Here is a 60,948-nt window from a genome sequence, read left to right as displayed (position 1 = left end):
CATGGCAGAGAATTGAGCATCAGAATCAGAGGCATGATCTATACACCAAAACTGCTTCATTAAGCTAAAGTAGTTTTGGTGACTATTGTGTTTACATGGAAACATTCTCTAAGTGAGCTAGGGTTCAGTTTGTCTACTGTGGCCTTAAATTATAAAATTCTATTTAAACTCTCACAATTGTGAATAACCCTGTTCGTGTATATTTACACAGCAGTGAGTGGTCCTTCATGAACACTGACTACCAAAGAATTTCCTATCTACGTCTGGTCAGGGTAGGTTAGAAGAACTACAGGGCAGAAAGCCTACTTTAGTTCAAACAATTACTGGACTACTAGTTAGTGCTATTTAGTTTACATTAGCACTTTGAATTGATTTAACATTAGAGATCAAAGTTCTGGTGAGTAACCAAATAATTTCTGAATAATTTAACTTTTATTCTGGAAATTTTCAAATGTGAATTATAAATACCGATGCTCTTTTATTACTATTTTATTATTTCGCGATTTTTCTGTAATGTTATCCTTTCGAGTTACTTTTTGTATTATATATTCTGTCTATTTAAATTACATTTTCTTTGTGCCAATTTCTGCGTTGTCTATTAAACAGTAAATGAATTTATAACGGTAATTTAAAACATGCAAAACTAGTGTAGTTCTTTAGTGCGATCACAGTGGAAACCAATGGAATGTCTGGATATTTTTACTCTACATTGCTCTAGCATTTTGTCCCAAACTGACTGCAGATTCGTGACCCTGTGTTCATTGAGGTGTTCATTACTGAAGGCTGCTAATCAGTAGCATGCAAATCTGTCACTGAATAACGTTTATTCCTTGTGTTGCATTGATTTGTGGATGGTCAGATTTACCCAGAATTCCCGCCACCACCAGCACTTGTTCTCTACTCTCTGCAACTGAGCCAAGGATTTACATCAGTTTCTCACTACTTTGCATCAGTCTAGGAATGCCAGACCTTCTGACACAGGGTCACAGAATACTGATGTAAGATATTCCAAACACACAGCCTCTCTCTGTCAGCTGTATAAGCATCCGAACATAGTACAAGTGACAGTTATCTCTATATAAAGGCTTTCTCTTGCCAAACAAATTGAGGCTAGAATTAGAGTAAGGGTTAGACATTTAGGTGAAAGTGGCATCCATCCTAAAACAGTACAGTCAAAGTTCGATATTAAAATCTTGAGCATCAATGTTGCTGCCGTCCTAATCGTAATGTAATGATGTTCCAGTGGTTATAGTGTAGTCATACACCATGCAGCTGTTGGATTGGAGGGACATTTGATCTACTACAAATGAACCTATGGAATTTGAAGAATTAGTATAAATCTCCTGAATGAATTGGTTATGTGAGCCACTAGTTAGACAACTCTGTCCTCTGTGAATGGAACCAAATTGACCCTTACATATTTTGCTTTTGTGATTTGTAGTTTAATCCTAAGCCTTTGATACCCTCACAGTTAACTCTAACCTCTCACCTGGTTCATTCACTACAAATACCACCTGTTTAAACCGTGCAGCTGCCAAGCATTTTCTTACCAACAACAACTTACTATTTTATCTATTGAGTTTGGTAATAACACATTTCTCCCAACCATCCTGCATTCAGTGGGCAGTTTCAATAATGAGGCCCTGTCCAGTAGTGGGATTAAAATTTTTTAGTATCCAGTTCAGACTTTTCATATGTTTCTGATTCCACCCAAGGCCGGCCCAAGACATTGTGCTTCCTGGGTCTACGGCTCAAAAGCTGGACCCCCCCCCCCCCCCTACAGTCATGCGTTCACACAGGTAAGATCCTCGGTGGGAACATTGGTGCACTGCGCCCAGGCGCCTGAAGGTGTGGGACGCAGTCACGCAGAGAGGAGCCCTGTCACAGGGGACCCTGGAGGTGGCCACCTTAGGGTGCCCCTGATGTAATGCTAATTCAGTAAGGCAGAGTAGGCACCTTCCTAACTAGATGTCAGATGCCTACTCAGCCAATATATGCAGTAGGTGGAAGGAGGGGGGAAGGAGTGGCCCATTATAATTGTTAGCACCAGGCTCAATGGGCGCTTAACATCGGCAATAGACACAAGTACACAAAAATAATAGATGTGTTAAAAGAAGAATTAAAGTGCTGTGCACTTGGGCATTTTGATGTGAAAAGTGGTTTGACAGCAGCTCGGGGAGCAACTGTCCTACCAACTTGACACTTGGAAATGACTAATTAATAAGGGAGATCTCCCCAAACAGGAAAGCATTTAGTAAAAGGAATTCCGAAGGAATTTTCAGCTAGAGAATTATATCATTGCATCAAATACATAAACTTTGTATTTCAAACCAATAAGCAGTAAATAAAACAACACAAAATACAAAACCAGGCTGCACCAAATATACAGTTCAAAAGGTCCAAAAAGATAAACAAAAGTGTTTCAGGTGTTTTTTTTACAGACCCTCCACTCTTAATACATTCAATAATTGTTATCTATCAAGGTTATTTACTAAAATGAGAATTGCCATGCCAGGGTGCTTACTGTCCCTTCCAACCCAGAGTGGATAAGTCTTTATAATCTCAGCCAGTAAAATGTTTTTCCATAGAAAAGCATTGAGAGGCAAAATGTTTTCAGTGATACATTTGATTTTGTCATATTTATGAAAACGTACGAAAAGGATTGTTCAGTCTGTAATGCAATGCAATTTTATATATTTTGTCTAACCATAAAGTTCATCCTGGATAAAAAAATATTCATTAGATGGGTTATAGGAGTGGTCACTAAACAGTAAAATGTAGTGAATTTGGAATCAAATGGCAAATTTTAGGCTTAAACAACTGATTTGGAAGAACTCTCCAAATCTGCTCTATTCACAGCTTAACTATTTCATCCTACATTTCTAATTCTAATTTGGTGTTCAGTTCACTACAATTGTCTGTTTAGAAAATAAAACTCACAGCATTTGATACAATGAACAGCAAGATGACGGAGTTAACGTCTAATATACAGAATTTAGGTGAAAATAACCTAAACAATATTATACACCTCGACTCCTTAATTTTTTATTTTTATAAGTAACTTTAATCAAAGATTTAAACCACTTGATTAGACATATTTATATATATATATTTTTTAAATTATATATATTTTTCAATCTTAAATGTATGCATTACCCTTTACTATAGGTGAATTAATGTAAGTCAGATATCTGAAAGTTCTGGTACATTTAGGGCCAGGATGATCCAACCAGTCAGTAAAATGGTCAGTTGCGTAACATTTGCAATGCATGCTTTCATCGCCGGGCCTCCAGCCTACGCTTGCTCATAACATGATCTGCATTCCAAAGAACACCAGCTACATCATTCACTCACATGGCTCACAAATACCTCACTAGTTCTTATGTCCTTGTTAACTGCTCAGGAAACCTATTAGTTTACCCTCAGCCTAGAGACTGTCTCACTCTCGCCTTACCGATTAACCCTTTAACCCAGCTGTAACAGAATGCATCGTGCGGAACAAACGTGTAACACTGTATCATGAGAATCTCTGATATTTCCATCTCTGGAAATGACTCTCACTACTGTCTGTATATGGGAAGCAGTTAAAGCAGGAGTCTTTCCAGTTGCTGTTTCACTCCTTTAGGAAACTATTGAGGCAAATGCGTAAGTAGAGAGGTGTTATTATCTGAACAAGATAAATCTCTACTCAGATTATATTTACAATATAACAACATGTTAACTTTTAAAGGGACACTATAGTCACTAGAACAACTACAGTTTACTGAATTTATTCTGGTGAGTAGAATCATTCCCTTCAGGCTTTTTGCTGTAAACACGGTCTTTTCAGAGAAAGTGTAGTGTTTACATTACAGCCTAGTGGTAACTTCAGTGGCCACTCCTTAGATTGATGTTAGAGATTCTTCCTGGGTCATGGCTGTCTAAAATGCATCCAAACATTCAGTGTCTCCTCCCTCTGCATGCAGACTCTGAACTTTCCTCATAGAGATTCCTTGATTCAATTCATCTCTATGAGGAGATGCTGATTGGCCATGGCTGTGTTTGAATCATCCTGGCTCTGCCCCTGATCTGTCTCTTTGTCAGTCTCTGCCAATCCTATGGAAAAGCACTGTGATTGGATCAGGCCACCACTTCTGATGATGTCAGCAGACAGCTTGCTGAGCTACAGCTTCAGGCTTGAATACAAGTATGATTTTTCTATATTTAGGGCGACATGAGTGGCTAGATGGTGGTTTTAGCACTATAGGGTCAGGAATACATGTTTGTGTTCCTGGCCCTATAGTGTTCCATTAAGTAATGAGATCCAGGAAAACAAAACAAAGATACCTCAAAAACATACAACAACGATGACGACAAAATGGACAGAATTCCATGAAACTCTATATGGATTCAGATCAGGGCCAGACTGTAGGGGATGTGTGGGTACATTGACCCAGGTGGCCCTTTTAGGGGGAAGTCCTTCAGCTACCCCTCCCCCTCCTCCCCAAGAAATGAAAGTGACTATTTATGTGTGTGTGCCTGTATGAAAGGTTGTGTGTCTTTCTCTGCGCATGTATGTATGTATGTGTATGAGTAATTAGTTGTATGTCTGTGGATAATTATATATGTTTATACAGTATGTGATTGGTGATTTTGTTATGTGTGAGAAGTTTGAGTACATGAGCGCAGACTCTCAGCTATGCAGAGGCCATATGATTTATTATGGAAATACTATTAAAAGAACACATACATTGAGAAATATCTGAGACCACTTGACACTTACTATGTAATGCAATATGTATACATATATATAGGGGATTAGTGCATTCCACTTTAAACATAGTTAGATCAAGAGCGAAAAAGAAGCATAAACATACCTATAGTACTTCAAGTGAACGTGAAGATTAAGCACTCTCTCTCTTTATATTTATGTTTGTCCATTTCAGCTTTCACTTTGGAAAATATCACTTCAATCATATCTACATGAATGTATCCCTCCTGAACACAAAATCATTTCTCATTATTAGGAAAAACCACATGAAATTGGAAACTCCTACTATTCCTTGAAGGCATAACAGGCAGCAGGAACCGCAAACCACATGTGGCTCGGAGTAATCCAGAAAACATTTAAGATTTCTAAAATACATTCCTAAGGCAATGCTGAGCAAATGGTAGGCCTTCTGCTATTGCTTAACTACAACACCCACAATGCCCAGGGAGCAAATCAGGTGACTGCTTTGGAATGATGGTCTGTTAGTGTCCCCTAAAACAGTTTGTAATCTTACCAGGCAAGACCCTCAACAGTCAGAAAAATCCCCCTAATACTCAGGACATGGTCGTTCTATATCAAAATGTTTTATCTTAAAGGGACACTCCAGTGCCAGGAAAACAATCCGTTTTCGTGGCACTGCAGGTCCCCTCTCCCTCCCGCCAGGGCCGGATTAACATAGGGTCGGATGGAGCTGCAGCTCCAGGCCCAGGCCCATGGAATAGGCCCATTGATTTAAATAAAAAAATATATATATATATTTTTTATTTTTTATTTTTTACTCACTACTCTTAGGGTTGCCAGGTATTTCTCATGTATTTCTTAGGGTTGCCAGGTATTTCTCAGAAGTATTTTTCAGGTATTTGAGGCTGCCTAGCCGGTGCCGGTATTACAGTAATACCGGCAATACAAATGTCTGTCTCAGTATAAACAGAGATTATTCTGCAATACCAGCACCGGCCAGTAGGGGTCGTTGTTTGTGTGGAGAGAGGCAGTGTTAAGAAGTTACGGCATCTCCCTCCCTGCATCTCTCTACTCACTGATCCGCGGGGGAGCCGCTCTGCACAGAGAGTCCAGACAGCAGCTCCGAGGGACGCTGAGACATTGGGACACTGGGGAACATGGGGACCCTGAGCATGGGCGTCTGAATATTTCCAGGGGGGAGGGGGGGCATAATTGTAATGACATCCATGCTTGGCCCCTTTTTGACAGTGTCATGAAAGGGAAGGAGCATAGTCATTTTCACATAAAGCAAGGATGAATAGCGTTTTCACAACTATGGTGTCAGGAATATATGTTTGTATTCCTGACACTATATTGTTCCTTTAATCAAATTACAGGAACATTCTGGTCACCATAACAACTTCATCTAAATGAAAATGCTATGATGCCAGGAAGACCCTGGGTGCTCTCTTTCCTATAAGGGGTTAAACCTCTCTCAAATGGTTTACCCCAAAGGCTTCCTTCAGCTCCAGATCTCCAGGTCGCTCAGTGGTATTCAGCTTCTGAAACAGAGAGTCAGGAAGTGCAGATTGACGTTAAGAATGGGTGCCGCTGATTGGCTAGAGTGGTCAGCTGGTCAATCGCTAGTTCCCGATTCATAAAAATGTTTTACGTTTTTATGAATGGGGAGCTACTGATTGGCTTAGAGTGCCAGCTGACCCTATAGCCAATCAGCGGCACCCCTACCCAGCAGCCCTCTGTGTTTCCTGACACTCCGTAAATAAAAGTGAACACATTAACACTGATATTGTTTTTACCTGGTGTCACGAGCGTGGGCTATAGGCCCTGCTGAGAAAGTAGGGAGAGTGTGGAAGTGACAGGGATAATGATAACAGACCCCTGGTTACCTGTTGCTAGTCCCAGCAACCACTCAATTAACCCCTGCAATCCCTTCTACACTAACCCCCTAGTACACACTTTACTGCCTCCACCAAGACTTTAAACCCGGGCGTCTTAGGTTACCCCACACACAGGAGAATTATAGAATCACAGTTATACTTTTACTGATCAAACACATATTATTAACCCTTTTTGGTAACGTGTTTACCTGAGCTTTCCTCTGGAGAGTGAAGCTCATAGAGAACAGAGACACAAGCTGATTAAGTAAACACTTAATCTGACAAAAAAGATTCACACTGCTGAGTACAAAATACAGAAAAAAAATGACATACAGATAACAAATTGCAAAACAGTACATAAAATAAAATAGGAGAAAACACAAGAAATTCCTTACATATATTTACCCCATATAGAATTCCTGTGGGAGTCTTAGATGGTATAGGTCTCTTAGAAGTTGCTGACCAAAGAAAAAAATGAAGAACTCCCTGTATAGTCCAGCACCCTCACTATATACCTAAACTAGTTGTTGCTCAGTGGGCAGGCCCCTGGGGGGGATTAGAGGGGGTTGGTCTGGCAGTTTATTGCCCACTCTATGCAATTCCTTGTGTCCAGCTCTGGTGATGGCTATCTAGATGTTTTACGGTCTAGGCCTTGTGCCAGATCAAATATTGATATATAGATGGTGGAACTGCACTCAACCCTTCGATTTGGACTCTCAGGGTGCTGCTGGATCAGTCCCAGTACCAAAGAGACCATAAAAGAAGTATAATTGTAGAAAATAATCCAGGCACTCCAAATTGTTCCAAACGATAGACAATTTTTATTGGACCCAAGAACCACACAACATTTCAACCCCTTGGGGCCTTTATCAAGCTTGATATCAAGCTTGATAAAGGCCCTAAGGGGTCGAAACGTTGTGTGGTTCTTGGGTCCAATAAAAATTGCCTATCGTTTGGAACTATTTGGAGTGCCTGGATTATTTTCTACAATGGTGCCAGATCAAAGACCACAATAAGTGTCATCCCAAGGTTTACAAAAAAACAACTCAACATATATCAACACACATCAAACACCAACTCATGCTTTTTGGCATGACACCTGAGGAGATGAGAAGGGCCAAAGTTTCCCTGCCAGGCCCAGGTACCAACGCCTTATGATGTGGTGTCCAGAATGAAGTGCTCCAATCTCATTTTCTTCTCCTTCAATTTACACAGTCTTCTTTTTCTTCTGAGGCTCCTTTACCTTTCTGCTACTTTCTGCTTATTTTGCGCCCTTCTGCTCCTTTCTCTTTCTGATCCCTTCCTGCTTCTTGCTGCCCTTCCTGCTTCTTGCTGCTCCTTCCAGCTTATTGCAGCCCCTTGCTGACCCTTTCTGTTCCTTCTGATTCTTTCTGCCCCTTCCTGCTCCTTGCTGCCCCTTCTTTCTCCTTGCTGCCCCTTCTTTCTCCTTGCTGCCCCTTCTTTCTCCTTGCTGCCCCTTCTTTCTCCTTGCTGCCCCTTCCTGCTCCTTGCTGCCCCTTCCTGCTTCCTTCAGACCCTTCCTACTCCTTTCTGCCCCTTCTTTCTCCTTGCTTTTTCCTTGCTGCCCCTTCCTACTCCTTGCAAACCCTTCCTACTCCTTGCAGACCCCTCCTGCCCCTTGCTGCCTAGTGACATGGGGACACTGGGAGACATGGGGACACAGACACTAAGGGACTGGGAGACATGGGGACACAGACATGCCCCCCTTTTTTTTTACTGAGACTTTCTTTTACTTCTTTTTTGTACAGATGGAAAATGGTACTCTTTCAATTGCAATACTCGACTGCCATCTATATGCACCTTTTAACAATGTTTTTAAATTGCTTGCAATGCCTTCTTCTCTACGTTGGTACTTGAAGACTCTGCTCATACATGGCTATAAATAAATTCCTTATAAAGCTGAATACAATGATTTATGATATGTACCGTATATACTCGAGTATAAGCCGACCCGAATATAAGCTGAGGCCCCTAATTTTACCCCCCAAAAATGGGAAAACTTATTGACTCGAGTATAAGACTAGGTGTCACATTCACATAGATTGAGATGGAGCTCAACTGCAGATTTCAGTCTAAATAGATGTGAATGTGAAATATTTGAGGAAAATAAAGAGATGACAGTTCACTAGAGAATTCACTGGTACTGTGTCTTTAATATTTTGATTGGAGAAAACATAGGTACTGTATCTTTAAATGCTGCAGTATTGGTGAGTGGATTCTTAGACTATATTATACAATTGAATTGCAGCAATAATTCAATAGAGGAAAAGTAATGGAATTTAACCTGCAGAGATTTGATTTAGCTTAAAAACGTATCAGCTGGAGACTGAAGGGTTAATGAGTATGAATTACTCCAATAACGATAGGAGAACGTGAAGCAGGCTGAAGCTTGAGTGCTCAGAAGTCTGTGGGAAAAGTTCGTATAACACAAGTACGGTAACTTAGCTTCCAGAGGTTGAAGTTGGTCCCAGAGTCCCCTCCGGGGAGGTTCCGTTGGAGAAAGGTCGAGAGGAGTCAAAGTACTAGCCGTGGTCGAGGGAAGGAGAAGGAGGTCAGTCGAGTACAAGTCCGGTTCGGTACACAGGTAAGTTGTACAGAAGAGTGGCAGCCGGTTTAATTCCGCGGTACGCTGTTCATTAATCCAGCGTCTGTTGTCTGGCGCGGTCGCATTATGTAGCGTAATGAGACCGCGTCAGAGAGGGGGTGTGGCTACAGTCCGTCAACCCGGAAGAGACAGGAATTACTGGTAACGGCCATGACACTAGGGTGGGAAATGCAGCAGCTACTGGTAAATTTCTAAATAAAATTAGATCCTAAAAAAATTATATTAATTGAATATTTATTTACAGTGTGTGTATATAATGAATGCAGTGTGTGTGTGTATGAATGCAGTGTGTGTATGAGTGCAGTGTGTGTATAAATGCAGTGTTTGTATGAATACAGTGTGTATGAGTGCAGTGTGTGTGTATAAATGCAGTGTGTGTATGAATGCAGTGCAGTGTGTGTGTATGCAGTGTGTGTGTATGCAGTGTGTGTATGAGTGCAGTGTGTATGAGTGCAGTGTATATATGAATGCAGTGTGTGTGTATGAATGCAGTGTGTATGAGTGCAGTGTGTGTGTATAAATGCAGTGTGTGTATGAATGCAGTGCAGTGTGTGTGTATGCAGTGTGTGTGTATGCAGTGTGTGTATGAGTGCAGTGTATATATGAATGCAGTGTGTGTATGAGTGCAGTGTGTGTATGAGTGCAGTGTGTATGAATGCATTGTGTGTGTATGAGTGCAGTGTAGACATGCCCCCTTTTTGTGTTTTTTATGTTCGCCCTTTCGGCTGTTCTGGTTATGTGATTTGTGTCAGTGGCCCACCCTTTTACCGCATCCTTAGACTTCCTGCTTTACTGGACACTGCTGTTAGGGGGTAGGGGTTTACTTGAAAGATGAAAGCATGAGATTAGCAAGGGGTATGTGTTTTCTCATAGTTGCATCCTATGAGTTTCCCTCCAGCACCATCTCCATCAGATAAATGACGCTTAGGAGGTAGGAGTGTTTTAGTGTTTTTGGTCAAAAAGATTTAGTAATTAGGCCCATCATAATTATCAGCACCAGGCCCACTGGGCTCTTAATCTGGCCCTGCCTCCCACCCCTCATCCCAAGTTGCTGAAGGGGTTAAAACCCCATTCAGTGACTTACCTTTATCCAGCGCCGATGTCCCTCGGCACTGGTTCAGGGTCCGCCCACGCTCCTCCCCCGCCGACGTCATCTGGCGGGGAGACCTATTGCGCATGCGCGCCAATGCCGCGCACCCGCGCCAATGCCGCACACCCGCATTAGACCTCTCCATAGGAAAGCATTGAAAGATGCTTTCAATGCTTTCCTATGGGGAATTTAGAGACGCTGGAGGTCCTCACATAGCGTGAGGACGTCTAGCGACGCTATAGCACAGAAAATCTGTGCTATGAATCAGGAAGTGTCCTCTAGTGGCAGTCTCGTAGACAGCCACTAGAGGAGGAGTTAACCCTGCAATGTAAATATTGCAGTTTATGAAAACTGCAATATTTACATTGCAGGGTTAAGGGTAGTGGGAGTTGGCACCCAGACCACTCCAATGGGCAGAAGTGGTCTGGGTGCCTGGAGTGTCCCTTTAATATTGAGCAAGTCTCCCAAAAATCCATGCCTCACTTTCGCAATCTACTTACATGAGCAAAACAGACATTTATGAGACAATGAGTTACTGGTCCATTAAAAGAAATTCTAAATGCCTTTACTGCTAGCAATAACTGGACGGCTCTGGTTTAGGCTGACATGATGAGAAATATTTTTTAGAACAAAATATAAATATGGAAACGTTATGCTGCAGGGATATATCGTACTTTCTTTTCTACATAATACACTATTGTTTCATATTCATCTCTTGTTAAAGGATAGATTTGGTCTTCCCATTCTAAAGGTCCTTGTCCCAAACCGTCTGATGTCCATTAACATATTGGTCTTGCATAGAGCCTGAAATAAAATGGGTGTTGCAAGCCTTGTATCCATCTAGAAAGGAAACTATGATGGAAGCTTCCAGGCTACAGACTTTTGGAGAGTCTTGAAGGCCAGTCTTCTGCCCAAAGACTATTGTCCGGGTCCAAAGCGCCCCTGAAATGGGCTCTTGTCACTGTGATAAGGGGTATCTGGGCCCTGGACGCCTACTCTGGGGATCATCTGCACTCGTTTTACACATCAAGCGCCTGACCGGGAGATACCATGAAACATTCAGGAACTGTTCCTCTGACCAGGACTGTGCCGAGGTCCAGTCAATCTTTAAGCATGTATCACTAGTTCATCCGACCTCCAAATAGAGCACTATTTGGAGAGGTGCTAGGGGAGGCTCCTGTCCCCAGAGGTCTGTCACAGAAACATTTCAGATTGGAGTTTATTGAGTGGCCAGCTGGAACATTTACTTAACGGACCCCAACTTGATTTACAATAACCCACAACACGGAATTCTGCTACATGCAAACACAAAGCATTTTAAAGCACACAGGTGTTATGTGCCCTTATTTGTTAGGGCTCACAATGATTTGTTGGGTAAGGGTCCCAAAAGTTCATAACTCTACAGCAAAGATTGCCAACTCAGAGCTACAAATGGCAAGAGACTTAACTTTAATTCCGAGTGACTAAAGTTATCAACTGGCATCTAGGTGTCTACACTTGGACATAGTGAACATCCGCACAAGCTAGGCGCAATGTGTATTTCGCATTTTAGTCAGCTATGCTGGGCACATTTTTAACGAGGATCCAAACATTTAAAGCTCTTTGTCTTTTGTGATGTAATATTTGGGTTTCAAAGAGATTCCAGGAAGTGTCATTGACTTCATATATTACCCATTCACAAAACCACTAGCCGGGCTGTGATTTGTGTATAAAAACATGGGCATTGCAAAGATGATGGCAGCGTTCTCTGGGAAAGTTACAATAACTATTCAAGATTATTCATAGCAGGAATTGAGTGAGTGAGGCTGTAAGTATTCTTCCTGAAGTTCACCATTTAATGCTGATAGTGCAATCAACCATCAGCAAAAGGTTTTTTTTTATGCTTGCTTTCTAGATAAGAGATAATATTTCAACACAGACTATAAATGCAGGAATGTACTCATTTGGTGAACAATGTGGAACATAATAAACAACCGATGTGCCTTACTTTAATTTTCTTGCCATGGTTCTATTCTGTATCTTTACATTTCTGCATTGACACTGTAAATGGTAGTCCCTTACACCTAAATTCTACAGCAAATTTTGTAAGTCTGCCTAGATGCATTTTAACCTGTAAACTCACTTAAGCAAACCCTTATCACCATTAGTTTCTGCATGTAAAATGTGCTGTTTTTTTAAAACAAATCCATTATTAAGCCAATGTACAGTGTTGTGGCAAATGTCGAATGTGAGTATGTACTGAATTTATTTCTGCCCTGGGTTATATGCTTGTTTTATAAGCATCCAATGATTAAAGGGTACCTGTCATACCACTTCACACTTGGCAAAAATGAACTCCTCTTCAGATTTCATCTATATATTGTGCTGGCCAATTTGCTAGTAAAGGTATAGATTTCTATGAAAAAGAGCTAAAACAGACCTAAACTCATGCTCCAGATTATTGACATATAATCTGTGCTGTCTGTCTGCAAAAGCATGTGGCTACTGGCTGGTCTCAGGCACTGCTTTACTGCACACTTTATCAGGGGAGTGTAGGAGGCTTCCCAAATGGAAGTAGTCCTAAGAATGAGGACTATGGCCATACCATATAGACAGGCTGATCATGTCGCTGAATCAGCCCACCTGGTTAGGAAAAAGGTGAGTATGCCGAAAACTCTATAAAGCTGCAATGAAAGTCAGTTTTCAAAAAACGCAAATTACACAACAAAAGGAAAAGGATTTGTATTAAATGTTTTTATTTAAAAACCACATTCACTTTATATATAAAATGTTCACGGTGGAAGAAACTATTTAAGGCCGAATTGTCTAGACTCCTCTAGCTGCAGTTGTGTTATTTATTCATACCAAAAATAAAATATAAAGAGATTTAGATCATATCTGGATTTTGTTCACTATCAATAAGCAGTGTTGCATTTAAAAACAAGTTGTTTTTGATGCCATATTAAAAAATATATAGTTGCAGACAGGAGCATAATCTAAAATATGGGTCAGATAGTGTTATAGTGTTATATATCTTGTATATTGCATGATTGTTTGAAATCAAAATTAATGCTATGGTTGGGGTCGGGACTAGGATTAGTGTGAGGGTTAGGGTTAGGACTAGGATTAGAGTGAGGGGTAAGGTTTGGCTTATTCTAATGGTTGTGGTTAGGACTAGGAATAGTGTGAGGGTTAGGACTAGGATTAGTGTGTGTGTTAGGGTTAGGACTAAGATTAGTGTGAGTGGTAGGGTTAGACTTACTCTAAGGGTTAGGGTTAGGGCTAAGGTTAGTGTTGAGGTTAGGATTCCTTTTTTTTAGGCCAGCACAGAAGATACATGTTGCAGAATTACACTCCTGAAGAACAGATGCTATTGTCAGCAGAGGAGCTGGGAAGAAAGACACTGTTTCTGTGTCATCGGCTCCTCTATTGGAATATCCTTATTGGGAGGTAGTTGAATTAGAATTGCAGCAGATGTCAAACTGAGTTTGAATAAATATACAGTATCTCACAAAAGTGAGAACACCTCTCATATTTTTGTAAATATTTTATTATATCTTTTCATGTGACAACACTGAAGAAATGACACTGTGCTACAATGTAAAGTAGTAAGTGTACAGCCTGTATAACAGTGTAAATTTGTTGTTCCCTCAAAATAACTGAACACACAACCATTAATGTCTAAACTGTTGGCAACAAAAGTGAGCAGTTTGCTGAAGACAAGCAGACTAAGGACGTGGATATCTGGAACTACCGTATATACTCGAGTATAAGCCGACCCGAATATAAGCCGAGGCCCCTAATTTTATCCCAAAAAACTGGGAAAACTTATTGACTCGAGTATAAGACTAGGGTGGGAAATGCAGCAGCTACTGGTAAATTTCTAAATAAAATTAGATCCTAAAAAAAATATATTAATTGAATATTTATTTACATGTGTGTATAATGAATGCAGTGTGTGCGTATGTGTGTGTGTATGAGTGCAGCGTGTGTGTATGAGGGCAGCGTGTGTGTATGAGTGCAGTGTGTGTATGAGTGCAGTGTGTGTGTGCATGAATGCAGTGTGTGTGTGCATGAATGCAGTGTGTGAATGCAGTGTGTGCAGGGCCGGTGCAAGGATATTTGCCGCCGTAGGCAAAAAATTTTTTGCCGCCCCCTCCCCCCCCCATATGTCCTGACTTCCCCTCCTCCTCCCTCAGTGGTCCTTACCTCCCCACCCCCGTGTTCCTTCACCCCCCCCCCAGTGGTCCTGACTCACCCCTCCCCTAGTGGTCCTTACCCTCCCCTCCCCTAGTGGTCCTTACTTCCCCCTCCCCTCCCATAGTGGTCCTTATCCCACCCCCTCCCTCTCATAGTGGTCCTTATCCCCCTTCTCCCTCCCATAGTGTTCCTTATCCCCCCCATCCCTCCCATAGTGGTCCATATACCCCCCCTCCCTCCCATAGTGGTCCTTATCCCCCCCCATCCCTCCCATAGTGGTCCATATACCCCCCCTCCCTCCCATAGTGGTCCTTATCCCACCCCCTCCCTCCCATAGTGGTCCTTATTCCCCCCTCCCTCCCATAGTGGTCCTTATACCCCCCTCCCTCCCATAGTGGTCCTTATCCCCCCCCCTCCCTCCCATAGTGGTCCTTATCCCCCCCTCCCTCCCATAGTGGCCGCGGCTCTCGCGAGATTTACACTGGGAGCTGACCGAGGTGCTGACCTGACGGCGCGGAGGAGGAGAGAGCTGACAGGAGCTGCAGAACAGGTAAGTTACAGCTCTGCCAGCCCCCCTCTCCCCCCAGTCTGTATTATGGCAATGCAAATTGCCATAATACAGACCTTGACTCGAGTATAAGCCGAGTTGGGGTTTTTAAGCCCAAAAAATGGGCTGAAAAACTCGGCTTATACTCGAGTATATACGGTATGTTCTGTGGTCCGATGAGACCAAGGTAAACTTATTTGGTTCAGATGGTGTCAAGCGTGTGTGGCGGCAACCAGGTGAGGAGTACAAAGACAAGTGTGTCTTGCCTACAGTCAAGCATGGTGGTGGGAGTGTCATGGTTTGGGCCTGCATGAGTGCTGCCAGCACTGGGGAGCTACAGTTCATTGAGGGAACCATGAATGGCAACAAGTACTGTGGTATACTGAAGCAGAGCATGAACCTCTCCCTTCAGAGATGGGGCCGCACGGCAGTATTCCAACATGATAACCACTCCAAACACTCGTCCAAGACCAGCACTGCCTTGCTAAAGAAGCTGAAGGTAAGGGTGATGGACTGGCCAAGCATGTCTCCAGACCTAAACCCTATTGAGCATCTGTGGGGCATCCTCAAATGGAATGGGGGAGCGCAAGGTCTCTAACATCCACCAGCTCCGTGATGTTGTCATGGAGGAGGGGAAGAGGTCTCCAGTGGCAACCTGTGAAGCTCTGGTGAACTCAATGCCCATGAGAGTTAAGGTAGTGCTGTAAATAATAGTAGCCACACAAAATATTGACACTTTGGGCCCTATTTGGACATTTCCACTTAGGGGTGTATTCACTTTTGCTTCCAATGGTTTAGACATTAAAGGGACACTATAGTCACCTGAACAACTACAGCTTATTGTATTTGTTCAGGTGAGATCTATAGCTCCCTGCAGGCAATCTAATGTAAACACTGTATTTTCATAGAAAATACAGTGTTTACATTGATAGGAATACCTCCAGTGGCCGTCACTCAGACAGCCACCAGAGGGACTTCCTATCATGTAGGGCCCTAAAAAGGCCTTTTACACTGTGTATGCGCCTTCTCTCTCCTGCCTGTCAGCAGAGGAGAGGGGGCGGGCAAAGACCGCGAGCTGAGCTGTCAGTCAGCTCAGCTTGAATGCCGCCCTATGAAGTATGTGCGCATGTGTGGCGAAGCCGCGCATGCGCACAAGGGAGCAATGGCGCTTCCAAATGGAAGCATCTGATTGCTCCCTGCTCGCGCCCGCCTATTTCGTCATTTTGACGAAATAGGGGGCGCGGCTTCACGAGGCTCCCGGCGCTGGAACCAGGTAAGTAAAATCGTCTGCCTGGAGAGTCCCTTTAATGGCTGTGTGTTGAGTTATTCTGAATGGACAGCAAATTTACACTGTTATACAGGCTGTACACTTACTACTCTACATTGTAGCAGAGTGTCATTTCTTCAGTGTTGTCACATGAAAAGATATAATAAAATATTTTTAAAAATGTATGGGGCGTACTCACTTTTGTGAGATACTGTATATATTTATATGTAGGGCTCAGCATATTAAGTAGTTACTAGCTATTGGTGAGTAAAAATTCACACCTGGTGAATATAAATTGGACCCTCCAGGTTTGGATAGTACCTGGCTAGTGACATAGAACGTGAGATTTTAAGCCTTGCTATAAATATATATTATATATTTTTATATTTACATATTTATCCCACTGCGTGTGATATACGCCAGTTCATTACCTCCTATATGCATTAACACTGCGCTTTCATTACTTATTTACAGCTAAGCAAACTCAGACTTGATTAGCTTTATTTGCTGAAACCATATTAGGTTTGAGAATCAGGGCTCTGTCCTCTTACTCAATGTAACAGGTTAGCAAATATGTAACTGTCATTGCAACAGGATCTACACATGATTTCTAAGGGAATTAAGAGAAATATCTACATTGAAGAAGAGTGTGTGAAAGACATAATATGTGCACATTTATTTAATATATTATTTTACATTTTTATTATATAAGGGCCACTGGCAATCCTAATCATCACCACCTAAACGCAGGAAATAGCAAAATGTGTACCCCTCCTGCTGCTGCAAGCTCTGTCTGACTTCCTTGATGATAGGAATTGTAGTCCCTTGCTCACAGAGTGTGGGATATTGACTGTCGCTAAGCGCATCTATTATTGCAATCTTCTCACTCTTTGCCAAATACTGACTACATTCCTCATGAAGCTCACTCACCCATGTTTGTGAGACACCTGACCTAAAACTACCTCTCTATGGGATTTGCTTTAATTCCAGTACAATCCACATGTCTAAATACATAAAAATGCTTCACATAAAATGAATTTTAAATATGATTTTAAAGTGGTTTATTCCGTATTGTAGAGAAATTGAAAGTGGATTACAAAATTTAAGCTAATATAGCCAAACTCTGACTATAGCTGAGTTGGAGGAGTTTCGTTTTCCATATCACTTACCGTATATTATAGCCAAGTGTTCAATTCCTAATGCAAGGACTAATTGCCCTTTCTGACACCTATCTAGGCATGCCTGGGCACAGTTGTTTGAGCTGGGATTAGCTGATTATGTTTTTGAAGAAAACCTCTGTATACGCCTTGTTATCACTAGTGCAAAACTATGTATCTTGCACCTGTTTAAGCTAAAAAAAAAAAATGTAAGCAATGTTTTCTCAGGGTGCACCCCCTAATGTAATGTGCTATGCACACTTATTGTATAGGGTAATGACTCCCACAGAAAATATTGGGAGATGTTAGCTACTTAGTGACTGGCTTTCAGTGGCGACATTTGCTACTCCCAGTCTCTATAGTTAAAATAGTTATAGTTGCAGTCGGTAAGTAGCTACTACTCATTAACAGTGATGAGTGGTGACTGGTTGATACAAAGCAGAGACAAGATTGTAAATGAGTACATGGAGTCCATAGAGTATGACGTTAGTGTACAACTTCATAATATATGGTTGTGGTGTGAAGTTTGACAAAGGCTCATGTGAGAGCCGAAACGTCGTGATGCACTGTTTCTGAATAAAGTCTGCCTCTCGGAAAAAACCTCTGGGCCTAATTTTTGCAATTTCTTATAAGTAATACTAAAGTAGGCATGCTAATCCAGTATAACTTTCCACTTATTTATAGAGCAAATATTGACCTTTTTTTCACCATCTTTTTTTTTTTTTTAAATAATTACGTTTAAGTAAGTTTATTTCTAATGCATTTTTACACACAAAACTCCAAACTTCTCTTAAGTTTTAGTTTTTAAAATTAAAAATCTATTAATTGTTTCTTATTATATGATAGCTTTTTTTGTAATAAAAAACAAACAGATGAAATAAATTAATTTTAGTGCAGTGTGTAATGAAATGTGGTGGTAATGATGCAGTGAGCCCCATGCTTTGGAAGGAGCACACCTCCCTGCACATGGTGCCAGATACCTGTAGGGGAGGGGGATGAGCATTAGGAAACATCAGTTTCAGCTACTCCCATTGACAAGAGGCAGACACTCCCCTCCATGACAGCAACCAATCAGACTGCTGTACGCGGTCGAGCCTCTTGCAAGCCTTTCCCTGCCTCTTAGTCATGTGATGCTCTTGTAGTAATCAGTCTCCCAGGCTGCAGGCAGGGGCTGCAGGATCTGCTCACTCTCTACCAAAGCCAAGGGCAACAAGGGGGCAAGTGCTAACCCTCCTGAATATCACCCTGGGAGCTGCTGCACTGCTGGACTGGAAGGTAGGGTGAGCTGGCACCCCTTTCTCTATCTGTCCTCATTGTATGCAGGGCAGGAGCTGCCCAATCCCAGACATATGGTGAAATGATGTTTACCTTGAGCATGCAGATATATTACTTATATTATTTATTATTTCTGATTACTGTAACAGCTAGGTAAAGAATCATGTTGGAGATAGTGCAGCCCTTGTCAGATCATTAAATTGCTGTTTTAGTCAATAGGTTGTTGTTTTTTTTAAATTAATATTGTATTTATGCTCATGTTTAGACATGTGCTGTGCATCTCCTGGGGTTGATTGTAGTGTTTATATCCAAGCTGGGACTGTTGCTAAATCTCACAGAGCCATAGAAAGGGTGTGTGTGTGTGTGTGTGTGTGTATATATATATTTTATTACTTTTTCACACAGGTATGTATATGTTTTGTGTGTGAGACATGGTTTGATTTATGTTGTGTTTAGTATTGATTTTGCAGTATAAAGATTGTTATTCTATAGCCAGCTTGTATAGCAGAATTAATAGTAATAAAGGATTTTGTGGGGGATGTCTGGGCTGTGTGATTTTGTAAGGGTTGGGGGAATAGTAGAGGCTGCAGCTAGCTATTCATGCTGCATGTGCCTCTCTGGGCTGTTATGGTGAGAATTGTTGACAGTGTGAGCTGTATTGAAGGAGAGAGGAAGGGAGAAGGGATTGAGAGGGAGGGTTACTAGCGGTCATGTTCAGCACTAGGGGCCAAGAGAAAGGGAGTAAGTAACACACAAGGACTCAATAACAGGCTGTACAATGAGCCATTCACAAACAGCACCAAGGCTTAGCTGAATTAACCCTTAAGGGCCCTTGAATAACAGTAGCCGCATTCCCCTGGCAATGGAATGGTTACCCAGCTCCAGTCTGTATAGTCCCTGCAATGAGGTTGCAAATACAAAGCAACAATATATTGTAAGGCAGATGGATTAAACCATAATTGTACTTTTGTTTTGTTTTTTTGAGTTTTTCCTTCATGTGCATATTATTCATATTAAGAATAACAAAATAGCAGCATATCCCAATTTTGAACTCACCTGCACTCTGACTCTTTTTTATGTATGGAACATTTGTTAAGGTCACTGTGTTATTGTATGTCTCTCAGGGTGCATAGTGACATGTCATTGTTTGCATGTGACAGAGATTGAACCTGATTCAAAGTCAGTGTTTGTAGCAACTGAGATTATTACAGAGCAAATGGTTACATGACATACATTAGCTGACCAGAGGAGAAAATAAGCCCTCTTGTTGGAGTAGGGCCCCAGCACCTGTGGATTGCAACTCCTAGTGAGTTCTGCCTTTTCCATCCACAGGAGCTGAAATGTGCTAGTGATGCTGAATTAATATTTTAGAGATTGGTAGATACTGGATAAGCAAGATTTGACAGTTTCCTAATAAGACCATCATTTTAGCTCCTTTCACTGGCTAGTGCACTTTATTCCATCACTTTTGTGTCCAATTGTTTTTCACGTATCTGAATTATGATTGGTTACCATAGTTTAGCTAATGTGCCCGCCATACATCAGATATCGCCATCCTCTTACTAAATAGCAGAAAAAAAGATATGAATATTGATAACAGTAAGCAAATAATGATGTGGTGGTGGTGAAAGGGATTGATTAAACCAATTTATAACTTCATTTATTGAGTAGTGTTTGAATGCATTTCTACAACTCAACAATCTCAGTCATACTTTGCGTGCTGAGTGATGGTTTAGAATCCTGGGAGTTGAAGTTCCAAAGTGAATGCAGCCTGTCACCAACATGGATGAACAACAATTCAGCCACATGATTAGAAAAAGCATATCTTTTTCTCATTGTCCTGAGCTCCAGAATATGTTTCCACATTGCAAACACACTAATAATTATTATACGTTAAAAAACACCAATAGTAATGGTAAATGTCCGCAGGGCAGTTGCTGTGCTGTGATCTCTATTTGGATGAAGTGTGGAATTTTAAGATGAAAGCATTTCCAGTCTCCTGATGTTGGGATTCTGCAAACAAAAAAGTATTTTAATTGCCTCCAGAAAGCAGTAAAACATTTGGGACAATTTAAAGGGGAAAGAAAGTTATAACAAAAAAACAAGAGAAGAAAAAAATGCAACAACATGTTTTCGTTGATTGATCCTGTTTTGCAGATATTTTTTTGTTTATTTTTACATTTTTACCTGTTATCTGATGTAGATTACAGGCAACTTGTCAAACATTGTACTTTCTCTGACACTGAGAAATGTATTATTCTGAGAAATTGCAGTAAAAGGTCAAGATATGTCATCTCAACATTTACTCCATAATCTCCTCTTTTTACTTTCTGAGTAAGATGCTTTTAGGATCAAGAGAATAAGTGTCTTCTCTATACTGGGAGTTGTGCCCAAGCGACCAGGGAATTGCAGTTGGGACAACATTGCCCAATTGGGGGAAAAGAAAATCCAACTCTGCTATTTTAGCAATCTTGCTGTTGGGTCTAAATTTTCAAGTTTTCTTTACAGGTCTCTACAATTCCTATTTTAGTGGATATTCCCAGTGTGTATTTCACTGATACTGTCTCAAGTAGAAGCAATGTTGAGGGGTATAGTCTATTGCCCAGGATACTGCAAAGAAAGTGTAGTCTGAGGTTGAAATTGGTTTGATGAGGGCATGAGGCATTAAATCTTCAAATGTTGTCCTAACTATGAATTTACAACTGTAATGGCAATTGACGTCTAAAGAAAAAACACATCTAACAATGAGACACCCTTTGCTGTCTCCTGATAATTACCTGGTGGTAATGGGAATTGTAGCTGCAAAGATCTGGACTAAATTCTCTGCTTTCTAAAGAGGTTCTACAGCAGCTTAGAAATATTTATTAATGGGTAACAGTAACTGTATTTTTCTCAACCATACAAACATCTATATATAGAGGAATTAGAAATTGATAGGCATTCATAGGCCAACCAGAATAGGCAAATTTGTATCCTCTCCAAATTCACCTTATTTTAATGATTTCATATAGAGATACTGAATAGGTAGAGGGGCTGATAAGATGGGCAATGAGCTCTATGACAGTGCACTCATATCTAGCCATCTGCTACCTCCTAAATCTATGGGGCCTAAAGACATGGGAAATGTAGTTTACAAGAATTTGGGTTGCCAATGTTGACTATTAGTACCTTTTATGTCAAGGGTAGAAATGTACAACCTGGGTTTCAGGGCTACTGATGGCCTGGCTCTTGGGTCAGTAAAATTCCTTTATATCCAGTAAAAAGTCTCCAGTCTGCACCTGGTTTTACTTGCCACAGTTTGTCTGTCATGTGAGATCTCAAGTGACTTTTATTTTTTTTTTCTTTTGTAGAAAGTCACTGTCACCATATGTTGCTCTGCTAGGACTGGTTTAATAGGTAACTCTTCAAAGGCGTTGATAAGATTTTAATGACCTTTCCACTTCAGTCAAACCAGTTAACTGCAAGAGCAAACACATGTTATAGTGGGATCTTGCTCAGCTGAGGAATTTATTCTTTAATCGGCTGTTTTGAAGGAATCTCTCAGCTGTTCCAGAAGAAAAAGAATTAGCAGAGTTTTTTTATTTATTTATTTTACATTTTTTTTTGTATCGTCGACCAGCAGCATAAAAGCAAAGATAAAGGTCTGGGCAACTCCAAAATCTACAGAATGTGGTTAAGAGGAGGTTGTTAATTAGGCTAATGTCTATGGGTACTGCCAATGAGGCCTTTTCTGTTAGGATTTATTCACTAAACAGGGAATTGCAGTATAATAGCCATAAAAGCTGTACATCGTGTTGGAGAATTCTCCTAAATTGGCTATTTATGGCCTAAAATTCCATTTTCAATTATCCACTAATTCCTGTTGTAATGAATAAGTTACCCTCTTGCCATCAGCAAGATAAACAGGGGACCTCTATCTTCACTGAATAGATGGGATGCAAATTTAGCTCCTTGCTTGGATTACATGATATGCTAATCCAATGACCCATCCATCAGTGAATGAGATCGGTGGGAAATGCGTGAGCAGTGCTGCTACTTGGGGAACTAAGAAATTAAGACTTTTAGGTGTATTTTATTTTCTTGCCTTTAGCATCATGTGACATTTTTCCCTGCATAGAAAAATTACAAGAAATCCCAAAATATATTGTCTCAGCTGTAGGAACGACCACATTTGTACAACTCAAATACTGAACTTTGTGCAGTTTCCTCATCTCTATTTACACAAAACCCCAGGCCGAAGGGAGTCTTAAGGGACGAGAAAAAGAAACCTATTCTGTTTGTTCTATTCTGAATACCCTGTTTAGTAAGACTTGCTCAGTTTATATGAATCCTTATACATATAGACTGGCAGAAGGCTAGGTAGAATAGATAGATTGATTTCCACCACATTATAGCAGCTACACATGCTTGGACAATGACCGTTTTGCCTACTGTTGCATTTAAATTCCAAGATTGTTGCATCATCCTTTAATGCAAGGTGCATGTTTTTAGAAGGGTCCTCCTTAAAAAGGATATTCTGTAGATCACCCTCAAACCCAATCTATAAAATGAATTTGTCCTTCATGTATGGTAACATTAGGTGGCACTACTGGTGGTTCTGTTTTTACCAAAGGAGCTCAAGGCTGATGATGGTGGATGAGGACTTTTGTCACAAGCTGTCACTTAGTATTTCAACCTAGAACAAATTATTTAAAAAATCCATGCACACTGGAGCCATAACCATTTATTTATAATTTTTTAGATTCTTAAATAATATTATGCAGGACTATCTCTGCATTCGTAACAGAGGGTCTCTCCACAACACGCTAAGCATGGTACGGGGGTACCAATACTCAGAGATATATATTGTATTGTATATCCCTTGGGCTTGTGCTGTGTTGAGAGCAGTCACTGAAGCATAACAGACCTTGCTGGCAGCCCAGGGGTTAAGAAAGCATATAATCCCCTATTGACTATTCATTTTCAAATGTTAGGACAGAGCAGCAGTGTAGCATGTAGGAGACAGGTCTGTTCTAAAAGCAGCATAACCAGAGTTTTCATGCAATCATCTACAGTCACACTGCTCATATGATGGGTGGGGGGATGACTGCGACCCTTGTAATTCACTTGCTCTATCTTAAAAAGAGTTCTTTATCCCACTTCCCCACTGGAGCCAGTAATATCGCCCTCTGTGTGGAACTGATAGCCAGTTCTTGCAATCTATGCCCTCGCATTAAAACATCTCATTAACACCACATTCAGTGTTCCATTTAGCTCTCCGAGGCCAAGTTACGGACCACAGTACACTCTTCAAACCCATCTGGCTCAAAGACCATCACATTCTAGATCCCTTTACTGTACACAACTCACTTACCGTGTGCCAAACATGGCATCGATCGTAGTGGACTTGAAGCTACATTAACCTTTTAACTTGATCAAGCAATCTGAAAGACCTTACAGAGCTACCTTTTTAACCTCAAAGAGGTTATAGGTGCTGACATTCTATGCCTATTCACAGACAATACTCTTTATATGGGAGGGAAAAAGTACTGCCTAAGTTTGCACTATTTTACATTTCCCACAGAGCATAATGCTAAGAGAAATTTAAAATAACATTCAGTGAAGAGAGATGTATATTACCTTGTAATGAATGAATACATTTATTTAGTATGCGAAGGCATACATTTTTGTGTAGGGCCATTCTTTAAACCTTGAAGAGTTGTTGTTTTTTCTTCTTTTGGGATATCCTTATTAAATGTTCCTGCTCTGTAGAAAGTGTAGAAAACTTAAAAAAATATGTATTTCAATATCCAATATAATTCAGACATGAGACTTGTTGTAAATAAACTGAATTATTTTGTTAAAACAGTTTTTCTTTAAAGAATCTAGCCCTCTCTGACATTTTTTTTTCTCTTTTGGTTGCAGGGCCCTCATTTTGGGTATTTTATTGCATGTGCTGGTGAGGTTACCTCGGAAGCTTATCCAGGAATGGTGGACCATTTGATCCCTACTGATGAATGCTTCTCTACACCTCAATCTGGTATTAGATTCTCAGCTGAGATGCTGATGGGTGGAAGGTCTTATCAGATGTTACCTTCTCCTGTATCGGAGGATGACAGTGACTCTTCCAGTTTCCGTTCTTGCTCCAGTCCAGACTCTCAAGTGCTAAGTTCCAGCTATGGCAGCACAAGTAGTGCCGAGAGCCAGGACAGTATTCTAGATTACCTTCTGTCTCAGACAACATTGGGCAACACGTCTGTATCTTGGTGGGACAAGAGGAAACCACAGTCAATGATCAAAGAGGAATTCTTCAAGGTTCCTGATTTTGGGGGAGATATGGAGGAATCATTGTTTCATCCCACCCTGGATGAGATTGAGGAGTTTTTAGAGGAAAATATGAAATCTGATTTAAAAGATGACATGCAACATGATGTCAAGGAACTGCGTAGTTGTGGTCATTTGTTTTCTGATCAAGTGAAAGAGGTTCCTGCGCTAGGGAGCTCCATGAAAGAAAACACCAGTGAACATTCAAAAAAGTCATCGCAGGAGGAATCAAGCAACAAAAGCTCGACTGGTATTACTTTAGAGGGAGGAATTCCTGTTATTCTTCAAATACAACCAATGGAGGTCAAACAAGAGTCAAACTCCAACCAGGCTTCATCTTCACAGTTCCCTGATAACGTTAAAGTAGCACAACTTCTGGTCAACATTCAAGGTCAGACATTTGCTCTAGTTCCACAGCTAGTCCAGTCATCGAACTTGTCCTCTAAGTTTGTCCGCATTGCTCCTGTGCCCATTGCTGCTAAACCTGTGGGCCCTGGAGGAGCACTTCAGGGACAGTCTGGAGTCATGGTTGGTCAGAAGTTCCAAAAGAATCCAGCTACAGAACTCGTAAAAATGCACAAATGTACTTTCCCGGGATGTACTAAAATGTATACCAAGAGTAGCCACCTCAAAGCCCACCTGCGTAGACACACAGGGGAAAAGCCATTTGCCTGCACATGGCCTGGATGTGGTTGGAGGTCAGTAGACAAAGTTTCCAAGATAAGACAAAATTTGCGTCAATTTAAAGAATTTTAATAAAACAACATAGCTATAAATTCTAGTTATTTGTGACATGAATGTAATTTAGTTGGCAATGTGAGTGGGTATATAGAATTACACTTCTTTTCAAATTGTTGTTAATGATAATTTTTTTAAAAAAAAACATTACAATATAAATTTGAAACAAACAAGTAATAACTATAGTACCTTAAAAAATAAAATAAAAAGTTGTGGGGGGGGGGGGGGGAGGTTTCATCATTGTCGCTAGTAAAAAATAAATCCATAACGTGTGCAAAATTCAGAAAATCCGCAAACATATTAATAACAGGGTAATACACTTCTAATAGTACTTTTGTATAATCTTTTTAAAATTAATCATTGTTACAGCAAAGTTTCATTGAAATGTATCATTGTCTCTGGAGCCAATGCTGGCAGCAAGAGCTATAAAGAAAAAAAAAAAACACCTGGTCAAACCTGTTGGCAATTAAGGATATTTCCAATTCTGTAATTTTACTTTAAAAAATCCCTATTTTTCAAAGACAAATTGCTAGCCTATTGCTGTGAGAGGGTCCCGTAGATTAACTACCAGTGTTTTGACCCAGGCTGATAACAAACCAGAAAGAGAATTGTACAGAACATTAGATAATTCAACTAGCTCTTCGCCAATATTTCTTTCTTGTTAATGGCGAAAGGCATGATGGGTCATTATACAGTTCTCTCGGGTTTGCACTTGATGGGAATGTTGGCCCACACTGCGCATATCAAACAATCTGATGTTTGTGCTGGGTGTGTTACTGTTTCTGTAAAAGCTGATATTGTAACCTGTAGTAAACTCTGTTTGTTGCTGTATTAACAGCGGCAGCTCAAACCTGCTTCTGCATGTATCTCTGCTACCTGTTATAACATGTGACCTGCTCTGGATTGATGAGAATGGAACAATGTGTGCTTCAGAATAATACTTCCTTTAACCAGTGACAGTCTGGTGTGACACTATATATGTTCCAGAAAAAAAGAGGAAATCCAAATTGTATACAGGATTTCGACTCTTCTGGTCCTAATGTGACCACATTTCATGCTTTCTAGAAATAGGAATCTTGTGATGTGATGTGTGTGTTTTGTAATCAGAGTATGCCTGGGTTACTGCAGCTACTGTTTGGGATGCTGCAAATACCAAAAAACGCTCTTTCTAACGTGAGTGTCTCCTGACTTGGGTTGTTGTTGTTTTCCTGCAAGGTCATTAAGGACTTGCTTATTAGTTTACATTGTGCACAGCCCATGAAGTTTGTTGATCGCCATCATGAATGGCAGCTGATACCGTGTGAGGAAATGGGGTATCTAGAATGCGTTGTGGCAGAGTTTAGTGATTTATTGAGATATTTGAGATGGTGGAATTTCGGCATTTCAGATGTTGTAGACTACATGTCACATAATGTTCTCACAGTCATAATACTGGCAAAGCATCAAGGGAGATGTAGTCCACATCACATAGAGTGCCGTAGGTTACCTACCCCTAGGTAAACGGTAAATCCACTCAAAGATTAGCAGTGTCATGGCTTTGATGGCAGTGTTGTAGATAACTAAGACGTTTATGGTGAGCTAACTCTTAAGATGGGTGCCCTAGTATTGCATATAGATGCCCAGGGAGTTTGTAAGCCCATGGAATGAGATTGGAGTTTGGAGATTGGAGATTGGAGTTTGTAAGCCCATGGAATATGAGATTTTCATATTAAAGATCTAACATAGGGGAACACAGCTGTAGATGCGAAGTCCAAAATTATAAATGTATCAAAGACCTAAGTCAAATATTATTATTATTATTATTATTATTATTAAGTCACAGTGAGAAATGATAAATCATTTTCAGACTTGGTTCTTGTGCTACATCCTGATCGTATCCACATACGGTCTGCATGAGCAGCAGATTATAGTGTACTTGTGGGTGGGATTGAGACCACAGATGGTGGTGTAACAAACCATGCACCATTAATTCCTCCATTATACATAGAAAATAATTTAATAGCAGGTTAACAATTTTATAAATTGCGGCTTTATCTTGCTAACCCCATTATATGCATAGTTAATAACTCTAATATGTTCCCTTTAACCAATACAACACATGACTTGGACTGCGGTCCATGAGTTATAATCAGATAGCCAAGACGTATAGTATGTTCCAGTATGTACTCACTTGGAGGGGGTTCTCTTGAATTTAATTCACATTTGTAGATCTAACACATTCCTTTTGTGTGTGGGAAATTCTGTAGTAATTTGTGGCGATGGGTGTGAGGCATTCTATTTCACAATCTCCCAAAGAGATTTCTCAATTCTGCTGAATTATTAACCAGTTACTCTCTGCTGCAGGGTGGAGGAGATTACTATCAACACTTTTGTTTACAAAGAAGACCCAAACTCCATGGGTCGTGTATAAGCACAGCATAGGACAAGTGGCTCACGAGAGCAACCATAATATCATCATGTTATCAAAGCCCTGTCCTGCATAGTGATACTGCCCTGTTTCAGTTCCCATGATCTTGGCTACATGGCTCTAAGGCCAGAGGCTTACTACACAAAAACCTTAAAGCCGGATAAACACTCTATAGATATTGTATATGTTTCTCAGTATAGCCCTGTTTTCATGCTGATTAATTGAATTCTGCAGTAGGGGCAGGATTCCCAACCCCCTCCTGCCTGATGGTAACCAAGGTTACTGCTTAGGCTTTCTAGAATGTAAGGGGCCCTAGTATGGTACCCAGCAATCAGTATTCATCCATGCTTCCTTATAGTTTCTCCATCCATACTGGCAAAACACACCATTAGGTTTAATGGAAAGAGATGGATGGATGGATGGATGGATGAATACAGGAACATATAAGTTAATGGGCAAATATAAAAATAAAGATTTAGCTGTAAATACATATTGATGGAGACATGCACTGATTTAATGTGGTCAGTGCAATTCCTTCTATAATCTTATTTTGTGGATTTTAAAAGAAGTAGTCTTTAATATGGATTTGTGTAGGATGTATGTATGTGGCTGTTGTCATCTTTCTGTTTCTGTGAATTCCAAAAGAAAGCTTTATGGAGGCAACCATTCAGTTTTCTATAAGCTGTGCTAGGAATGAGTCAAATATTCAAACCCGCATTGTGTGATGACAAGTCAAATTACTTTGAACTATTTCGACTGGATAATTCTAACTGTCTGATCCAAAAATGAATCATGGTTCAAATTTTGATACAGTATATGTAAAGAGATACAGAGTTGGAGAGTTCTTAAATCTTGTTTATCTTCCTAAACCACTTCTAGAGTTTGACAACTCCTCTTACATTATCATAGACATGTTCATTGGAAACCACTGGTTATGGTGTTGAAGAAAGCAACATTACTCTTATCAAATTCTTAAATCTAGCTTATAATGGGGCTTTGTGCAATATATATGTTACACTAGGCTTGGTGAAGAGTACGTATACCTTTTAAGAGGAAACTATATTGATGATTTTGGGGCTTCTATTCTCAACCAAAGCATGCTATATGAATCCTTTCAATGACAGTTCTGCAGTAATAACTATTGCTTCTCAAAGAGATACTGTAAGAGTCACCATGATTATTTCAGATTATTTTGTGTCATTTTCCTACAACTCTCACATCTTAAAGTGGCTGTTTCGGATAATAAGGAAAAAGTGTATGTGAGTGTTCTTGTTAATTTATTTTCTATGATCTATTATTATGTTCTCTTATTTAGTTATTTAATATACGATCTTTCCTAGTTGCACCATCAAAATGTCAATTCACTATCCCCTGTCCAGTGACTTAGGCCTGTAATAACTGCACCAAAAACAGGTGGAAACTCAAAGGACTGTTTAGTCACATGAAGGCACCATTACAACTTCCTCTAAATAAAGTTATGTTGCCCTGAGGCCCCCGGATGTAGTCTTACCTTCAGAGGTTAAACTGTTTCCGAACCACCACTGCTGCTCTCTGCTTCCCCTCGGTGGCTTCCGGCTTCTCAAATTTCACTTACAGGAAGCACACAGTGCCTATAGGGTGGGCTGCATGCTTGGCTGAGAGCAATCAGTGACTCTCCATTTACAAACCTGACTTGGAAAGTCCCCTGCCCGGCGGTACTCTCCGCTTCCTGTAAGTGAAATTACAGAAGCTGCGAGCCACCGGCTTTATTTTGTCCCTACTGCAGCATCTTTGGGGACGAATCGTTTCTTATTTAAAAAATAAATAATACAATTAAAAAAAAAATTCCAAGTTGTGTAACATTTGTTCTGCTATTCTCTGGTGTTGACTTCAACTTTCCATTCTCCTTACCAGTAAGCTTTTTAAAATTGGTCCATGGAACAGCCAAGAGGTGGGATTTGGCAATTTAAAAATATTTAGCAGATCCCACATCTAATGATATCTCTTCTGTATCTCATCTGTGGTCTCTTATTATTGAAATGCATGCTTATGTTTCGGTGGGAGAAAGAAAGATCTCCTTAAGGCAGAAAACATTTGAATAGAAAATGGTCAATATGTGTCCTTGTAATAATGCAGTGCATTAAGACCTATAGTTTCTGTAAAAAACAATAAAATAAAAAATGATGTCCATTGCCTTTCTGCTTCTCAAAGTAACCTATGAGTCAATAAACAAACAAAAAAATGTCCGAGTCTCTAAAACATCTAAGGGTTTTATTCAATCTACAGCAAGCTGTCTGGAGTTTACAAGCAAAGCTTTAATATTTCGGCGGAAAAATAAAAGAACTGGATTCAACTTTTTGTTTTGTTCTCTCTATAGCACACAATTTAAATTTATACCCAACTTTGCTTATGTTAACTGAAAACCTAGTGATCAGTGGTGAAGGAATTTATGATATATTGTACAGCGCTATGGAATCTGATGGCGCTATGTAGCTAACAAAATAATATTCCATATCCGTACTTCAATTCTCATGATCTGCAGCTTACTGAAAGGTTCTTCTTCCTTTGATGGCAAACAAAGGACTAGCCACACTTCACGGGAGCGGAAGCTTAGGGGTTGTATATGTACTGACTATCTCTGTAATTCCATCCTAAGAAATGTAGTTACCAGCTATGCCAAAAATGTGTGCCAAGCTGTGATTCAGCCATAGACCTAACTTTGTTGAGTTCCCTAGGAAGTGTTTGTTTTTGCTATGTTGTTGAAAATATTTCTGACGTGTTTTGTTATCTGAATCAGACCTCTGTAAATATGCTGCATTTAATACTGAAAACTCAATTAAACAATGGTGTCTTTCTACTTCCCCAGGTTTTCTCGGTCAGACGAGCTCTCCCGACACCGTCGTTCACATTCCGGGGTGAAGCCGTATCAATGTGCTGTCTGCGAGAAGAGGTTTGCTCGAAGCGACCACCTCTCTAAACACATTAAGGTGCACAGATTCCCACGGAGCAGCCGCTCCACACGTTTGTCAAACTGACCCCCTCCCCCACGATGCCCATCCCAGAATGTGTGAACTTTCCAGCACTTTGTGCATCTTGCCGTCATAACTTATTATGCGTGGAACAAATCCTCTGTTCACCTGGATCTCGGCGGTGGATGGATCTCGCCTCCCATTTAATACGGCTATGGAGGAAGATCAGACTCCAAAAGGGAAAGAGATGTGAAATCGGAACATTGGACTGCTCATTAATGAGCTCTATATCTATGCCCTTTATGGTAGTGAAATGGTTTAAAGGAAGATTGAAAAATGATTTTCCAATCTCAGCCTAAATTATATTGTCATTTGTGGTGGAAGGGTTCGGGTACTTGGTGGTATGGGCAACGTTTGTGTTGTGATGGCTGGAGATAAATGATGCTGGCAAACCTTTTTAGGTTCATTGGAGGTTACATCGATAGAGCAGTGTTCTAAACATGATTCAGTCACTGTGTAAACCAGGGGTAGGCAACCTTTGGCACTACAGATGTTCTGGACTACATACCCTATGATGCTTTGCCAGCATTATGGCAGTAAGAGCACTACAGGAGAGTTGGTCCACAACATTTTGAGTGCTAAAGGTTTCCTACTGCTGTAAATTAACAGAATGTCTCTCATGACTGCCCCAAATTAAGAACTCTTCCCCATAAATACTCTTTCAAAACCGACACTAGAATGCAATGGTGCTTTGGGTATTGTTTTACAAACAATGGTTTATATGAATAGAGAAAAAAATTACCGGATTAAAAATGATCCTGGACCATAATGGAATGATATTAATTAATCTTGTCCTTATGAAGCATGTTCTACAAATTTATCATCATAATGAAACACCTACATAACTTCTGTGTAGGCAGGCAATGTACGTGGATAACTCCTCATAATGTCTGTGTATTTCAGGTAGTGGAATATGTCAATTTAAGAGGGGAAAAAAGAAATGGAGGGGATTAGGTGATTATAAAAACTTGGATCTCAATTAACAGTTACCTTGTTTATTTAAAAATTAAAAAACAATAAAAGTTATTCATGTAGAGCAATAACCAATACAAAGACAAGTATTTACATTAAGTAAAGTAGCATTCTTTAACTCCCTGGGATGTTAACATATCCAATCAGAGAACCCAAAATATGCCAAACTTGCATTTTCTATAAGCTGGTTTTCAACTATATTCTATGCCATTAGACAGAATTTTAGAGTAATCTATTCCGGAGTAAAAAGTGTAAAACATTCCTACTTCTATTTTTAAAATGTTCTAGGACAATAATGAATGTTCAGAATAATGAGTAGTGCATATATATATATATATATATATATATATATATATATATATATATATATATATCTAATGTAAAATTAAATATTGGTAGAAAGAGAATATATAGTTTTATTATAGATTATAATAATTTATATAAAATAATTTGGGAAAACACAAAGCTGAGAAAATATTTTTGTACTTTTTATTTTTTATAAATTTTTATCAGAATATAAAAATATTCTTGGTCTTTCTACAAATATAATTCAGCATATATTTTGTGTAATATTTTAAAAATTGAAGTTTACACACTTTTTAAAGCTATATTTAAGCAAAAATATGGGAAAAGGTCTCCAACTCAGGTATTTTCCCCTGTAAATTCTTAATTTAGTGAATTAATTCCCGTGTCTCATAAACCTTTTAAATGAGAACTTTATTAACCCCCAAGGTAACAACAAAGGTTGCCTTCCTCACTTACTTAAAAGCACTTTCCCCCTTTGTTCTAGTGCAGGGAGAGGCAACCTTCGGGACTCTATATGTTGTGGACTACATCCTCCATAATGCTCTTACACCCTTGATGCTGGTAAAGCATCATGGGAAGTGTAGTTCAAAACATCTGGAGTGCTGAAGGTTTCTTTACAAGGAAGGTTTCTTTCTCCCAGGGTGGGGAGCAAGGATTCAGTGAGAACATAATTTACTCTTTCGGGACACATTAGAGGACCCAAGATCTGAAATTGGAACACTCCAACTTTAGAAAATAATGTATTTATTTCTAATGTTTGAGTGTTTATTTAAATTTACCGGAGAGTGCCTTTTAGTGGATGAACCAAAATCATAACCAAACAACCAAAGGTATTTTACAATACTACAGCAAGATTTTATGTAGCCATACAAAGTAATTTAAGACAAAAAGTTATTACCCCTATAAATAGTGCAGTTTTCTAAAACAAACAAACAATAAATTCTGCATTATTTCATTTGTGCCATGAATGTATGCAATAAATTAAGATAAACCTTCTCCTTTATCTCCAGTTGCCTATTTCAAATTAAGCCTTTCACTACCTTCAGAGCTGGTCACAGAAAGAAATACAAAAATAAACTGACGTAAAAATCTCAGCCTGATATTTTATTTTTATATATATATATATATATTTGTCTTTTCTCCTCATGGTCGAGTGGAATCTGCCAGTGAAAAAATGAACCATATCAGTATTTATTAGGCTACAGGAACAATGGGTTTTAAGCGATCACAGGACTGGATATCTTATGCTGTATTAGGCTTCTAAATTTTTTTTTTTTTTTTTTTTTACTTGGTAAATATTATTGAAGACCGTTTTTGTATAACATAGAAAATGAATGTTTAAATCATATGTTATTGTGTGCTATAAAGCATATCACATTGCCATATTTATGTAATGCCCAAACTGCTCGATTTCAGAGGTAGTTAACCTTTTTGTTGGTACCGGAAACCTGATAAAATCAATATTTAAACTGATGGAAACATGTTTTTTAATCAGAAAATGGTTGTGAACCCTCCATGGCCCTTTATATTCAATGAATGGATGTACATTGATCTGCAAGCAAAGATATCAAATTGTTCCAAACCGCTGGATAATATTTCCTATAAACAAGTTAATTTTAATGGGAAAAAAAAACACAATTGCTGCAAAAATAAAAAAAAAATTGGCCTCTTATGATACCTCATGCACAATATTTTTTTTTTTATTTTCAGTTTTTTTTACACACATAATTAAGCCTGTGATAACATTTGACTAATCGTGCGCTCACAGTACACATATAAGATTATGTGATATCTGCCATTTTTATAAGGAAGGCATATAGAAAATACATACTACAGGGCATCAGTCTACCTATTGCTACCCTGCAGAATGCATTTATTATGTGTTCCTAGTTGAAGAGGCATGATGGATGTCTTCTATATTACGTCCATTTTCAGGGAGACAGATTTCCTTCGTGTATTTGCTGCTGCTATTTGCTATTCAATGTCTATCTCACATTCTGTCTTTTTTCCCTGTGAACATTTTCTTATGAAATATTTTCATTCTGCCTTAATGTTAGCCCAATAGAAATTTTTGTACTACCTAGCATACAATTCTGTTTTTATTTTGCTGGAAGAAAAAGGTATTTCTTTTTTGTTGATTTGTAACCCATTAAATGTCACTCTGATTGTAACGGGGTTATATTGGCTGTGCATTCCTCCTTTAACAATATAAAATACTCCTATTTTTATGATTATTTTGCTTAGGTGCAGTCTGATATACAATGATCTGGCAACCAAATTGTAAGGTCTAGACCTGAATTGAAAATCAAGTCTAAAACTCTAAGGCTTGTTGAATTGAAAAAAAAAAAAATATATATATATATATATTTTTTTTTTTTTTCTTTACCCAGCGCAGATCTCTTGGTATAAATTTAGCAGATCTTATTGACAACTCACTGATTAGGGAATAATCACAAGGTTCTTGAGCTTAAATTAGTCACATGCTTATCTGGAAATCCTGCTGTCAACATATACTCACTAAAAGAGTTTCTGTTGCAAAAAATCTGTGGAAACAAAATCAGAATTGGAAGAAGAGAATATTTTTTTTTTTTTTTTGCCAGACTGTTTTAGAGCAGCAATTACTGCATTGTTCTGTGTTGATGCGTTGATTCGAAATCAATATCCATTTATTGGTCTATAGAGTAGAGCTGGCAGCTTGGCAAGGTACTTATCAGCCTTCCCTAATACAAACTACCATTGTAGATCAGCCGGCAATCACTCTGAATCAGCCTGCACTCAATCAAAAAACTATTTTACATTATCTTTAACCTTAACTAAATCTTCATTTTAAATTGAACATCCCTCAACCAATCAATCATTTTATATCAACCAAGCAAGCCATTCTAGATGAGTCTGCCCTTTAACTTTTCCTTCTGAATGTATGTAAATACGGTCTGTATAGCATTCTCCATTATGAAATAACTTTTATTAACATGTGAAAATTTTGTGTAAATTAAATCAAAGTTAAAATATATCTCTATGAAGCTATGTATATATAAATAATACTGTATTTTCTTTTACGTTCCTTAAGAAGTATATTTACTTTGGAAATAAACAAAGTGTAAATTGAGCTGCAGTGTGGCATCCTTTTATTCCGAGGGATAATTTCTGGTGGAAGGATTTTCAGTGCAATGTGCAAACCCAACAATACGTTATGGTAATCCTTCAACAGCCGGGACTCTACGGCTTGGTCATCACTATCGTTCCGAACATATCTATATATACACAGGGTTTAACCAGATTCAAAACAGATTCAAATACTATTGAATAAATCAAGATTAAAGAACTCTATTATTCCCCCACCTGATGTAGATTCTGCATTGAGGAAGAGCATAGACAAACCAGTGCCATAGAGAGAGACCACAACCTAATTGGGACTTAACCTTCTCACAAGGAGATACTGGGTGGATAGGACATCTTAATAGGGCCAAAGGATGTCTAAGCACCATAACCATTACAGCCTGCAATAGTCATTTTGGTTTCTGTCTTTACTTGGCTGTAGTAGATTGCCCATTTATTAAAAGCTGCTATAAATTTAAAAAGAAACTAGGATACCCACCCAAAACATGGAGTATTCATTGATTACAGTAGCACACAGTATTGTCAAGATGTAATAATGTTGCACCATCTATATTGAAGTTCGATTTAAGTACCCAAGTATCTTGCGAACCAAGTACTTAATGTGTGAATTCAATGCATTGGCAACCAACTCAATTAATCTGTATCCAAACAAGGAAAATAATACTTCATTAAAAGGGTATGCAGCCATCCAGAAAATCCAGAGACCAACATCCAATGTGTTATCATTCCAATTATGAAGGTAAACTGATCCAATAATAACAAATTTAATCAAAGGCCCATAAAGGAAAACAGCCCTTAGGAGAGAATTAATTTGAATATATATTTATGTAAATGAAGTAAAAAAAACAACTGAGTTTTATAAACAAAAATCGGATTAAAACAACAACAACAAAAAAAACCCACAAGAGACCAACGTCCAAGGTGTTATTCCAATTATGAAGGTAAACTGATCCAATAATAAAAATAAAATAAAATGACCATAAAGGAAAACAACCCTTAAGACAGAATTAATTTGAGTATATATGTATGTAAATGAAGCAAAAAAAAAACAACAAAACTGAGTTTTATAAATAAAAATCTAATAAAAAAAATATATCTAACTAAATAAATAAATTTGCAAAAAATTGCGTGTTTAGATGCCAAGCTATAGAGGGTGATTTCTTTATTTTTAAAGTGGATCTGCTACAGTTATCGCCCTCTTTTTCACACCATTTTAGATAATTAAAATTGTAAACTGGTTCTATTACAATGTAACCCTGTGAGTTTTATAGTTTTTATGTTATTAGATAAAACGCCTCCTAATGCAAGGAACACCAATGTTTTATGAATCCTAATTTAAATATATGAATACTCAAATTCGCTATAGACAACGTGTAATTTAAATTTGACATTCTTTATTTTGGCGAGCAGAGTAGAACATACAATTATGCATAGACATTCTAACAAGTATATGTGCGGCAATAATACATTTATGCAGTGGATCTAAAATGACGAGGAAAGCGCACATTTTATATTATAAAACGCATGAAATGAGGGTCAGAGCAAGTACTGAAGGGATTTGACTGTTAGCTGACTGCACTTGAAAATACACAAGGATATAGAGTCAGGCTAGGTCACATAGCTATAACAAATAATAATTACAAAGTAAGTGGGGCTAATGTGAGTCAGCCCAAGAGCAAAGGAAATCCTATAGGTTGTAAGAGAGGTTATCTGATGGCACATAAGAAATGTATATACCGGTAGCTAGATCCATTAAGTAGCTCACTAACTGGCTCAAATTGCTTGGCATGATAGAGAAAATAAAATAAATGAAGGGGCACATGAGAAGAAAAAACCAAACCTCAGAACGTTAAACAACTGCTAAATACTAGTGTAGACATTTATGTGCTATGCCATATCAAATGACTCATTAAGAGCTGCCCACTTAGTCTATGCCCATCCCATCAAGGCAAAGTCCAGAGAAAATGTGGAATTATTTATAAAATACTGTTAAAAATACCATAATGCTTCAAATAATTCAACCCTTTATTATATGTTTTAAAGCAAAATTGTAAACTATATATGCAGCCTAGAAAAGTAAATAATAAAACATATTATGTTTTATATGATAATAAAATCAGGGAATAATAGAAAAGGTAATAATGTAATCAATAACATCCATATTGAATGGATGTAAGCCTATCCTGTCATAAATACAAATTGTTTGGTGTAATGATAATAGTAGTGGCAGAGAAATCAAGACTTGCAGTTTCTACAAGTCTACAAGACAGTTATAGATATAGAAAAATGTTTGGCTGGGTTCCACAGTACTGCAATGTGCTAAGAAGAAAGCCATTTGGGCAAAGTGACAGAACTGGCTGCAGAGTAGAGTCTGGGGATCTTCCATTTTGTATCATAGTAATGATCCAACAATCAACCACAGAGCTCTCCATTCTTCTACAACGAAATATAGTGGTGGAAATTACATGTTGTTGGGATGCATCAGACAGTATAGAGGTTGATCTACATCCAGAGTACATGGAACTCCTCAGCCTTAGATATAAGATTATCTTCTGGATCAGGTCTCATCCATCATCCTGCTTCTTTATGTACCCCTGTTCATATTCATTGATGGACTTTTATTCTGAATTGTAGTCAAGTGACATCTAACTTTAATTAGTAAGATATTTTCTTCATAAAAAGATTTACACAAAAACAATCACGTTTTGTATAGAAACTAAAAATAGAGCTCTACTATTCAGATATAAAAGTCAGATGCTGAATCCTTAAGATCCATCACTCGAAAACCCATCAGTATTTGATTTTTCTTTACTTTTAATTTTGACTTTTTGACTTCTTAATTTGAACGGCTACTTCTGAATTCTCCTTCAACCATCTTAAAGGCAGATGTGTAAAAAGTTTGGACAATATTTGTTATTTCTTTTTAATTTCCATACAAATATCAACTATATATAATTTTTTTAAAAATAAATTTTAAAAAAAAGTGTAATATTAAAATATATCACTTGAGCTATGAGCAGCAATTTAGCATATTGAGATGTCTGTTACAATAAACTTGCAAAATGTAGGCAAAAATATTCCATATGGAAAAAAAGAAAAATCTGCTACTGCAAACTGCAATCTGGTTGTCCTCTCAACACAATCTATTATTAAGTGAATAAAGCCCAATATCATATTGGGCATGGAGCCTGCCAGAATTGTATATTACTTTGCTGCGTGTTATCCATAGGTAGAGGTGTAGCTATGATATCTGTGGGCCCTGACCTGGAGTTTATGGTACTTGTTATTGAAATGATAATGTTTTGCTCTCGTTTATTTCAGTCTAGTCATGGTCCATCTAAACAAGCAGGTGATCCTATCCCAGAGCACACTGGCGTCAAACCTACCAGGTTAATGATTACATTGACCCTACGCTGTTTTTCTTTCTTCACTTGTTCTATTGCGCACTGAACAGCAGGTTGTTTTGAGAATTCCATTATATTTTTTCTTGTTGTGTTATCTCCTTGTTTTCATTTCTAGTGTTTTTATGGTATTTTTTCTGAGTAAGCAATAAAGGGCAGGTACTTTTCTAACTGCTTATTCTTAGAAACAAAAGACAGAGTAAACCGTCTCATAAAATAAAGGACAAATAACTGAATACTCCAAGCACCTTAACCACTACAGCGTGCTTGGAGTGTTAAAAGGCTAATGTTATGTTATTGATATTCCAGGTCTATATCACTTGGGAATACATTTTCCAGCTTAGAAAACAGTGCACCTCATATTTTAACAATATTGTCCTATAAAACATGGTACAGAGCAAAATTTCCCCAAAACCACTGAGGCCATGGCCTCAAGGCGGCAGACATGAGAGCTACTGTCACTAGCCACATACAGTCCATATTTACATGCATACACACATACTACATACACACACACAACAAACAGCCTCCCCTCCCACACATGCAATCTAACAAGCAGCCTTCCCCACACACCTGCAACTAGACAAGCAGCATGTCCCCACATCCACAAACACAACATCCCCAGAAACAAACACCACCACAATTAGTCTACACATGAAACACAACAAGCAGCCACCCCCACACATAAAACCCCACAAGCAGCAGCACCATAAACAGCATCCTCACACACAGACAACACCACAAGCAGCCTCCACACACATACAAACACACTCTCTTGCAGCGCCGTCCCTCTTCTCATCCAACTACCCTCCTAGTCCCATTCATACCCCAAACTAGTCCTTTAAAAACCCCTTAAGGACATAACTTCTGAAATAAAAGAGAAAGACTTTGACGATAGAAAGCGAGAGACTAAAGCGCTTAGAATCCCAATGACAATTCTCATGAATGTAATTATACGGTTTTCTATATCCATAGCTATTTTTCCAGGGGTAACCTTCTTGCCAGGACACCACCCAGCACTTTAGAGAGAAGGAAGAAAGGTAGTGTCAAGGAAGTTCAACAAACGGCCTTTATCTTAAGTTTTTACCTTCAACAACCAATGAACCTCTTCAAGAGATCTAATCTTGTAATCCCTGTGATAGAGCTCCAATACTGTGACCGAGTACCTCTACCGAGCCCACTTCCTAGCCACTTTCAGGGACCCTGGAACGCTTCATCCCCAGTCGCTGAAGCTTGACTAGGACTCCCAGGAACTCTTTAACCCGATCAGCAGCTCTCACCTTGTAGGCAGGCATCGTCCCCTCTGCTGAACTCTCCTTCCAGGCAGGCATCCACACCTTTGCCTGCACTAGCTCCTGCCCTAATAAAGGCACCTGTGGCTTTCAGGCCTAGCTCTTTTTGAATTGTTTCGGGTTACAGGGACCATGCAGCCAGCCAACAGGTCTGAAGATGCTGTTAGTGGGATCCCTTTAATAAATCCATAGAGGACACACAGTTCCAAAAGGAACTAACATACGCAGTTTTATTTTTAACTCAGGAATTGCCCATATGTGCATAACATTACACTTGCTGTGACAAATTCAATAAAATACAAATAATCCAATTATATCAGAAAGCATAGAGGAACTTATAAGAACCCAATAACATATTTATAAAGGGGTGGGGAAGACAATAATTAACATAACATATATCTCCTGAATTCACAATATGCAAATCTACCTAAATCTGCAAATTAACAAGAGTTGCTATTTAGATAGTACATGCTTCACAGCCAAATCCACCTAGTTTGATGAAAGCACGAGCAGGACTGGAGAGCACACATACATTTAACAATAAACAATTATACGCACTATGCTCCTATAATGTGTACAGGTTGACTTAAACATAAGAGACATCTGGTAAATCACAAGCGGATCAAACATACACAGATAGTTCCATAAGTTTTAACAGCAAATCCAGTCACATATAATCCCAGACCAATTTGTAACAACTTTGAGGAAAATGGAGGTCAACAGTTACTAAAATAGCTGTCAGAGAGAAGGGCAAAATTGATATGGTCCCAGTAAAGGTGACTACGGTCACAAACCCTTTCAATTCATTCCACAAAGGAGTTTGGTGAGATTGTCTCCATCAATAAGGAGCAGGAGAGATGGCCACACTCATCGAATAAACTAGAAGGGAGTATTTATATATTTTAATTGAGGTAAGAATACAGGTACAATGTAATGGAAAGATTCAATGGTATATAAAGAATACATGGCATTATTTTTAATTTATTTGTTCATCCTTTGTAGAGAGAGGGTAGGGGGAGTGTAGAGGGAGCTAAAACATTTTAAACAATGGGATTCCAGAGGTGGAAGGGCTGTAGGGAGGGCACCATGGCCCACACGCACTAATTACTCTGGAAGTGCAGTGTTTCAAGCTAAAACACTTAACATTCAGACTCCTACCACCAATGTCATTTAAAAAAACAGAAGTGGTCATGGTGTTTGGAGCAACACTTTTACCTTTAAACAATCTATTACAACTTAACCCTTTTATAATAATCTCCTTTTAAAAAAAAGTATGTAGTGAGACAGTATAAGATCTGCTTTAAGCTGGTTTTAGTGATGACAGAGGTTGATGGTAAAATATCTCACCTGTTACCTTATTCCAACAGTTCCCGACTCGGTTATAAATCTGCAGGAAGGCAGATGGTGTTACAATAAGCAGTGGACATCCGCTAGTATCACAGGTCACTGAATCCTAATCAGCTGTTCAGTAATTCTCTGTATTCGAAAATGTTCATCTTTTTTCAGGTGTCAGCCAACAAGACTCAAGTTTGAAACACTAAGCCATAATTAAACGGACTTGCTATCTCAGCAAGTCAACCAAGCAGAGTAACCTTGACACAGATTTACATTAAACCAATAACTGTACTGGCATCAAGTTTCCTCTGTTATTAGAAGTTGACTGTCTGTTGTCATAAAGGAAATATTCTAAAGCTCTTCTATTCTATTTTTCCAATAAGGATATTCACAAAAGTGTGAATGCAAATTTTAACTGAATTGGAAACCCAACAATTCACACTTTAGTGTTGGATTCTTCAAGTCTTTTAAAAAGTATATCTACTAAAGTGAGAATTGTTGGAAATTCAAAGTTAATTCAAATTTAAGGCCAAAATAGTTGAGCTGGAAAAGCTCTCCAAGTCACCTATACTTTCAGTTTGAATACTTTGGCCTTAAATGTGAATTTCACATTCCCAACAATTCTCACTTTAGTAAATAAGTGTGTATTTGTACAAATCATTGCCCCCTTTGCCATCCTATTCCTAGAACCAGCTAATTTTTCATATCGATAGTGAGCGCATTATCTTATTATATTTGAACATTAGTCTCCTTTACATTATTGCATGACACTTGCATGGCTCACAAACACCAACATCACGTGACTTTATATCCAATATACTATTGCAGATCATCATATCGTAAGAGCATCAACCCAACCAGTTTTGAAGACATAATTTTTACACTCAAAAGAGGAGAGGCATCAAGTGTTGTGAACAAAATGGTGATACAAGGTTGTATAGTGATCAATATGGAAACCAATGCAATCACATTTTATCGGTGATTATTCCACTGTTACATCATGGTAGCATTTCTCAGGTCACACATTGATAAATCTCAATAGATCTCAAGAGATTGAATTGCACATATACACTTTCTTCGGAAGAGGAGGTCCCTGATGTGTTGGTTAACTAGCTGCTCTTCTCTATAACTATTTAAGCAGGACCTTGGGGTGTGCCTCTTCCTTTGCTCTAAAGAAGCCAATTGGATGTCACATGTTGATTGCTATCTTCTTATCTTCTGGAGTTCTACACTGTTGCTGTGTCCATGGGGCAGGACCTTGATCCAGAACACCAGCTCTTCAATCTACTTATGTGAATGTCCACTGATTGACCATCGAAGGCACTCACCAACCATGACCCCAATGACTGCACCAACACTTTAAAAATCCATCATGTGAATGACAGCTTAACAGTGATTGGATGTTGAGCAAATGGTGCATATCACGATTTCTTTTAGGGCCAGGTGAGTCTGCTACTCTCTCTTGTTATCTTGGAGATTTAGCATTCTCTACTTAGGTCCCTCTAACATATTTTCCAGTTAGTTTTTTTACCCATAGGGAAAAGTTTGTTTGTTATCTGATGCATCTTGTTCTTGGACCCTATTCTGTCTAGAGGTTATTGTGCAGTCTACTCCCCAGGGCACAATTTAGAAAAAAAAAACATGGAGTTTTATTATGCAGCAGTTTAGAAGTATGCACTTTTTATTGTAACAATTGTGGTTTTAGTATTGTTTTGTAATTTTATATATATTTTTAGTCGGCAATTTTTTACTGTTTTGTTTCTTTGATATTATCAATGAATCTGTTTAAATAGCTTTTTCCTGCACTGTGTCACTGTCACATTTTTGTCATATCATATTTTCTATTTTGTTAACTTAATACATTTGTTTCTTCTTCAATTTAATTTAAATTTATTTATTTCTGTCTCTGCTGCTCTTGCGCACGTTTTGCTCTGTTTTATTTTTTTGCTTTTTTTTCCCAATCAGTGACGGCTGGTCCTTAGAGCCAGCTGAGGAGGCAGAGCATCCCACCTCCCCCCCCCCCCCCGTTTTTTTTTGGGTGCAGAAAACATAAAAGTCAGATATGTCATTTTTGGAACTACTTACAAGTGTGTTAGAAAACAAAATGTGTCTGTCATGATTATATATGTCATCCATTCTCCCTTTTGATAACTGGCAGTTGTTTTGTGGACCAAGAGCAATATTATTTGTTTTTACAGTTTTATCCACTCAAAGTACATAAAATACCTTAATATATATATAAAATATTGTATTAAATATATAAAATGCTTTGTAAATATATTTGTATATACACGTTATCTTTTAAATTACTGAATTTCCAACAGTTAAGTACAATTTTAATTAGCTTTTAAAAATACAAGCCCAGAGTTAATATTCAACGTTATCTATACCCATCATATATTCTTTCCTATTTATTTTTTTTGAGTCATTGCATTGTTTTTACAAGGTGCTCTTTGCATTATTGCATTTGTACATTGTGCTGTTTGTGCTGAATGTTCTTCCTTGCTGGATTTTCTGTTACACATTAACTTTTGTTTCTTTCATAGTGGCCTTCACATTTCATGAGTCTCTTTGGGTTGTCGTGGATACCGAAGAGACCTTGACAATCAGAATTTGTTCAGGATTGTTGGTATGCGACAGGACCATGGGTTTAAATTATACAGTGCTACAGTTTGTGTTGGGAGAACAGACTAAGATGGGTCAGTCTATCAGGAAACAAAATTATTCTTGTTTTTTTTTTTTTGGATCTATCATGGTATATAAATTCTATGAAGATTAATAGTTTATGAAAAATGAAGATGGTCAGATTACTTTGTTTAATACTTTTATTCATCTAGAATCCAGGGGACTAAGACTGTCTGTGTAATGGCAATTCAATAAAAAATTAAAAAAAGTGGGAGGTAGCAGTTGGAAAACCAAAATAGTGAACTGTTTAAATGTAAAATAATTTACTGTGTTAAATAGGATGAGTTATTCAGTGTGTGGATACAAGCAGCTGGAGTTATTAGATATAAATACATTGACTTAATCCCTAAACAGAAAATTGAGAGAAATCGACAAGGGAATTGCAAACTGTAAAGTTAAGCTGGAGATTTCTTTTCTGATTGTCAATTAGTGGATCTACACAGAACAAAATTATAAACGCAACACTTTTTAAAATGGCCTTTTATTGTGGCCAGCCTAAGGCACACCTGTGCAATAATCATGCTGTCTAATCAGCATCTTGATATGCCACACCTGTGAGGTGGATGGATTATATCGGCAAAGGAGAAGTGCTCACTAACACAGACGTAGACAGATTTGTGAACAATATTTGAGAGAAATAGGCGTTTTGTGTACATAGAAAAAGTCTTAGATCTTTGAGTTCAGCTCATGAAAAATGGGGGCAAAAACAAAAGTGTTGAGTTTATAATTTTGTTCAGTGTAATTAAACAACTATTAAATCAGAAACCATATGTGTTTCATCCCGTGCAACATTTATTAAAGGGACACTCCATGCACCGTACCTACTATAACTTCATATAGAGGCTATGGTGCTAGGAATCTATTTATGGAGTCCCTCCTGTTTTTGTCCAGACATTTTAAGCAGTTTTACAAAGACCTAACTTATGCTCAGCACACTAAAAGCCCCTTCTTACAGTGAAAAGAAAAGACATAACAAAAAAACAAAACAAAAAAAAGCAATACTACAGTGATAGAATGCGTAAGCTTTTATTTAATTTACTGTTCTGTTTATGTAATTACAAACATGATAACTTGTGGTATTCAGGTTGGTTCAGGGGCACTCAGATTGAAAAATTCAGACACTCTTCACACGATTTATCAGTGTCCAGATTTGCAAAGCAGCCTTCAAATTACCTTGAACAGATTACCGTCTGTCTGGGTGCAACAGAATGACTGAATTTGGAAAATTCATTATGGAAATACATAACCAAATGCTCATATTCAACAAAACTGTCCACTATCTGTCAGCAAATTTAGTTAAAAATGTTGTTGCATTTATTTTTTAAATTTTTTTATTACACAAATATCATTTAATTGTGTTTAATATTTGAGCCCTTTGACAAGCAGCCAGTGGACGAATACAGTGGATTTTTGTCTGCAAAATGCAGTTGAAGTTTTTTTCCAAATACTATTTTGTAGATTTGTTCAGAGTGAATCTGGTTGAAATTTGGTGTCATAAAAAACGTGAAGCCGTTATATAAGGTAGGAATTGCTGATTTTAAAGCAGACACTGTATGGTACCAAATGAGAGGTGCTCTTTTAGTAGAAATATCCAGCCTTTGGGGTCTCAAGCTGTGCAGCACAGGGCGCCATGCCAACAGAGAGTGAGCCATGCATCATTATTGGCTGGTGGGCAGGGCCGGACTGAGGATACAAAGAAGCCCTGGAAAAAAATCTATGCCAGCCCCATAAGTCATTGTGCTATGTAGTGTGTGTGTGTTTTTAATATATATTAAATAATATACCAATTGCATATATATATATATATATATATATATATATATATATATATATATATATATATATATATATTCAATAAGCAAAGAGGTGCACTCATAGGTCTTGATCCAGGTGATATTTATTCAATGGTATTCAAAAAAGTCTAAAGTCCCAATATCAACGTTTCGACCCTTCAGTGTCTTTTTCAAGATATATATATATATATATATATATATATATATATATTATTGGTATATCTCTTTTTCTAATTCAAAATATTAGTCCTTTCAAGGTAATTAATTATACAGTAAAGCATATTTGTCAGGATCGGGTCAGGGATCCAACACGCAGAGTACAAAGAGTAGCAGATACGTATACCGGTCCTTAGAATGGCCGGACTAAACGTATAACTACGATAGAATGGTCAGAGACAAGCCGAGGTCGAGGGAACGAGAAGACAGGTAAGCGAGAGACAAGCCGGGTCAAGGATAACAGAAAGACAGGAGAGTAAATATCAAAGCCGGGTCGGAACCAAAAGACAAGAGAATAACAAAGCACTGTGTGACTAGGCGGACTAGAACCACGACAGGGCAATGAGTGAATGAGATAGCCACTGTTAAGTATGCTGGTTAGGGAGAGAAGACACGCCTCCGGCGAGTCCTGATTCGTCTCCACTGATTTGAGTGACAGGGTGTTCCGGGTTGGCGTCATGACGTCGGCCTCTGAGCCTCCTGCTATAAAAGGAAGTGGCTCCCTCGCGGCCGGCGTTTGCAAGACCGGGTGAACCGCGAGGAACCGAGGAGACATGCCGTCCGGACGGATAAACTTCTAAGTCTCTACCTCTCTTAGAGGTAGAGGCTTCAGGTACCCTGACAGTACCCCCCCTCTCAGATACGCCCACCGGGCGGAAGGAGCCGGGGCGAGATGGAAAGCGAGAGTGAAATGCCCTGCGAAGGTGAGGAGCATGAACATCCTCTTGTGGTACCCAACTCCTCTCCTCAGGACCATAACCCCTCCAGTTAACCAAATATTGTACTCTCCCCCGGGAGACACGAGAATCAATAATGGAGTTAACCTCATACTCCTCCTGACCCTCCACCTGAACAGGGCGCGGAGGGGCGATTGTGGAGGAGAATCTGTTACAGATTAGAGGTTTCAGCAATGACACGTGAAAGGAGTTTGGGATGCGTAAAGCGGCTGGGAGAGCTAGACGATACGCCACTGGATTAATTCGAGTCAAGATCCTGTAGGGACCAATAAAACGAGGAGCGAATTTCATGGAAGGAACTTTAAGGCGAATATTCCTAGTACTCAACCAAACTCTATCGCCTGGAACAAAATTCGGAGCCGCCCTTCTACGTTTGTCAGCATGTTTCTTAACCAGCATAGAATTGTGTAGAAGAATCTGTCGAGTCTGATCCCACAACTTCCTCAAATTGGCCACATGGACATCAACCGACGGCACTCCTTGGGAAGGAGAAACCGAGGGAAGAATAGATGGGTGAAAGCCATAGTTCATGAAGAAGGGGGTTGAATGCGTAGAGTCACAAACGAGATTGTTGTGCGCAAACTCCGCCCAAGGAATCAAACCGACCCAATCGTCCTGGTGTTCGGAAACAAAACAACGTAGGTATTGCTCAATCTTCTGGTTGGTACGCTCGGCAGCTCCGTTAGACTGAGGATGATAGGCGGAGGAAAAATTCAATTTGATGCCTAATTGAGAACAGAATGATCTCCAGAAGCGTGAAACAAATTGGGAACCTCTATCAGAAGTGATCTCCGAGGGAATCCCATGCAAGCGAAAAATTTCTTTAGCAAAGATTTCCGCCAATTCAGGAGAAGTCGGGAGTTTAGGCAACGGTACGAAATGTGCCATCTTGGTAAACCTATCGACTACGGTGAGGATAACAGTGTGCTTTTTAGAAACAGGCAAATCCACAATAAAGTCCATTGCCACACAGGACCAAGGTTTGCCAGGAATTTCCAGAGGCTGCAGGAGGCCACAAGGAAGCGAATGCGGTAATTTAGTTTTAGTACAGGCCACACAAACTCCGATAAAATCCTTAATATCCTTCCGTAGCGAAGGCCACCAGAAATCTTTGGAGATCAAAGAATACGTCTTGCGAACACCCGGATGACCGGCCACCTTACTCTCGTGAAGACACTGTAAGAGCTCCAATTGGAGTTCAGGAGGAACGAAAAGTCTGGAAGCCGGAGTCAGTCTAGGTGCCAGATGCTGCAAGCTCCTTATCTGATCAAGTAGCGGAGAATGGACTTTGAGAGTAGTGTTAGCAATAATGTTACACTTGGGTACTATAGAGGACAAAACCGGCTCAGATACGGCAGCAGGTTCATACTGGCGAGATAAGGCGTCGGCTTTAGAATTCTTAGAACCTGGCCTATATGTGAGTACGTAGTTGAAGTGAGTGAGAAATATGGACCAACGAGCCTGTCTAGATGATAGTCGTTTAGCCTCTCCAATATAGGATAAGTTTTTATGATCTGTCAAAATAGTAACAGGATGCAAAGTACCCTCCAATAAATGTCTCCACTCCTTCAAGGCCATTATAACCGCTAGTAGTTCTCTGTCACCAATGTCATATCTGCTTTCAGTACCTGACAACTTTTTGGAAAAGTATCCACAAGGATGTAATGGTTTATCTACACCCAACCTTTGGGACAGAACAGCACCTATACCTGTCTCAGAAGCGTCAACTTCGAGTAGGAAAGGTAGTGTAGTATCAGGGTGAACTAAAATTGGTGCGGAAGCAAACAGCTCCTTGAGTGTCTTAAAAGCCAGAAGTGCTTCAGTAGACCAATTCTTAGTGTCAGCCCCTTGTTTGGTCATATTGGTGATGGGAGCAATGATAGAGGAGTATCCCTTAATGAAACGTCTGTAGTAATTGGAGAAACCAATAAATCTCTGGATAGCCTTGAGACCCTTAGGTAAAGGCCAATCTAATATGGATTGGAGCTTCTCCGGGTCCATTTCAAACCCTTCCCCAGAAATCACATAACCAAGAAAGGTAGTCTGTGATTGGTCAAAGCTGCATTTCTCTAGTTTGCAGTATAAGCCATGCTGAAGGAGTTTGTGTAAAACCCTTCTGACTTGTCCGTGGTGAGTCTCAATATCCCTGGAATGTATAAGTATATCATCAAGGTATACAATCACACAGTCATCTTGAAACTCCCTAAGAACCTCATTAATAAGGTCCTGAAATACCGCCGGGGCATTGCAGAGACCAAAAGGCATTACAGTATACTCATAGTGCCCATATCGAGTATTGAATGCAGTTTTCCACTCGTCACCGTCGTGAATTCTCACCAAATTATAAGCACCTCTAAGGTCTAACTTAGTGAAAATTTTAGAACTTTTTAATCGATCAAAAAGCTCGGTGATCAAGGGAATCGGATATACATTTCTGATGGTTATCTTGTTAAGACCTCGGTAGTCAATGCAGGGTCTTAAAGAACCATCTTTCTTTTTAACAAAAAAAAATCCAGCCCCAGCAGGAGAGGAGGATCTTCTAATGAACCCCTTGTCTAGGTTCTCACGAATATACTCCTCTAGAACTAAGTTTTCATTCGTAGACAAAGGATATACATGACCCCTGGGGGGCATGGTACCAGAAAGTAAATTAATTTTGCAATCAAAAGGCCTATGTGGTGGTAAGGTATCAGCCTTTCCTTTGTCAAATACTGCCTTTAAATCTTGATACAGGGACGGTATCTGTACCTTGGTAGAGTCGGTAGCGTTATTAAGTGAGTTGACACTACAAAGAGGTGACACTTTCTTTAAACAATTCTCTTGACAATCCTGACCCCACGAAACTATCTCCCCTGATCTCCAATCTATAACGGGGTTATGTCTCTTAAGCCAGGAGTATCCCAGGACTATGGGAACAGAAGGAGATGAAATGAGTAGTAGGGATATTTCCTCCTTGTGTAGAATACCAGTAGTTAAGTAAAGAGGTATGGTCTCCCGGAAAATCACAGGCTCAACTAAAGGTCTACCATCAATGGCTTCAACAGCCAAGGGTGTCTTCCTTAACTGGGATGGGATAGTGTGTTTGGTGAGAAACTCTTGGTCGATAAAACTCTCAGCAGCGCCGGAGTCTATCAATGCCATAGTCTCTAAAGTTCCCCTCTCCCAAGTTAAAGAGACCGGTAATAGGAGTCTATGTTCTTTGTAGTTATGAGTAGAGGACAAAATCGAAACACCCAAGGTCTGTCCTCTAGAGAAACTTAGGTGCGAGCGTTTCCCGGACGACTGGGACAGCTCAAACGTACATGACCTCTGGCCCCACAATACATACACAGTCCCTCCCTTCTCCTGTACTGTCTCTCCTCCTCTGATAGACGAGTAAGGCCTAACTGCATAGGTTCTGAAACCTGTGGATTTTTGGTTTCAGAAATTTGAAATGATGGTGCTAGTGTAAAGGAAGATTTACCGGTTCTATCTCGAGTATTTTGTCTCTCCCTTAGACGTTCGTCAATACGAGAGATAAAGGAAATTAAGTCCTCCAGATTCTCGGGAAGCTCTCTTGTCGCTACCTCATCAAGTATTACATCAGATAATCCATTTAAGAATACGTCTATATAGGCCTGTTCATTCCATTTTACCTCTGCCGCCAAAGACCTGAACTCTAGTGCGTAATCCACAAGTGTTTGGTTGTCTTGTCTAAGGCGCAACAGTAATCTGGCTGCATTGACCCTCCTGCCAGGGGGATCAAAAGTTCTTCTAAAAGCAGCTACAAAGGCATTATAGTTATAGACTAATGGATTATCATTCTCCCACAACGGATTAGCCCATCTCAGAGCTTTCTCAATGAGTAAGGTAATAATAAATCCCACTTTTGCCCTATCAGTAGGGTATGAACGAGGCTGTAGTTCGAAATGAATACTAATCTGGTTCAAAAAGCCACGACACCTTTCAGGGGAACCAGCATAACGTACAGGTGGGGTAACTCGGGAAGAAGCACCTACAGTAGCTACCTCTAGCCCTGAACCCACAGAAGAAGCAGACATATTACGCATCTCTTCAGGTGGATTAATAGGACGAGACAGCAGCGCCTGTAGTGCTAGAGCCATCTGATCCATCCTATGATCCATGGCGTCAAACCTAGGATCAGGAGAACCAAGCTGACAATTTGTACCTGCAGGATCCATGGCCCTGTCGTAATGTCAGGATCGGGTCAGGGATCCAACACGCAGAGTACAAAGAGTAGCAGATACGTATACCGGTCCTTAGAATGGCCGGACTAAACGTATAACTACGATAGAATGGTCAGAGACAAGCCGAGGTCGAGGGAACGAGAAGACAGGTAAGCGAGAGACAAGCCGGGTCAAGGATAACAGAAAGACAGGAGAGTAAATATCAAAGCCGGGTCGGAACCAAAAGACAAGAGAATAACAAAGCACTGTGTGACTAGGCGGACTAGAACCACGACAGGGCAATGAGTGAATGAGATAGCCACTGTTAAGTATGCTGGTTAGGGAGAGAAGACACGCCTCCGGCGAGTCCTGATTCGTCTCCACTGATTTGAGTGACAGGGTGTTCCGGGTTGGCGTCATGACGTCGGCCTCTGAGCCTCCTGCTATAAAAGGAAGTGGCTCCCTCGCGGCCGGCGTTTGCAAGACCGGGTGAACCGCGAGGAACCGAGGAGACATGCCGTCCGGACGGATAAACTTCTAAGTCTCTACCTCTCTTAGAGGTAGAGGCTTCAGGTACCCTGACAATATTCACATGCAGACACAGACAATCTTACTGACACAAGCTCATTAATGCACAGGCTCACAGACAATCTCATTGATAAACATAAGCTCATTGACATAAAAACACAAGCTCATTGATGCACACAACTAGGCTCACTGACAGACAATCTTAATGACACACACAGACAAGCTCACTGGTACACACACACGTATTTAGTACAGACAAACTCTGATACACACTCAAGCTTACTACAGACAAGCTCACTGTCACACACACACGCGCACTACAGACAAGCTCACTGACGTGCTCACACTCTCCCTACAGACAAGCCCATTGACACACACATGCTCCCTACAGAAGAGCTCACTAACACACACAGATTCACTAGAGACAAGCTCACTAACACCCACATGCTAACTATTGACAAGCTTACTGACACACACATGCTCACTACAGACAAGCTCACTGACACACACAAGGTCGCTACAGACAAGCTCACGGTCACACACATGCTTACTACAGACAAGCTCATTGCACGCACATGCTAACCACAGACAAGATTACTGACACACATGCTCCCTAGCACACACACATGATCCCTACAGACAAGCTTACTGACACACATACAATCTCACTCACTAGCAGACACACAAGCTCACTCACTAGCAGGCACACACACACACACAACCACACACACACACACACAAGCTCATTAACTAGCAGGCACACACACACACACACACACACACAAACTCACTCACTAGCTGGAACACACACACAGAAGCTCCCTCACTAGCAGATGCACACACACATAATCTCCCTTACTAGCACACACACGCGCGCGCACACACACACACACACATAAGCTCACTCACTAGCAGATGCACACACACACACAGAAGCTCACTCACCAGCAGACAAACTCACTCACTAGCAGGCACATACACACACAAGCTCACTCACTAGCAGGCACACACACAAGCTCACTCACTAGCACACACACACACACACACACACACACACAGAAGAACACTCCCTAGGAGATGCACACACACACACACACACACACAGAAGCTCACCCACTCACTAGCACACACACAAAGCTTAAGTGGCACTGGTAGGTGAAGGTGTCAATATCTGGCCTCTTCATTCCAGCGAGGTCACCAGCTTCTGTCTGGGGGAGGGGCTTGTGTTCGGAGGCAGGGCTTAAGTGTGGGGGCGGGGCATGCAGCCATAATTGCTGTACACTGTGCAGGGAGACTGACAGGTCTCCCTCCGGCCACCGGCAGAGTAATTGCGGCCGCAGCAGCCCATACCTACTCCCTCATTACTCCCCTCAGCCTGGCACAGTCCAAGGGGAAAATCGTTTAAATTACATGTGCCTGATGATTAGGGCTGTGTGCCCGGCCCCAGGTGCCGCAGCCAACCGGAAAACTTCCCAGTATCCCAGTGGGCCAGGCTGGCCCTGCTCGTGGGGAGACCTGACTCAGCAGCCAAATGTCTGCCTGAGGAGGAGGAAGGGTCTCAGAGCCCCCCCCCCCCCCCGTCAAAATGTAAAAAACACCTGCAATTTTTTTTTTTTTTTTTTTTGTAATGTATTGCACAAATGTGTAAACATTGTAAAACCCCTGTCTGCCCCTTCCACGAAACTTCTTTCCTGCCCTGTCCCTCCTACAAAACCCCTGTCCTGCCCCCTTCTACAAATCCCTGTACTGCTCCCTTCTACAAAATCCCTGCACCCCCCTTCCACAAATCCCCTGCTCAGCCCCTTATACAAGACCCCTGCCACCTTCTACATAATCCTTGCACCCCCCACACACAGGCAGACAGTCACACACACACGCGTGCGCACACACACACACACACACACAGTTAGAGGCAGACAGTCTCACACACATGCACACACACACTTACAGGCAAACAGTCACACACACTATGTTCTCCTACACACACGTTTTCCCTATCCCACCCTACACTATGTTCCCTACACACACTACATGCCTATACCAGCCCACACTATTTTCCCTACACATAATATATATCTATCCCACCTCACACTATGTTCTCCTACACACACTACATCCCTTTCCTACCCCACACTATATTCCCTACAAACACCTCATCCCTATCCCACCTACACTATGTTCTCCTACACACACTACATTACTATCCTACCATAACACACTATGTTCCCTACACACACTGCATCCCTATCCCACCACACACTATGTTCTCCTTCCCACATTACATCCCTATCCCACCCACACTCTGCTCCCTATACACTACATTACTATCCCACCCCACACTATGTTCACTATACACTACATCACTATCCCACCTACACTATGTTCTCCTACACACACTACATTACTATCCTACCATAACACACTATGTTCCCTATACACAGCATCCCTATCCCAGCACACACTATGTTCCCTATACACAGCATCCCTATCCCAGCACACACTATGTTCCCTATACACAGCATCCCTATCCCACCACACACTATGTTCCCTATACACATTATATCCCTATCCCACCTGACACTATGTTCTCCTACACACACTACATCCCTATCCCATCCCACACTAGGTTCTCCTACATACACTATATCTCGATATATTGTATTTAATGTTGACTCTCTTATGTATCTTACATTTATTTTTATCATCAAGTGTTCATTTTTATTAGGGCTACACATGTCCATTTTCTCTGGTGCTAATCTCAATATATCTGTATTTCTCCTTCTGTTTGTTTTTACTGGTGAGTAGTTCATCGTATTGTCATCTATGACATCATCACTTCATCTCCATAAACCTCTTTTTGTTTGTTGCTTCATGTCAGATGAAATGTCGGGATTGTTATGCTATAATGAGCCTAACTGGTGGTCACAAAGGAGTTAAATAAACTGTTATGGAATATTACACGTGGCAATATATCATCTAACCATATACATCTGGATAAATGCAGTATAATAGTGATTACTACATAGCTAAAGGCTTTTGAAAATTGAATTGTGATTCTCAAATGGGTCTTTTTATTTCTTTACATAGAGTTAGAGACATACCGTGTCTTTGTATATTATTGTATAGGGACAATTAATCATACAGATTACCTATCATGTATTTAGTATTGGATTAATTACCAACCCAAAGTAGCACAGGGAGATGTTAAATATGACTCAGTCAGGGCCGGACTGGGAAAAAAATTAGGCCCGGGCATTTTTTCAATCAGAGCGGCCCCCTAAGGGGGCGGGGCCAGAGAGGGTGTGTTTTGTCATCACTAATGACAAGCACGCCCCCTCTCAAAGTGAGCATGTTGGTTCAATGCGCAGAGCCCCGCTGAAGAGCTCTGGCATTAGAAAAAGGCCCTGAATTTGTTCTGCGCAGCGCAAGCAAATTTAATAACATGCTTGCGCTGTGTTTGCTTTTAAATTGTCTCTGGTGTCTCCACAAGTGGGATACCAGAGGACAAAAGGGCCAGGAAAGTGTATGGTGCATATGTTTAGAGCGTGCTTGTGGGATTGCGTGTGTGTAGAGTGTGGTGTGGTATTGTGTAAATAGGTAAATTTAATTTGTGTTTGTGGTGTAATATGTGTGGCTAGGGGCTGTAGAGAGTGTGTATATAGGGGGCATAGTGTTATAGGGGATGTAGCGAGTGTGTGCATACGGGCTGTAGTGTGTGTGTATAGGTGACGTAGTGTGTGTAGGGGTTGTAGAGAGGGTGTGTTTAGAGAATGTTGTATGTGTTTGCTGACAAGGAATGTAGTGTGTGTGTGTAGGAGATCTAGTGTGTAAAGGACCCAGTGTGTATAGGAGAGTGCGTGTGTGTGTGTGTGTGTGTGTGTGTAGAGGCTTAAGAGTGCATATAGGGTAAGGGATCTAGCGTGTATCTGGAGCGTAATGTGTGTAGTGGTGCAGTGTGAGGGGTGCTGTAGTGTGTGTGTGTGTGTGTATGTATGTATATATATATATATATATATATTTAGACGTATTGTATGTGTGAGGGGCGCAGTGTGTGTATGTAAGAGGGGTGCTCTATGTGAGGGTGTTTTTATGTGCCGTCACATTCTAGGTTTCTAATTTTCTTTGTCTGTTAACTCACTGAGGGTTATTTTATATATTATATATATATATATATATAATATATAAAATAACCCTCAGTGAGTTAACAGACAAAGAAAATTAGAAACCTAGAATGTGACGGCACATAAAAACACCCTCAGACACACACAGCACCCTCAGACACACACAGCACCCTCTGACACACACAGCACCCTCTGACACACACAGCACCCTCTGACACACAAAGCACCCCCAGGGTGCTGTGTGTGTTTGGGTGCTGTGTGTGTTTGTGTGCTGTGTGTGTTTGGGTGCTGTGTGTGTGTGGGTGCTGTGTGTGTTTGGGTGCTGTGTGTGTCTGTGGGTGCTGTGTGTGTCTGTGGGTGCTGTGTGTGTTTGGGTGCTGTGTGTGTTTGGGGGTGCTGTGTGTGTGTGAGCGTGAATGTATATTTTATTTAAATATATTTTTGTATTAAGAAAAAAAAAAAAAGTTATATCCCCCCCCCCCCCCTTCTTACCTTTATCCTGGGAGGTCCATTCTGCCTGGGGGGGGTCCATTCTGCCTGGGGGGAGGAGGGGTGCCGTGCTGCCATTCTTCCCTGGTGGTCCTGTGGTGAGAGTGAACTCTAGCCCCCTGCAGGCTAGAGTTCACTCTCGCGAGATCTGAGCGTTGCCGCGGTTACCGCGGCAACGCTCAGACCTCGCGAGAGGACCCGGCGGAGCTGCTGGCTAGAGCTCCGCCGGTCCTCTCTCCTGCCTCCCTCCCTCCCACACTCCCCAGCCGGCGGCCGCACCCGAGTGTCTCTGGGCCGGTGAGGGAGATCTTTGATCTCCCCACCGGCCCATGGAGGCACTATGCAGGGCTGGCGCTCGGGTAGCGCTGGCCCTGCAGGGGCTGGCAGGGGAGATCCTGTGATCTCCCCTGCCGGCCTCGGCCCCACGGTCTTCGCGGCCCACCGGGCATTTGCCCGGTGTGCCCGATGGCCAGTCCGGGCCTGGACTCAGTCAGTGGAGAGAAACTATATCCCTTTCAAATGTTGTCAGGCTAGGTATTTGCGTAAGCTTTAATTCATTGACATCACAACTTATTGTTTAGTGAGTAACCTAAATGTATTGCTTGAGAAATTAAAGGAACATTATAAGCACCCCGATCACTTCATATCATTGAAGTGGTGTAGGTGCAGTGTCCCTAGTGTTCACCTAATTATGCAATGTAAAGCACTGCTGTTTTAGACTGTTCCTAGTGCCCTCTACCAGACAGCCACTAGCGGTGCTTCCTGCACTTTCACACTTTCACTTTTCACAGTTTGACTTTCGGAGTTTGATTCCATGAAATGATGCTGTACATACTCACGATTTGCATGAGGATATCCAGCGTGTTTAAAAAAAAACATAGGAAAAAAAAGAATCAATGCTTTTTATGGGAAATTAGGTTTCCCCCATGGACTGACGTCAGAGGAGGAGTTTGATCGAGTGCCGAGGGACATCATGGACATTGGCATTGGAATCTGGTAAGTGTTGAAAGGGTTATTTAAACTTTTATATTGTTGAGTAGAAGGGGTCGCGGTGGCAGTGATAAACTATAGTGTTAGTAATACAGCTTTGTTTCCTAGCAATATAGTGTTCCTTTAAATGGAGAAGTTTGAATTGTAACAGAACCCAAAGCTGTAGTCTGACAGGATTTCCACGTTTCCCCAATTTTCTAAGATGGTTATAAAAGATGCATCCAGCAAGGATTACAATTGAGCCAGCCATACAGTTTACATTTTATACAAAGTTTATCCTTTTCATTCCCACATTCTTGTATACATAGCTAAATTTAAATTTGTATTACAAAGTAATGCACAAAGTGTTAGCACTTTATCAATCATTTACCATTAGCGCCAATCCATTTTATTCTCTAGGACTTCAGTCGGTATTTCTGCAAGGCACAAAGGGAGTGTAAATGCCAGGCCCACTTTCAAATCCTATTATAAATATATTGGCTGTATTCTTTATAAGTAGTGACGGCGAACACATTCGCTGTTCGGTCTGCCCCCTATTCGTCATCATTGAGTAAACTTTGACCCTGTACCTCACAGTCAGCAGACACATTCCAGCCAATCTGCAGCAGACCCTCCCACCTCCTGGACAGCATCCATTTTACATTCATTGTAAAGCTGCATTCTTAGTGAGAGTAGGAACAGTGTAGCTGCTGCTGATTTGATAGGGAAATTGATAGCTAGGCTAGTGTATTCTGTGTCCACTACAGTCCTGAAGGACTCATCTGATCTCTGCTGTAAGGACAGCACCCCTAAAAGCCCTTTTTAGGGCTAGAACATCAGTCTGCTTTTTTTTTTCTGTGTAATGTAATTGCAGTTGCCTGCCTGCCAGCCTGTGTGTCAGGCTCACAGCATATACTGTACCCACTTGCCCAGTGCCACCACTCATTCACTGGTGTCACAATAGCTTGCATTTAAAAAAAACAAAAAACGTTTTTGACTCTAATATAATAGCAGTCAGTTTCCTTCACTAGTGTGCGTTTGAGGGCCTGCCCAGTGCCACCACTCACACACTGGTGTCCCAATAGCTTGCATTTAAAAAAACAAAAAAACTTTTTGGACTGTTATATAATAGCAGCCAGTCAGTTTCCTTCACGAGTGTGCGTTTCAGGGCCTGCCAGGGCACAGTGCCACACCAGTGCAACTCATATCTGGTGTAACAGTAGTGTACATTTTTTTTTTTAAATACAATTTTGACTGTAATAGATTGAATAGCAGTTAGTTGTCTGCCAGCGTGTGTGTCAGGCTCACAGCGTATACTGTGCCCACTTGCCCAGTCCCACCACTGGTGTCCCAATAGCTTGCATTAAAAAAAAACTAAACTTTTTTGACTGTAATATAATAGCAGTCAGTTTCCTTCACTAGTGTGCGTTTCAGGGCCTGCCCAGTGCCACCACTCACTCACTGGTGTCAAAATAGCTTGCATTTAAAAAAAACTAAACTTTTTGGACTGTAATATAATAGCAGTCAGTTTCCTTCACGAGTGTGCGTTTCAGGGCCTGCCAGGGCACAGTGTCACACCAGTGCAACTCATATCTGGTGTAACAGTAGTGTACATTTTTTTACAAAAATACAATTTTGACTGTAATAGATTGAATAGCAGTTAGTTGTCTGCCAGCATGTGTATCAGGCTCACAGCGTATACTGTGCCCACTTGTCCAGTGCCACCACTCATACGTGGTGTCACAATAGCTTGCATTTAACAAAAAAAACTTTTTGGACTGTAATATAATAGCAGTCAGTTTCCTTTACTAGTGTGCGTTTCAGGGCCTGCCCAGTGTCACCACTCACTCACTGGTGTCACAATAGCTTGCATTTAAAAAAACAAAAACTTTTTGGACTGTAATATAATAGCAGTCAGTTTCCTTCACGAGTGTGCGTTTCAGGGCCTGCCCAGTGCCACCACTCACTCACTGGTGTCACAATAGCTTGCATTTAAAAAAAACAAAACTTTTTGCACTGTAATATAATAGCAGTCAGTTTCCTTCACGAGTGTGCGTTTCAGGGCCTGCCAGGGCACAGTATCACACCAGTGCAACTCATATCTGGTGTAACAGTAGTGTACATTTTTTAAAACAAATACAATTTTGACTGTAATAGATTGAATAGCAGTTAGTTGTCTGCCAGTGTGTTTGTCAGGCTCACAGCGTATACTGTGCCCACTTGCCCAGTGCCACCACTAATAGCTGGTGTCACAATAGCTTGCATTTAACAAAAAAAACTTTTTGGACTGTAATATAATAGCAGTCAGTTTCCTTCACTAGTGTGCATTTCAGGGCCTGCCAGGGCACAGTGTCACACCAGTGCAACTCATATCTGGTGTAACAGTAGTGTACATTTTAAAAAAAAAATACAATTTTGACTGTAATAGATTGAATAGCAGTTAGTTGTCTGCCAGCGTGTGTGTCAGGCTCACAGCATATACTGTACCCACTTGCCCAGTGCCACCACTCACTCACTGGTGTCACAATAGCTTGCATTTAAAAAAAACTAAACTTTTTTGACTGTAATATAATAGCAGTCAGTTTCCTTCACTAGTGTGCGTTTCAGGGCCTGCCCAGTGCCACCACTCACTCACTGGTGTCACAATAGCTTGCATTTAACAAAAAAAAAACTTTTTGGACTGTGATATAATAGCAGTCAGTTTCCTTAACGAGTGTGCGTTTCAGGGCCTGCCCAGTGCCACCACTCACTCATATCTGGTGTCCCAATAGCTTGCATTTAAAAAAAAAAACTAAACTTTTTGGAGTGTAATATAATAGCAGTCAGTTTCCTTCACGAGTGTGCGTTTCAGGGCCTGCCCAGTGCCACCACTCACTCATATCTGGTGTCCCAATAGCTTGCATTTAAAAAAAACAACTAAACTTTTTGGACTGTAATATAATTGCAGTCAGTTTCCTTCACGAGTGTGCATTTCAGGGCCTGCCAGGGCACAGTGTCACACCAGTGCAACTCATATCTGGTGTAACAGTAGTGTACATTTAAAAAAAAAAATACAATCTTGACTGTAATAGATTGAATAGCAGTTAGTTGTCTGCCAGCGTGTGTGTCAGGCTCACAGCGTATACTGTGCCCGCTTGCCCAGTGCCACCACTCATATCTGGTGTCACAATAGCTTGCATTTAACAAAAAAAAACTTTTTGGACTGTAATATAATAGCAGTCAGTTTCCTTCACGAGTGTGCGTTTCAGGGCCTGCCCAGTGCCACCACTCACTCATATCTGGTGTCCCAATAGCTTGCATTTTTAAAAAAACTAAACTTTTTGGACTGTAATATAATAGCAGTCAGTTTCCTTCACTAGTGTGCGTTTCAGGGCCTGCCCAGTGCCACCACTCACTCACTGGTGTCACAATAGCTTGCATTTTAAAAAAACAAAACTTTTTGGACTGTAATATAATAGCAGTCAGTTTCCTTCACGAGTGTGCGTTTCAGGGCCTGCCAGGGCACAGTGTCACACCAGTGCCACTCATATCTGTTGTCACAGTAGCTTGCACGCATAGTACCACTAATCGAAAAAAAAATGACAGGCAGAGGCAGGCCACCCCGCAGGGGCCGTCTTGGTTGTGATTCTGTGA

At 40.2% G+C, this 60,948-nt stretch overlaps 1 protein-coding gene across 1 annotated transcript; it reads left to right on the top strand.

Moving 5' to 3' along the window:
• The first annotated feature begins 18,603 nt into the window (after positions 1 to 18,603).
• KLF15 (KLF transcription factor 15) lies at positions 18,604 to 32,468 on the top strand. The gene is made up of 3 exons (XM_063426265.1): positions 18,604 to 18,729; positions 24,634 to 25,730; positions 31,023 to 32,468. Exons 2-3 carry the CDS (start codon positions 24,697 to 24,699, stop codon positions 31,189 to 31,191), a joined length of 1,203 nt encoding a protein of 400 aa, XP_063282335.1. The 5' UTR covers positions 18,604 to 18,729; positions 24,634 to 24,696; the 3' UTR covers positions 31,192 to 32,468.
• Positions 32,469 to 60,948: the final 28,480 nt, after the last annotated feature.

This window comes from Pelobates fuscus, chromosome 7 (assembly GCF_036172605.1).
Source record: "Pelobates fuscus isolate aPelFus1 chromosome 7, aPelFus1.pri, whole genome shotgun sequence".
Lineage (NCBI taxonomy): Eukaryota > Metazoa > Chordata > Amphibia > Anura > Pelobatidae > Pelobates > Pelobates fuscus.
The sequence above is the reverse complement of the archived record's forward strand: the minus strand, read 5'-3'. Positions and strand labels throughout refer to the sequence as shown.

Excerpts from the sequence above, each read along its gene's own strand:
- KLF15 (XM_063426265.1), top strand. The coding sequence starts at position 24,697 with ATGGTGGACCATTTGATCCCTACTGATGAATGCTTCTCTACACCTCAA. Across the intron at positions 25,731-31,022 it reads TGGCCTGGATGTGGTTGGAG|GTTTTCTCGGTCAGACGAGC; the intron begins GTCAGTAGACAA and ends CTACTTCCCCAG.